General features: G+C 42.7%; 3 protein-coding genes across 4 annotated transcripts in view; all 3 read left to right on the plus strand.

Moving 5' to 3' along the window:
• The first annotated feature begins 1,569 nt into the window (after positions 1–1,569).
• Positions 1,570–25,343, plus strand: SERPINE2 (serpin family E member 2). Of its 2 annotated transcripts, XM_062005598.1 has the most exons (10): positions 1,570–1,646; positions 15,231–15,505; positions 16,698–16,817; positions 17,971–18,198; positions 19,233–19,430; positions 21,883–22,081; positions 22,210–22,310; positions 23,255–23,341; positions 23,829–23,912; positions 24,708–25,343. In XM_062005598.1, the coding sequence occupies exons 2-10, from the start codon at positions 15,250–15,252 to the stop codon at positions 24,743–24,745; spliced, it is 1,311 nt and encodes a 436-aa protein (XP_061861582.1). In that variant the 5' UTR covers positions 1,570–1,646; positions 15,231–15,249; the 3' UTR covers positions 24,746–25,343. The 2 variants fall into 2 exon arrangements, with proteins under 2 accessions (XP_061861582.1, XP_061861583.1); XM_062005599.1 differs by lacking the exon at positions 16,698–16,817.
• Positions 25,344–33,344: 8,001 nt separating this feature from the next.
• On the plus strand, positions 33,345–58,653 carry WDFY1 (WD repeat and FYVE domain containing 1). Its single transcript, XM_062005570.1, has 12 exons — positions 33,345–33,568; positions 39,549–39,616; positions 41,265–41,338; positions 42,542–42,596; positions 43,939–44,089; positions 47,190–47,302; positions 49,881–50,007; positions 51,556–51,661; positions 52,858–52,959; positions 53,722–53,852; positions 54,871–54,979; positions 55,711–58,653. The coding sequence occupies exons 1-12, from the start codon at positions 33,432–33,434 to the stop codon at positions 55,768–55,770; spliced, it is 1,233 nt and encodes a 410-aa protein (XP_061861554.1). The 5' UTR covers positions 33,345–33,431; the 3' UTR covers positions 55,771–58,653.
• Positions 58,654–65,280: 6,627 nt separating this feature from the next.
• AP1S3 (adaptor related protein complex 1 subunit sigma 3) overlaps positions 65,281–70,602 on the plus strand; it is a 16,326-nt gene continuing 11,004 nt past the window's right edge. Inside the window, exon 1 of the mRNA XM_062005909.1 lies at positions 65,281–65,321. Coding sequence (XP_061861893.1) covers positions 65,319–65,321 — 3 coding nt within the window. The 5' untranslated portion in view covers positions 65,281–65,318. The remainder of the gene's footprint in view (positions 65,322–70,602) is intronic.

Below are 70,602 nucleotides of genomic sequence, written 5' to 3' on the forward strand. Positions count from 1 at the left end.
CTTTCCATAAGACAGATTGTACCAAAAGGCAATCTACTCAATAAAATTTTTCCTCTTGGTTTTCATGATGTTAAGCAGTTGTTGGACAGGAGATCTGCACATCTTTCTGTCTTCATTTATGAGAGAAAACATACTCAAATCATGTCCCTGCTAGCATGAAAACTGACAGAAAAGGTGGTTTTTGTTGTTAACTCATCTCTATTCTTAAATCAGAGATGGACTTGCATCTGTGGAAATGAAGTATTTTGAGAAGAGAAAAACAAGACAAGTTTTAATTAAAGTAGCAAAATCAAGCTAGTTAGTAAATCGCCTAAGAAACATCCACCTCAGCTAGCACTGCCCGTGAAGAAACCATTCCTTGACAGCCCAGCCTACTGGTGCCAGCACTTGTCTCAGTCAAATTCTCCTTGCCCTGGTTGAGGCTGAGATCCTGGCGGCCAAGTGCTGCCATGCCATGCCATGCCATGTGACCTCCCTCATCCTGCCTGCCAGCACTTTGGTTTCACCCAGGCACAGCGGTTCTTCACAGAGACCACCTTGGTGGAGACAAGGCTTTCCACCTTAAAGGCCAAGATTGGCCACTGCTGCTGCTGTTCTGGCTTGTGCCAGGACATGTTTTTTCACCCTGAAGAGTCCAAACTCCTGAAGGAAGAAATGTGGTTTATTGCATACTGGTCTCAGTTCTTCAAAGCTAGACTGTGCGACATGAGAATTTTTTTTGGAGAACAGGCACAGAAAGGATGAGTTAACAAGGCAGTGTTGTTCTCTGCCAGGCCAATGCCCTGCTCATTTCTCCGGGGTTTGGTACGAATGGTGGAAATTCCCTCTTCTGCTTTGTCAGCTGAGGAGTCCGAGGCTGCCGGTCAGTGGTAACATTCACATGATTTTCCCCAGGAGTGCACTTCTGTCCCGTTACACTGCCAGGTCTGTGGTGTTACACTGGAGCGACAGCTTGCCTCCCTCAGAACCTCCCTTGCATCGTTTGTGAAGAGCAAAACCATTTGAGGGACTGAGGTTCTAGGCTGCTGGCACATGCATCCTATGCTAAAGGACATGAGTGCAACAGTCCAAGCATAGAGAGGGTACAAGGCGGCCAGGCTGGTGAGAAGAGGTGCCCCTTCAGCCAAGACTCTCAACTCTCCCACAGTGCTGCCACCAGGCAAGGGACTCACGTCAGCCTTTGGCCTTGGTGGTCCTCATCCCCTCCCTCCTCCCTGCTTTGTCAGCGGTCCTGCCAAGCAGGGCCTTACCCCTGTGGACACAAGGGCTGCTGCTGCCTCTCCCTCTCCCGCCATGGCTGGTGCTTCTTGCCACGCACAGGCTGAGGAGCCCGAGCTGGCAGTGGGGCAGAGCCGTGCTGCCGTTGGACACGGCGCGGGCAGGCCGGGCTGCGCCCCTCGGGCGATGCTGGGGCCGCGCCAGCGTTTCCCGCCTCTGCGCTTCCCTGTCCCCGTCTCGCAGCAGCGGGCAGCGCTGCCCCGAGGCGGGCGGCCGCGGGGCTCGGCGGAGGGGCGGGCGGGCGGGCGGGCTGGCGGCGGGGCGGGGCGGCCGCGGGCCCTATAAACGCGGGGCGCCGCCGCGCTCCGGCTGAGCGGCGCGGTGCAGCGGCGGTCGCGGCGGGACCCGACCGGAGTAGGCGAGAGGAGGTGAGCGAGGGCCGGCTGGCCCGGCGGCGTGCGCCGGGGGGAGCACACGGGGCGGGCTGCAGGACCCGAGGCGGCCGCTCGGCGTCCGGCGGAGGGGAGCCGGGGCGGTGTGCGGGCTTCCCGAGGAGGGGAGGAAGCAAAGTTTCCCTGTTGACAACCCGGAGGCCGCTGGCCACAAACGGTCTCTCCGGCCGCGGTATCCCCGGTGCCGGCGGGCTCTTCGGGGTGCCCTGCCTGTTACCTGCTCCCACAAGTTTCCCAGCGCCGGATGCGTGGGCGCTGGGGCGTGCGTGGGCGCTTCTGGTGCCGCGACCGTCTTCCTCTCATTGGCTTTTTTGAAAGCAAGGAGGTTTGAGGGTGGGTTTTCCACGCACCCCAAGAGAAAAAGGCTTCCAGGCTGGTAGCCCTGCGCTGTGCTGTGCCGGCCCCGGTAGGGAGCAGCGGCTCCCCGCTGCCGCCAGCTCCGTCCCGTGTCCCCTGCGCTGCATCCCCGGGCCGGCGGCAGAGCCCGCTGCTCCCTCACGGCTGCGGGAGAGGTGACGCTTCCCGAGCATCGGCTTCGTCGTCAGAGCGTAAAACTGCAAGTTACTCACTTCATTGGTGTTTCCTGTCTGCTGTGAGAATGAGCTTGCTTGTCTTGTATCAAAAATAAAATTCCTAATTCAATTAGTAACTGAGGTTTTCTTTACTTATCGAGTGGTAGAGAAATGGGAAAGAAGTATTTAAAGCCATTGCAGTTTGGGGAGAGAGGGTGTATGTGTTCAGTTCTTGAAACGTGGTTTGAGTAGTGCTGGTGGCATCAAATTGTGTGTTGAAGCAGGGAGCTGGTTAGCTAAAACTGTTATTTTGGCTCCCTTTTGAATAAGATTCTGAGTGTGCTTCATGTACTGAGTTCTGGAGGATGTGAAAATGCAAAGTACACCTCAGGAGAGAGTCTTTGTCTCTTCGTTAAAATGATATTCAGTATCTTGGGTCATTGTGCAACGAAGGGGGATCTTCACAGAGAAATGAAGCCTTTGGAGGTGCCATTGTGCTAACGAATAGGTGTTAAAATGTCACACCTCCCCTGAAACTCGGGAATAACTCTTTGTGGATTAAGAGGCCTCAGTGTGGTTCGTTTCTCTCCTTTCTCATGCCTGCATATGATTCTGAAACGTGATTTAGGCTTTGTGGTTCTAATTGCATTCTTGGGCAATTTCCTGAAAGAGAAACCTGGTAGACTGACTTTTTTTTTTTTAGTTATTTCCACAGCATTGAAAAATTTCTGCTACTCCTCCCTTCACTTTCTCTTGCCTGAGCATTTAGTAATGTCTTACCTCCACAGGAATTCATTAGAAATGTGGTTTTGTAGGGACTAATCACAAAACATACGTAGGTGTAAGCAGCTGTACTGTTGTGTAGCTTTGGAAAAGTAGATGTAAGCAGCTGTACTGTTGTGTAGCTTTGGAAAAGAGGAGAAGCTGCAGAAATCCATGAGGGAAGTGAAAAGCAGCTGCATGCCTGCTGAGTGATCAGATGAGTCTTGAAGCCTGTGAGGTGAAGACCAACACAAATAAAAAGGCAGAATGATGGAGTAAATTGATTCAAATACACAGAAGATGTGCTAGCCTGAAATTTTAGCGTTTTATGGGGTGTGATTAAAGCTGTGAGAATAGCAGCTGTTTGGCACAGGAGTAAACTTTGAGTAACGGATGCTAGTCCACAGCTTTTTTCACAGTTATGGACAAGTTGATTGTCAGGCGATTTGTCAGAAAATTAAGTCAGTAGCTCTTAAGATATGCTGGAGAAGTTGCTTCTCTGGACATTAGCCTTGTATCTGCTACCTAGGTGTTGGGATCAGTCAGAAAAGCTCCTCTTTGGTTTGGATTGTGATATGGCCATTACTGTGGGCAACTAAATATATATATATATATATATATATATATGTGTGTGTGTGTGTATGTCATGTGGGAGGTGATATAAACTCATGTCAGTACAAAAAAGAAAATAACAGAGATCTGCAGTGGATTTTGTCTCAAGGTGTATACCCAAGTGTTGAAGCTTCTGTTTGGTGTTGTCATTGACAACCAGGAGACTAGCATGTCATAGTGGCATACAGAGACTTTCAGTGTGGGTCTCTAAATTGCACAAGTAGAAGTGTTAAGAAGCTTTAGGACTGGTACACAGCATACTGTAAGGCAAAAAAATGTCAAGCAGTGAGGGCAGTAAGTTTCACCAGGCTTTTTTAGACTAGATTGGAGAGTGTGTGTGTGTACAGAGATATATTAAAGAAACCACCTCACCTTGTTGCTGGGAATTAAAATGGAGATGCATGTAAATTGTGTACACCTACAGTAAGGGAAGTGTTTGGAGGCACTGGCTAGAGATTTGTGTTGTCTTGCTGATGGTGAGCTCAGTGTCTACTTTGCTTGTGCAGGTAGCTGTGGCTTTTGATCCTTGCTAGGCAACTGAGATGCTCATGCTTATAAAAGATGAGCCTCAGCAAAAGATTTTTCTTGGAAGCTGGAGTTAGGGTTGTCTGAACTGCTTGGATTGCCTAATCACAAGCGTGCATGAGAGAGCATGCTTTTGTAATATTAATTAGGGGGAATCCAGCATAATCATCAAAACACTTCCAGTTAGTTGGTCTGTTAACTGGATTCTGCAGTCCTTTAGGGTAAAAGATTTTCACATGGAAAGACAGGGAAAAGATGGATTAATCACCACTAATCTATAGAGCATTGCTGGATGCAGTCATCTTTGGGTGCCTCCAGGCATATCCTCCCCATTGCCTGTGACATAACTAGCAAATCATGTTTTACAACAAATTACTAGCCTGTAAGTGCCATATAATTCGGTGCACCTATATGAACCATAAACAGCTTTTGAATGAACAGAGTGATGAGAAGAATTGCCTTTTTTAGCATTGGAGAGCAGGTAGCATGGAGTAGCCAATCTCCTACCTGTGAGTTTGGAAAATAACAGTGTAAATTAGAGGCCTATGAAAACAAACATGTAAATACCTTCTGTGTGTGAAAATGAGAAAGCTAAACATGTGCAACCATGTACATGTTCAGGTGTGTCTCCTCTGTGATAGTTAAAATGATGGGATGGGAGGAGCCCAGAAAGAGATGAAATTACAGGTGGTCATACTCTACAGCTGTAGCCACACAGACATTGAGGCATGCTGTGGAAGGAAGCTGTCCTGCTTTTTCCTCTGTGCTGCTAGAATCTAGCTTGCTACAACTGCATGAGTACTTCTGCAAGCACAGAAGAGGCCACTACTGCAGTCAGTCAGTGTGGACAGGAAGAGGATGGGCCAATTTTCGCAAAAGTGCTAGCATGTGCCACACTTGCTTGTTTGTCATGGCTTTGAAATAGAATTAAGGGCTAGTTGAAATGCTTTATCCAGTAGCATATCTTTTTGAGCAGTGTTTCTGTAAACACAGGAGTTTTGGCAGCTTCTTTATGTTGTCTATGGTCTGGTGTTCACCTTTAGTAGCCAGAAAGATGCTTTTGTTTCTGTCTCCTGGATGAGATCAGGAGGTGACTCATGCTGAGATCTGATAAATATGCCACAAAGTGATTTAAATATGAAAGCATGTTCATCCTGTGGATTGAACTCCTCATAGTAGAAATCTGACTGTACCCAGCAACATGATGGAAAACTGTGTGCTTCAGGCAGCCTCCTGTTTTCCTGGGCTTTAGAAACAGTGGCCTGAAGTTCTTTTTCAGTATTTTGGGACCGTGCCAGCAATTGTGGAAGACATCAAGACTGATTACCTGAGAACTCTGAAGACCACTTCTCAAAGCTATATGTAGTGGCCTTGGCGTGCAGGTAGAAACTGTTTCATGGAACTGTAGAGAAACTGTTTTTGTGAGAAAATCATTGCCAACAGACTGTAAGCCCCAGCTGTAAATCACACTGGGGTCTCCAGCAGTGATACTGAGTTGGTATGTCTTAACTCTTTACTTTAGCTAACCTGCAGATGATAGGAGTTCACGTTCATGAGCTTTGTAGCTTTGTTTTCTTCTTGAATGTTTCTTCTTATTTAACAACTAGAACTTTAACCATTTATTCCTGCAGAAGGGCATGTTGTATTTAGTGATGGTCCTCACTGTTACTGAGGTGACTGTGTCATCTGGTCTGAACTGCAAGCTTCTGTTGGCCAAAGATTGTGAGTGGTGTTTGAGGTTTCTTGTTTTGCTTTAATTGCGGGGGGGGGGGGGGGGGGGCAGTATCTGTCCTTGACTCTGACAGGTTACAGGTGAAAAAAAAAAATAAGGAGCTCTGAAAATACCTCTAACTTTTCCTCTTCCATTCTATTATCCTCTTACTTTACATCCTTGAGCTATCTAAGGAATCCTGTGTAGAAGTTGGTGGACTTATCTGTTAGCTGTATATCTCCATCTTGCTATATACCTTCCTTTTCCAGGAGTAGTTCATGTAACTATCTCTGCAGTGAAGCAAGCTTGAAGCCTTCAGCTGCTCTGGCAGCTCGGCTTAAGAGGCTGCTTCCCCAGCTAATTGCTTATTTCCTCTGCTGAGGTTCTTCATCTGTGTTACAGAAATAACCGTGAACTCTGTGGAGGCTTCTCAGCCAATGCAGCACACAACTTTCAGCCAACAAACTTTCAATCTGAACTGAATCAGATGGTTTAATATGCCAGGCCATGACCTGCTCTTGCAGATTCTTATGCATAGCTCATATTCAGTTATCCCTGTTATCTGGGAAAATTTCTGTCTTGCCTTTCCAGAAACCTGTAGTAAAGCAGTAATCGGAAGTGAGGTCAGCTTAATGAACAGTGTGTTTTCTTAAATGCACATCTTCTAAATAGCTGTTGATTCTCTTATTAACTGGTTCATGCAAGCCTTCTTGCCAAAGACTGAGAAGGTGTGTATCTGAGTGTACAGTTAGAGTACCCAGCACACTGCTTCGTTCCTGCATCCTTACTAGGTGTGATTCTTGCATCTGTGATTTCTGATGCTTTTGTGGTTGTCTGGTTCTGCTAGGGAGGAGAAAAAGATGAATGTAAGCAAATGTCTGTATGCTTTAAAGAAAAATGTAAATATCCCTATTTTTTTTGTTAACCTTTAAGCTAGTTCTGAAATGGTTGAGAAAAGGCCACTAGAAAACTGGTATCTGCTCTTTCTGTTAGTTTAAGTCTGTTTTGGTGATGCTATCCCAGAGACAGAAAAGTCCACTTTTTTTCATCTTAATTGTAATCCTTGCCTACATTACACTTCAAGAGTTTTTCTCATCTGAAATACTAGATAAGTGAAGTTTCTAAATTCACTGTAAATAGGAAGTGGTTGATATATTGTACAGTATGATTAAGAGACTAGTCACATCACACTGCATGTCTCCAACCACAAGTGAAATAAATGGTTAAGAACAGTGTTCCTGTCTCCCCAAGTATTTTGTCATAGTAGCATTCCCTAGATACAAGCTTTAAGTTTCAGGTCTTGGGTATTGATGAGTTAGTGTAAGTAAAAGTTCTTATAGAAGAAGTTTTTATTATGAACAGAGAATACTGGAGTTTGAGTGTATTTTTCATGGTGAAATGAGTGTATCAAATACAACCATGTAACTTTACAGAACAGCCAATGCTGTTACTAGCATAGCCTTACCTCTTGTAGGAGAAAAAATAATGCAAGTAATTAAGTATTTGTTTATTCTAAATGCGACTTCTTAAAGGCCATTTGGAAGACCGAGATCTTGTCTCTTGTTACCAGTTATGTGCCTAACCAAAACATGTATAGGCTGTAGTTAGATATCATGTGGCTGATGTGTCCTGCTGTCTTTCTTAGCTTCTCAGGAGTATAAAAATATTATTGCTCACTTTATTTTCAGTTGTATTGTAAACCCAGACTGAACCATAGGGTGTGGAATGATGGGAACTGGGCTTTGGAGGGCTTAATAGGAAATACAAATACTTCTGTAGAGTAAACCTAAAAGGTTTCAAATCTGGAAGCAAACAATCTATTTTCTACTCTGCAGCAACTCACACGTCTTGTCAAAGGCTACTGAAAAATTTTGCTGTTGGTTTGAAGGCTCCATTCTGCCTTCAGCTTTTCTTTTTTTCCACAGACTTTTTTTTCTTAGCTTGATAGTTCTTCATGTCTGAGTGATCCAGAGAGTAGTGTCTTAACCCTTCTGAAGAAGGATGTGTACTAGGAAGTTCCCGATATTTAGTCTGCTCCAAGCACAGCTCATCTTGCAGTCTCAAGATGGCTGTGCAGCCATCTCCACAAGGCTGCTTCTAAGAACTCAGCCTGATACATGCAGCACGTGGCATGTGTTGCTGGCCAGCATATTAAAATTGACCTGTGGAGAGAAGGAAAATGTTTCAGTTTATCCTGCAGTGGTGTAGAGATGTGGGAGTTGTGGTATCAGAAGACTCCCTGCAACAAGTGGAAATGAACAAAAGTACTGGACTTCTCTTTAATAATTTTAAGAAATAAAAGGAGGTCAAAGACTGTAGCAGAGAAGCAGGGGTTAAGGTGAAGGTGGTGGTGAGCTACCTGATAAGACATCAGCCAGTATTTGGCCAGCACCTTGTTGGAGTTACTTCATAAATCTCCACTTATGCAGCCTGTTGCCAAAGTTAATACCCCTTATTAATGGGAGCTTGCAATGCTGTAGGTCTGCCTTTGGCTCTTAATGAGCCAGTACTTGCATAGTGAGTGTTGTTAATGTACATTAAATGTGGGAACTGTGGTTCTATGAAGGCTTTTCTTTCCCAAAAACTTAATGTGAGCCTGGGTTATGGTCCTACTGCTAAGTTTAGATAAATGCTTTAGTCATTGAACCATCATTTACTTTTCTGAGGTAAATCCACAGCAAGAGGGTACAGTCTCACTGCTATGTTGTGAAACACTACTGTGATGCATCTTTTTGGGAAACTGGTTCTGCAGCATTAGTCATGATGGCCTGACTGTTTCTCCATTATGTTAAAATAACCACATTGCATAAAGAACTTAAGATCAACAAAACCCACTTCTTTAATAAAGAGACACCAGTAAATTAAAAACATAATCCTCTTTAATCTTCCTGATATAGGGAGACTTGATAATAGATCTTAGAGAAGGCTGTGGGAAACCTTGCTTTAAATATGGGAGTAAATAACACAAACTTGAACAGTAGCTATTGAACTTGCCATAATGAGAGAACACAAATAAAACTTGAAAATGGTGGTAGAACTGAAAAGTCCAGAATTGTCTCTAAGTCCTCTGCATTATGATATTAGCAAACTTACTTCAGGAAGCAGAGCTCAAGTTGTCTTTTTAAATTATGTATCAGTGAGGCATGGAAGTAAAAGCAAATGATACATAAATACCTATCTGTGTTGAAACTGAGTAGTGCCTGTGTAGTTGTAGTAGTATGGTTACAACTGAGGGGTGAAATAACAAGCTACAGGAAGTTTCACTGTCCTTCGTGCTAAATGAAAACTCCCAAGAAATGGTGATCAGGACTCTCCATAAAGAAGCAGTAAACTCCAACTTTCAGCTCCCGTGGGAGCTGTGCTTGGACAGTGAGATGGTTTCTGTCTGAGGCCAGCCAACTTTACAAGCTGATGCTCTGCTGAGAAATTCCCCCTTGGCAGGGAAGGCTGGTTGGACACAGCTAAATGGGAGACATTCCAGATGGAGATGGTCCATCTTGCAACAAACACAAATCTGCTAATGAACTGAGAGAACTGGAAATAGAGAAAGGACTAAGGTTGAGAGAGGAAAGCCTCAGAACCAGCACCATGCATTTTGATGTTGTGTGCAACGTTGACTGTAGTGCCAGAAGTCAGACCAATAACTTCACATGCAAAATGTTTTTAAAAAACCTTCCATCTTACCTCCACATAAGTTGGGTTTATTTCCTTGATAGTGACTTCTGCCTCTTCAGAGCAATGTAAGTACCGACCAGTTTAAAAGCTAGCAATTGTCCCTTCTTAGTAATGGTCTGCATATACTAACCATTCCAGGATTTGAGTGGTAAAAATCCATTTTGTTGTGTTAGATACTTTTCGGGTGACCTGCCATTTTGATATAATATTTATTTTTTGTGTGTATGGGAATGTCTGGTCTTTTTCACTTCTTTAGGGCAGGAAGAACAACGAAGAGTCTTTAGATGAAAGGTAAGAGCCAGTATTTAGGATGTACCAGAAAACCTGGAAGAAAAAAACATTTTCCAGTTCTGTTATGAGGAAGAGGCCACTTCTGAACCTGCCTGCGTTTAGACTGTGCAATGCTGCTTTAAACCTGAAAGTATGTTTAGCTGTAATAGAGACCAAGCAGCATGGTAGGAGAGGATACTGAAACTGAAGGCTTTAGGATGTAAGAGGCTTAGGCATAAGGGGAGTTGTGAACACCTGTGAAGGAGGTGAGAAGCCTACCAAGAGGCTTGAAAGTTTCAATATGCTGCCAATCATGCATCTGGAAAACAAGGCCCAGTGTGTCACCTTCCCACTGCAACTGAGTGGTCTTGTTGCTTTGGAGAAACAATTACTGTGTGCTTGGCCAGCTCCTTGAAATGACTGTTAACAAGTTTGATTGAGTATTTATTCAGTCCTGCTGCAGAGAGTTAGTTAAATACCTGAAGTGAAACTGCTTTTTCTGAGCTCATGTCAGTTGAAATAAAACTTTTAAATTGATAGCACAGATGGCACTGACAAGGAAACTGCAACATCTCAGACTTGGAGAAATCCCTGAATGTTTGTCCTAGGTGTCCTAGGCTGAGTTTCTCTGGGCATACAGGCCACCCAGGGCTCAGTGGCTCTGAGGTCTTTGGGGTAAGTACAGTGCTGTGGAACTCTGCTTTGTAGTTTTACTTTGTTTAGCTGTTCTTGCTGCTGTTTTAGTTGCTGCTGTTCACTAAAGTGAGGTCTGGTATCCAAGCTTCTTTATGCTTGATATGTCATTAAAGAAACTGCAAAATCTGTCTCGCAGCTGCAAGAATGAGCATTTTGGGTTATACTTTATTGCTGTTGAAGTCAGCCTTTAAAATCAACAGTTGGAGGTCTTATAGGATACTGATGTACATACAGCACTTGGTACAGATATTTTAATCTGTGCACGGTTGCACTTTCTCAATTTACTTTGAAGTGTTCTTCATGGTCTCTGGGACAGGTCTTTGCTCCAACTTACATTTTAAATCTGGGTATTTTTTTCAGATCATATTTTTGTTGCTGATCTTGAACCAAACAAACTACTTTTCTTCCTCTCAGGAAGAGTGCAGCAGCTCAGTCTGGCTCTCTGAAAATGAAGTCCTTCCTAAGCTAGTTCTTTCCTGTAGGAGGATTTCCATACACAGCAGCTTTTTGTGCCTGGGGCTGAAGATGTAATTTCTCCCTGCTCCACCAAGTGCCTTTCTAGACTCAGATCAAACAGTCCACATTAATGTAACTGCTTTTGTACTATGCATTCTGTAAATGTAGGCCGAAAACATCATGCCCTCTGTATTGACATAAATACTTCCATAATAACTTCAGCCAGAAACTTAAACTACGCATTATGTGGGTGATGTGCATAGCTGAGCCTAGTGAGAGTTGAGTGTGCTGCCTAGTATGGATGAAGGTTAGTGTTTGCAACACCAGCTGGAGGCTGAGGTCATCTGAAGATTGGTAGCCTGAAGACATTTGATCACCTGTCGTGAAACAACACATTACCAGTGTAGATGTGACGTGCTGTGATGTTCCTCTCCTGCTTTCCCCAGAATCCTGTGCCTGACTAGCCTGTCTAAAAATACATGATGGCTTAAACTAGGCACTTATATATAGGTAGTAACTACTAATTTAACGTTGTGTATAGGACTCGGTATAGTGTTTTTTCAATGAGACAGGTGGAGTAATGAAGCTTCTGGTACATGTGCTGTGGACAAGGCATCCCATATACAGCTGAGCACATGACACTTGTCTTTTGTTCAGAGTCTGTAGCATTAGGGTTAAGAACTGGATTAGCATGATAAATTTAAGTTTGTTTTCAGTTTTTATTAATCTCTAAATGCATTCCTTTGGGTCAGTTTCAGTATTGACATTGTTTACAAGTTCAAGCTGTGGGCTGTTGTCCTTTCTGTAAGTTCTCATTCTAAGAAGTAGGCAGCCTACCTTGAAGAGGGATGGGTTTTTTTAGTGCAGCATTTTCCAAAAGCCCACATTTATGTAAATGAATTTGCCTATACACCTTCTCAGTTAATGTTGTAAAAATATAAAGGTCACAGGCAAATAAATGCCTAGCTTGTATTTTTGTTTGGCTTTCTGAAGCATTAGATGCAAATTTAACTATCAATAAGTTTTTAGCTTTGGTATCGTGAAAGCTTGTTGAAAGCTTGTTGTTATTCTGTATAGCAGGTCAACTGTTTCCCATCCTACACATCCTACCTCCTTTTGGATTTTTTTTCCTCTTGCACTGTACTTTAGCTGTTTCTTTCAGGATATGCAAATATACTTGCACTTGTTACTGAGCGGCATAGAAGTTGAATATGCTGAAATCCATGCCAGAATCATTAATAACATGAATGCCACTTCTGCTTGAAGATGAAATTAGCTCCTCAGTTAACTGGTGAAGCTATGCAATGAACACAGCAGGGTCAAGAAGTGACTGCTCTGAGCTAATGCTGAAAAACAGTTTTATTCTTTTCCTGTGCTCAGAGCACTGCACAGCTTTGTTTTGCTTATTGAGTAGTTACCTGCTAGAGAACATTTTGCAAAATGGAAACCAACCTTCCTTAATGGTGTAGCAGGAGGGAGGAGTTAGGCAAGCGTGGAGACCTCTGGGGAAATCAGGTGCAGAGGTAATAGGTTTTCCTGAAATGAAAAAGACAAAACCAAAATCCTGCAGCAGTGGCCTTGGGAGCAGAGTTATGTTGTTTTGACAAGGCTTCACACATGTGTCATGGGGAAAATGCAGGGCTGTTGGTAGCTGTCACCCTGAGCCTGGCAGGGGCTGTCACCAGTGAAGTAGAAAACTTGAGACTTGCAATATATTGTGGTAAAGGCAAAGAGGAGAGAAATCTCTGACTTCAGTTATGTACTGCATTGCACAAGCTGAAATGACAATGAAACATTGTTTTATTTGATGTTGTAGAGGTGTCGCTATATACTTTAAGCAATGTGATGTGTCAAGGGGAGATACACTCAAAATAGCCCAATCTCTTCTGGTTTTCCAGTTGGATCAAGTGGAACTGCCTCAATCAAATGCAGGGTTTTCAAATTGTGTGCTCTGTGTTGCCTGTCACTACATAGGACAGGCTCTATTGCACCCATGTTAACTGCTTACTTTTAAGTGCATCCACTAAAAATCTCTCATAGTTGTGAGGTTTGGGGGTGGCTTGTTTTTGGTTGGTTTTTTTTTGCCAAGATACTAGGTAAAGGTGTAAGTCTGGTTAGTCAGGTCTCTGAGTAGGGAGAAGAGATGGTTACCAAACCATCAAAGAAAACCATTAAACCCAAACCCCATCTTCTCTTGGAGTGGCAAGCCACATGTGCCTCCTGCAGGGTAGCATGCCATTAGTTGTAGAGCTACTGCCTGGGAAAGATGGAAGCTTTCCTCTGAAGAGCAAAACTAAAGATTTCAGGTTGTTGGTTTGTGCTAGTATCAGACAACATTTGAGAATGTTCCTTATTTAAAAGTACAAATTTCCTTTCCCTCTCAGGCTGCTGATCCTTCCGAAGACTGCTTCCTGCTGTAGCCAGTGGTGGGAGGTGCAGGACAACTCTAGAAAGCCATCAGCTTCTGGGGAGTCAGATGGCACTTGGGTTTTCCTCTTGCAGATCTGGGCTGCAGCCAGACAAATCCACTCTAATTTTCAGAGTAAGCTTGAGCAGTGCCAGTATGTGCTAGTATGGAGCTCCTTTTGGAAGGAATTGTACTTTAGAGACTCCAAATGGCTTGGGGGATTAGCAGATTAATGGGAAAGGCTGTTAATTAGTGGGTGAGCTGTTAACCTGCTTTATAGGACAGCCTTTTCACTTTCACTTGCATAACTTAAAACAGTCCAACAGGTTCTTCTGGTCACTGCTATACTAGTAGTTGAGTTGAGGGCAGAAAGATGTCTCAACTCCTGTGTTATTTCATGTTCAGCATTTGGTTTATTACGTCTTGCAACAGCAAACTTTGACAAAGCCCATTTTATCCCCTGAAATGGTGTAGAAGACGGTGGAAATGCTGTATTTGTTACTTTCAAGTGTTTAGCACAGCTAAAGCACATGCTATTAAAAGATGATTAAACGAATCTCTGCAAACACCAGCTGGTTTTGTGGTAATGAAGTGCTCAGAGTGGTTTGAACTTGCAGCGTAGGTAGGCTGTGCGGCAGCAGGTTCCTTGGTGCAGCATGCCCTATGGCCCGTGGGGGGGGTGGCCACCAGCACCCTGCAGCCCAACGATTCCCTGGCCCCCAGCTCAGGTGTGCAGAGGGCTCAAGGGCAGGAGAGGCCTTTTTGGGGGTTTTGCATGTGGTGTGCAAATGAATTTTAATCAGTTGAATACCTTCTGCGGCCTGATTAGCCTTTGGTGAGCTAGGGAACTAGCTGACTCCTCAGTGTGTTTGAGATGATCACCTCAGTGTTTCTAGAGCACCCAAGTCAGCTCAGTGGGGGAACAGGCTTGCGTGTTGGTCCAAAAATGGAAGTCAGGACTCTTGAAGTGTGCAACTGAAATGTCTGAATATAAATGTCATGAATGAACCTCTCAAAGGTGAGCGGGGAACCTAATATCATGAAGTAGAGGGATAGCCATGCGATAATTTCCTAAGTACCTGTTTGCCCTGACAAAAAAAAGGATTGAATACAGTTCAAGGAGGAGGAAATGCGGCCCAGTAGTTACAGTAGCTAGTGTTTACAATTTTGGCTTGGTTCTTTAATCAGTTGCCGATAGGTCCTGAACAAACTTGCTACTGCTTGTGCCTCAGTTTCTTTGAGGTCATGAGTGTAACAGTACTGAATTCTGTTAGATGTTAGATCTGCAGATGAAGATTGGCCCATTTTGAATGTGAACTTCCTTTGTTCTCTGAATCTTAAGTAGGGAAGTACAGGCTAAAATCCAAACTTAATCTTACACTTTAAAATCTAAAGTCTTCCTCTATTCTCATTGTGAAAGATGCCAGTTATGCAGCTAACTTATTATTCTAGGCAGGTGTAAATTCCCACAACAGAAGGTCTGTTTGCACACATATATGTATATGCTTCTGTTCATTGCAGAAAATAATCTGTAAAATACACTGTGCATCACATCTTGGTGGGCGAGATGCCTGCAAGGCTTCTTAGCACTAATCCTAAAGGGCAGTTTAAATAGAATGCTGAGACTCCACCTACCTGAAATAGAAGCCTAACTGAAGTTGTGTGTGGTAGGAGACAGTTCCCTAGCTTGATGGCTTTTGTCTTGTTACATAATCACTGATATCTAGCTAGTTTGTGATTGTCTGCTTCTGGAAATCCCTGGAACCTTAGACACTGATACTAGTAAAATGCAGGTATGAGTCCTGTTGCCAGAGCTCTGTGAATGGTGTGTGGAGAACGTGCAGGTCTTCAGGTAAACAGGAATTTAAGTTGAAAATAAGAATGCTGTACTTGTGAAAGCTGACTTAATTTTTTCCCCTCTGGTTTTCTTGCAGGTATCTCTAAGCCTAAATCATGAACTGGCACCTCCCGCTTGTCATCGCTCTTGGGATTTTAACATCTGTATGTTCCCAGTTCAGTTTTTATCCTCTGGAGGAACTTAGCTCTGATGTTGGAATCCAGGTCTTCAATCAGATTGTGAAAGCTAAGCCTCAAGACAATGTTGTCGTTTCTCCTCATGGGATTGCATCGGTCCTGGGGGTGTTGCAGCTGGGTGCTGATGGCAAGACAAAGAAGCAGCTGACTACTATGATGAGATACAGTGTAAATGGTCAGTGATTCCTAAGGTGGTCTTGGGTTTGTTTTGTCAGATCTTGTGCTGTTTTGAAATGGCTTTCCAAGTGTGGTACACTGCATCATACATTGATTAACTCTGTTTACCAAAGCACAAAATGGACACAATTGAAGTTAATTGGCAATGCCCATTTGAGTTATGGGCATGTGCATATCCTTCAACTGGCTTATACACAGCTCTGTTAATGGCTTCAGGGTCCTGGATAGAACTGCCTTCATCCTTGCAAATTGATTTTTCCAGAACAGAGTGGATGACAGTTCAGGAACTGTGCAGGAAAGCTGCAGTGTCCCATTTTGGACTGTGCTGAACAGCCCTTAATGTGGCATCCCTCAGATTGCAGAGAAAGATTGTTTCTTGTCATATCGAAAGCAATGCAAACTCTAACCATACAATCAATACTTTCCCTCTGATGCTCTTCAGCTTTGTTCATTTGTGTTTCTGCTGTCAGGATCCCTGAATCTGTAGTTCTTGTAGTGCCCTCTTCTTGAAACAACTGTTTCTGCTTTTCTCTGTGCCTGACACTGCATGCATCTGTGTTTATAGTCCTCTGCCAATGTCTGCCCCTTGAGAGGGTGTAGGCTGAAGATTGTTGCTGCTTTACTTTGCATGTTGAGTATTTTTGTGAGTGTTTGCCAGAAAGATTTAACATCTTAGTGCCAGCATTCTACCTTCCTTCCAGGAATAGGGAACCCTCAGAGGTAAGTGCATGTTTGAATCTTGAAGAGTATTGTTATATAACTTGTTGTCATGTCTTCATTTGCTTTGCTGTTTTGGTCCTGGGTTTAAAGAACAGCAAAATGATTTATCATCTTAACATTTAGGTATTGTAGATGTAAATCTCTTCATGGGATTATCAACTTCAGGAACATTTGAATGCTCCAAGTATAGATAACTGCAAAATTTTTGAAACATTCTGTCGACTGGTTTTATTTGGCCTGCAGACTCTCTAATCTCAACTATGAGACACAGAGGTTCTCAAACTCGTTAAGTAGTCAGTACCTTGTTAGAGACTTGCTATGGAATGCTACCTATATCCTTGCGCAGATCTCCTCTGCTCTAGTTTATGATTGCCTTACAGTCCTTTGGCAACTGCAGTAAATGCTTCTTTGGAAAGGTAATAGTTGGAAAGTATTTAATCTATCTTTAGCTGTCTTTTAATGCAATTTAGCAGCTGGAAGCAAAGAGGAGAGCCAGCATCATGAGACCAGCCAGCTCTCCCTGGACCACCAGAAAGTGCTCCGTGGGCCAGCAGTGGTCCGCAGAATACAGTTTGAGAACCTCTGTTATGGTATGTTCTCCAAAAGAATTTGCCCATAGTATTGGAGAGTTAACATGTAAAAATACAAATGGTACTGCTGAAGCACTTATGATACATGAAACAGCAAAGCCATCTGAGGCTGCTTCTTATATGTAACAGAGTATAACTCCAAACTAATTTATTCCCTTCATATCTCTTATCTCAAGTTTGTCTACATAAGGAAGCAGTCTGGAAATGTTTCTGCCTAAATTGTGTTGGGAAACAGAGGGAGCTCACCAATAACAGCTGTAAAAACAGCCAACCAAGGATCCTGTTCAATATAAGGCTTGAAGTTTCTTGTCTGGCAATAGCTTCCCTGTGTAGACAAGCATTCATTCATAAGCCATAACAACTGGGAGAACTGGGTATGGTGAACATACCAGTTCTTCTGTGCTGCCATATGCCTTCTCTCATACAGTAAAGGAGCTAGCGAGCACTCAATGCAAGCTGCTTTCAGGTCCTAAAGATGTTAACTGTAAGCACTGGAACCTACTGCTTTCCCTTTTTCCTTTAAAAAAAAAAAAAAGGCAAGCTCTTCTGTTCAGAGTTTGACACCTGCTTTTAATGCAAGAGTCCTAGTATTTAAGGAAACTAAGACTTGATTTGAGCCTTATTATAGAAATCTTGACAGCTTCCTTTATTTTCCAGTAAATGGAAAGGAAGAATGGTGAGAAAAGAACTTTTGCTTTTCTCTGAGGTTCAAGACCACCTGTATAATCCTGCAGACCTGTTAGCACCAAGTAAGCTGAGACCTTGGCTTCCTTTGCCACTGTCACAATACTGACAGGTGACCTGGGTGCTTCTAAAATGAAATACACTTTGGGACAGTCTCCTCTGTGGAAGAGCGTGGCTCGTAGCTCAACACCAAGACTTGAACCTCAGTATTATCCCCAGCACTGTCTGTAGCATTCTGAGCTGACTGGGGGGTGGGGACAGGCATCACAGTGAAGGTCCTGTTTTTGTAGGGAAACAGTGTTCTTCAGATGAGAGATAAGAGGTATTTTAGGCCTCTCAGAGTGCCTGCTTTGGTCTCCTTTTCTACTCCAACACTCGATGTCTGACTATTCATGTCGTTAATAGTTGCATATAAAGTAATTGTTTGTTCATCTTATTCTAAATTAAACTTGCTGTTCTTTCCAACTAGGAGTTGGTAAAGCGTTAAAGAAGATAAACAGGCTCATAGTCTCAAAAAAGAATAAAGACATTGTTACAATTGCTAATGCAGTGTTTGCAAAGAGTGGCTTTAAAATGGAAGTGCCTTTTGTTACAAGGAACAAAGAGGTGTTTCAGTGCAGTGTCAAGAGTGTGGACTTTGAGGACCCAAATGCAGCATGTGATTCCATCAACCAGTGGGTGAAAAATGAAACAAGGGGTGAGTATAGGCAAGTGCTTTTTGTGCATGGCAGGGGGGTGTCTGGGACCTCTCAGATTTTAATGGAAATGCTGGGCAAAGATGGGAAGGTAGGAAAAGCTCTGCCTTGCTGTTGAAAAATATTGTGTTTTTTTAAGCTGGTGTTAGTACAATGTTTTGGGGCTGATGGACCAGGAATCTTGCTGCTCCAGCAGATGTGCCTGTCTGGTAGCCTTGAGGGATGTGTGTAATATGTCTGTCCATCTGCTCATGGGATCAGTGGAGCTTCTCCTGTACTTTGCCACCACACATCTGGAGATCTCTTGGAGCTACACTATCTGAAACATAAAAGATACTTCAAGCAACTCAGATGTTTGACTCAGATTTGTGGAAAACTGTAGAGCAGTTCGGCTTTTGTTCTTACTGCTCTAAACTCTTGCAAGATATGGCCATGTTATTAAAAGTCATGTTTAGTGGAGGATTTTTATTTTAGCCTGTAATTAACCGTGCCTTGACAGAACTCTTCACAGTTCAAGCCTCTTGACATCTAGCTACTAAAGCCAGGGATCATGTTTTGCTACATGTAGTCTAGGTGAACTATGTGTTTGGTATCTTCGAGTTAACACCACTGCCTGCTGGATGTGAGGAGTGTTCCTGATGTTGGATGTGGTATTTGTGAAGTGAGGCTGTCAAATTCTTTCTCTGCCATGTCACCAGTTTTGCATAGCAATGTTGCAGGCAGCGTGTGAGCAGGGAAGTGCTTCAGCTCAAACTACTGTCACTGTAAGGTAGTCTTAGATCTGATCATGTCTTAAAACAGGATCTTATCCCTTCTAAGTCTATTGATTAGCAAGATAGGTTTGCTTTCTAATTATCTCAAAGGTGTACTTTTTGACAAAGAATACTTTTGGCTTTATGAACCTCAAAAGTATTGCCCAATGAGTTGTCACACTTTCAGATCAATGGGCCTAAGTAATGTGTACTTTCGGTTCTTAATGGAACAGTTGGCCAGCATTGTGATGGAAAATACTCATGACTGACTTTATTTCTTCTAGGTATGATTGATCAGGTTTTAGCTCCAGCTGATATTGATGGCAGTTTGACCAGACTGGTTCTAGTAAATGCTGTGTATTTCAAGGGCTTGTGGAAATCACGATTTCGACCGGAAAATACAAAGAAACGACCTTTTTATGGAGCTGAGGGCAAGACCTACCAAGTTCCTATGCTGTCCCAACTATCCATCTTCCGCTGTGGTAAGCTCAGTAACTCCCAATACCACCAATTGTTGTAAAGTTTTCCTTCAAACTGAAACAAGAGTTTGCTGTATGTGTGGTGGGCAATGGTGTAGGAGGCTTTGTATTACATGAGTATCCTGTACTGCTAAGGTATGAATGAGCTTGCTGTGCAAGGTATTTGACAATTGCTTAAGGTCAAATACTCTGTACTTACTTTATGCCTTTCAAAAAGGAAAATTCAAAGTACTTCAACTGAGAACTTTTCACCTTACTTAGACTTTGCAGTAAGGAAAAACCCTGATTATTTTTTAAGGGGTGAGAATAAAGGAGAGCTGCTAACAGAAATGGAACCCTGGGGTTTATCTGGTCATGAGTTATATATGAAAAAGATGAAAGTAGAGTCAATGTATTTTACTCTATAATAAAGAAATGGGCTGTGGAGACTCCCCAGTCCTCTGGGAGAAAGAGGAGCACAGGGTTAGTGTGTTAGCCCTATCTCTCAAGGTGTGAAGCTGCTTTTCAAATTCAAGTTGAGTCACAAGTGAAAAGATGTTCAGCAGGTTCAGCCAGGTCTCTCATCAGAGACTCAGAGCTGACACAGGTAACTTGGTGCAACTTAGAGCATACTTCAGAGCTTGAGCGTTGCAGTCTTATGGAGCTATTACTGGCTTAAGTGAGACGGAAGCTATGATAAAGAACATCTCCTGTTGCATCCTAACAAGAGAGTAGTGCTTCCTGGAACTAGCTTCCATGTATGCTAAATACAGTCTGAGAAGCAAGCCTGAGAATACAGCTTGTTATAAATCCAGAAAAACAAGACACACTATGCTTTTACATGCCTAGTTTTATTGTCAGTGGTGCTCAACTAATATTAGTAGATTTCTGTTAAACAGCTGTAGCTTTCTGTCCCAAGCTTATGTATTAGAACAGATGTCATGTCATTCTTAGAGTGGAGGTGTGAGTTGGGGGTGATGGGGAGGCCTACTGCAGCATAGACTGTTTATCTGTGGAGTTTGGAAGAAGTTCATAACTTAAGACAAGCTTTAGCAAGACTATATCTTGAAGGTTTTTGACTATTGATTCCATTGCTGGTTAAAAACTCTATTATGTTGGCCTGTATTTTAAGCTGGAAGAGCTTTTGAGGCTAGAAAGGAACAAGAGAAATACTGCCAAGTTAAGGCTTGGTTTAGGTCAGGTATCTCTGGATATCCCAACACAGGGCTTCTATCCTACTTATGCTTGCAAAGGGATAATTTTAAAAGTTTAAGTTTAAACTACTTAAATTCCATCAGTTAACTGTGAAGATGAGCTCCCCCAATGTTTGGTGTGCCCTAGCATTAATGATAGTAGCCCATAGCAGATCAGGAAAGTAGTACTTCACTGTAGGACAGTTCACATTTTGTTGCTGTCCTGTAGCTGACTTGTGCAACCAGTATTTTGATCTGTAGGCCTTAAGCTGAGAAAAAACATCCTAATAAAAGGAAATAACCAAACTGCTAAGCTTGACACAATTCGTGCCAAACAGATGCAATACTGCCAATTTTCTAGCAATATGAGCTCAGTCAAGGCAGGTTGTATGGCCCTGACAACAAGATTAAATTTCTGATGAAGATGTCAGTTTTCATCTTCGGCTGACAAGTGCAGACTTACATGAAGAAGGAGGAAGATAGTAAGATCTTACTGCTATCCAAAAACTTCCCAAGAAGCCTTGTCTGTAGTTTAAACTGACAAGTTGTCACTTGAAACTCGTATAAAAAGTGTTTGCTTCCAAATCACATGCCAGAAATCCTACAGTAACCAAAGAGAACTTTGAGAGGATTGCTCAAAGATGGTTTTCCCAGCACTTACTGTAACTTGGGGGCATTGCTATCTCCTTCTCATTACTTGGCTTCTTGGCACTGCCTCAAAGTGGCTACTCTCCACTACCTTGGAAGACTTAAGACCTCATTAGGAAGCAATCTTTAGTAAGTAAGAAAATTAAATAACGCAACAGACTGCTTCCACCAGGAACTCTTCCAATGTCTCTTGGAAGAAAAAGGGTTTGTCTGCAAGATCTCTTCAGTTTGGAAAGGTAGTCTGGGGTGTTTTGATGCTCTTTGTTTCTTGGTGCTCAGTTGGTTCTGGTACAGCTGAGATCTGAAATAGAAATCCAGCTGCACAGACCTGGTGATTTCTAATGCAGCTATCTTGCTGCTCTGGGCTGAAACAGTATGTGTATCAAACTCAAATGAGTATTTGCTTCATGGTGTCATCCTGTCTGTGCTTTTTGTCAACCTAGTGTCTGTACAGGACCCAGGCCACTTGAGAAGGGCTGCCTAGCAGGAAGGCAGGCAGCCTAGCACATTAGTCAATTTTTGCCTGGGTCTTAAGCTTTCCTAGCAGACTCTTATAGCAGTGGGTGTCTAAAGATAAAATAGAGGTTTAAGGTTGTAGAATTGTTGCTCATTAGCTTTGCTTATTTTTTTTTTAGGCACTACAAGTACTCCGAATGAGCTGTGGTATAATATCATTGAACTGCCATACCATGGTGAAATGATAAGCATGTTGATTGCTCTGCCTACTGAAAGCACGACACCACTCTCTGCTATCATTCCCCACATCAGTACAAAAACAATAGGAAGCTGGATGACAACCATGGTAGCAAAAAGAGTGCAAGTTATTTTACCTAAGTAAGTACTAATATAATCCATTTTTCCTTCAGGGAGTGTTTTGGGGGTCATATGTATTTATCATCTGACACGGGTTGCTTGAGGCAACTTTCCTACATTAATTCTGATGCATTCTTTGTTCCAAATAGATTTACAGCGGTAGCAGAAACAGACTTAAAGGACCCTCTGAAAGCACTTGGTATTACAGATATGTTTGACCAGTCAAAGGCAAACTTTGCAAAAATAACAAGTAAGTTATTTTTTTTGAACCCATGGTAGACCTTATTCATCACTTCTGGCACTGACTAAAGCTCTAATTTACCAATGCAGCCAGCCAAGCATAGCTGCTCGCTTCCATTGAATTGATGCCGTGACTTTTTTTGCCCCTTGGCTTGGATTACAGCAGTAAATGTTGGTCAACTTCCTAAGAATTTATATCAGAACATGAAGGTCTCAAGCACTGTCTAAAACCTATGGCAAGACTTCTAAAAGTAGCATATCTCAGACTGCAACAAATACTGCAACTGTAGCACTTAACTTTTCCCTGAACTATGTGTTTAATGACTTCTTGAGCCCTAGCAAAGCTTAAGGATTAAATTGCCAGTTTAAAGGGACTGGACCAAACCAGAGAGATAAATATTGGTATCTGAAAATGAGGTAGTAGATGTTTTTGAACTTGTGACTCTAAAATGTTGTTTTATTTCTGTACTCTGCTTCCATTAAATTCCCAATTGGTTTCTACAGAGACTTAACAATAAGCCTGCCTTGTGCTGGCTTCATTTGAAAACAAATGCCTGTCATTCACTGAAAGAAAGATGTCTTGTCAAGTGCGAGGTTTTTTTTCTCCCCTAACATTGAGATAAATGAAAGTGTAACTTTAAATTCAGATAGCATATTTTTTCAGTCATGTGTTTAACTTGGAAGTGTTCACTTGCATTTTTACTTAAATGAGCAAATAAGAAAACCTAGTAAAGGTGGAGGAGGGAGGAGTAAGATAAGTTATTCCCTTTTTTGTAATGACTAAATTAGTGACTGTATTCAAAAGTACTACCAGTAATATTCTTTACTGCAACTTCAGGATTGTAGCAGCTTTTCTTGCTCTTAGCTGTGCTTTCATAGCTGCTTGCTACAAGATACTTCCAGACTCTTGCAGTAGTTATTTTTACTGACAGTGCTGTTCTTTGGGGTTTTCAGGGACAGAAGGTCTTCATGTATCTCGTGTTCTGCAGAAGACAAAAATTGAAGTCAGTGAAGATGGAACCAAAGCTTCTGCAGCAACAAGTAAGCAACTGTACTAATGACTGTCAGGCTTGGGAAAGCTATATTAGAAGACTATACTTGTGGGCAAAGGTAGTCCACTGTGAGACCATTGTAGGAATGGGCCCTGACTTCAGATCAGCTGATGGATTTTATGTAATTTCTCAGCTTGCCAATATTGATCAGACCACTGGTCCCCTCTGAGAAACATAAACAAGGATACCTCTGGAGAGGTAACAATTTGGCCACCAATGTAATGTTCCTGCCTATCCAGGTGGCAAAGAGGACTGAGTTACAACATCCTTGGGTAACAACCTAAGACTTGCAGTTTTCTGTGGATCTTGTGGTGTTATGATTCCTAGAAGAATAACGTGTGACCTGTCCAAGGTGGTAGGGTTTAAGCATTTATCTCTATCTGTGCCAGCTTCCAGTATACACTAGGAAGCTTAACTCTGAGTATATAGTCTGTTGTGGTACTTTGTCTAACTTTAAACCTTATCTTTCTTGCAAGCTGCAATTTTGATAGCCAGGTCATCCCCTCCTTGGTTCATAGTAGACAGGCCGTTTATCTTTTTCATCCGGCACAATCCTACAGGTAAGCAGCATTTGGATGTCCTTTTTTGCTTAAGTTGAATATCTGCTATACAGTAGACACAAAAGAAGTCTGGAGCTACTGAATAACTATTGCTTTTATAAACAAATCATGAAAGTTTATATTTATGCCTTTAATATTACGTTATTTTATTTGGAATACAACTCATAACAGGAAGAAAATGAAACTATTGGCTGCCAAGTTAACAAACAACCATGACAGGTTCATGGGTACAAAAGAACAGTGTCTAATGATTCCCCTGACTGGGAAGGAAAGCTGTCACTGACAGTTAATTGGTAAATAGGACCCAGCTTTCTTATGAACAGTAAAATAGCACTAGGGTGAAGGCTAGACTAGGATATAGGCTGTTGCATCAGCCTGCTGTGAACAGAAGTGAGTGTTCAAACATAGTGATCGTGGCTTCTTTGCAGTATGGGATGACTCTCAGAGAACAGAGCTGCCTCAGTTACTTTGAATAACTCATCTACTTCTTGAAGTGATGTGTGGATGATAGCTATGCTAGTTAGTAGGGAACAAGGTAGAGCTGCCAGCATGGGGGGATGAGTAGGCTCCTGGCAGCAGTCCCCATCCCAGGGCTCCATAGAACATCAACAGACTGTGTCTCTAGAAATATGAGCTGGTCACCTTATCCAAACAAACGCTTCCCTAGGCTCACCAACTTGAGGCTGGCTAGACAAGACTCACGACAAGGTGGCTCAGCTGTGCTCTCTGGATTTCTTATTTTCATGGAAAATATTAACTGTATTTGGTAATCCATGTTTTCATTTCATCCCTCAGGTACAATCTTGTTTATGGGACAAATAAACAAACCTTGAACGTGGAAAATACTTTCTTCAAGAAATAAACACTCATGACACCCCTGTTCTGTTAAATATTTTGTACACTACTCTTTGACTTCACTCAAGAGCTAGTTTTAACCACTGACTAGGTTTTGAAATGGGAGTCGACTTAGTTCTGGCTTTGTGGGGGAAAAGTACAGATTGAAAACTACAGTATCTCTTCAAAATGTCTAAAAGATTCTCTAAACTACTGAATGGTTACCTATGCTAACAAACTTTTGAGCTTTTTCTGTATCTACTAAGAATTTTATGTATGGCTTTTTGTGAGAGGATTTTAACAAAGAATGATAAACATGTCTGTTAATGTTGGTTTCTTCTTGTGTGGAAATGGTCTAATTTTGTAGATACCACCTATCAAGATCACTTTTGGTTCTCGATACCTGGATATTCTTGGTAGAAATAGATTAAAAGTTCTAGCAATTTTTATTTTATGTAGTGCATGTATCACTGAGAGTTTTAAAACTAATGTGGTGTTAGATACACATCACATTGTCCTGTCTTACTGTAATGTAAACTTGTTGTTGCTAGTATACACTTTCTATTCAATTTAAATTTTATATTTGTTTTTGTACAAAGGAAGAAATAAAAACTGCATTATGAACAGTCATGGATGTGCTGGTGGATATTTGGGTCCAGAGCCCTGTAATGTACTTGTTTAGAGGCCTGCTACCAAGGAAGGTGAAAGAAGGGTGGTATTGTGGGTGTGTCCTGGCTTTTGTTCAGGTTGTTTGGGTTTTTTACTGCCTGTTGTTGATTACAGAAGTGGGTTAATTATCTATAGGCTCAGTATCTGAAGAGCAAACTGTTTGCTATGCCCAAGTTACTGCTAAAACTGCCATGTGAGGACATCTCAGTGCACCTTTGGGGCCTTTCTTCTGGCTCCCTATGGTCTAGGTCATGTGCACATTTGCATCTCTTCAGCCCCTTGCAAGACTCTCCTGAGTACAAAAAAAATCTCAAAAGATACGCAGTAAATTCCTTCTGCCTGTCACAGATGGTTCTTTGCTTGCAAGTATGTTGTATTGCTCATGTGGCAACTGAGGGATTTGGATGGGGAAGGTAACTCTTTGAGATTGGCTGCTTCTTTTAAGGGCATCCTTGTAGTGAGAGGAAGCTGGCTGATGGTGGTCTGCAAGGAGAAATTCCTGCAGTGTCTGATAGACCCAGCACTAGTGTAGGTCAATAACTGTTGCATGTATGCACAAGCTAGATGATGAGTGAATGTTGATCCTCCCTTGTCAGGTAAAAATACAAGCTGAAGTGAAAAAGCTTCCAGCAGAAACCAGCTGTATTAGGAGAATGCCTGGCTCTAACTGCTGGGCTCTCTTTTCCTGCTTTATGACAAACATCACTAAGAACAGATCTGATTTGCTGACTTCTGTGGGATGGGTTAGCTGCCTACTGTCAAATCCTCATAAGCTGAGAGAGAAGTGCTAGGGCTGCATGCTTTCTTGATAGGGGCTGCAGGGGGGCAGAGTGGAAACAACCCAAACAAAAGCTCCCAAGTATGTGACTGATGTAACTAAAGATTCTAGTGCAGAGCAGGAAAACTCTCCTGCCTAGCTTAGCCAGGCCTGCCTTCAACTCCTTGGGTCTCATAGTGATATAAGGAGCAAAAGTAATAACAATTGCTACTGAGTCTTGTCCAGTTATGATGACAGTTGCACCAGTTTGTCCTGCATCTAGTTTGGTTATGGTTTCTTCAGCAAAAACAGAGAAATATTGCCTCACAGAAACTATATAGGTAAGACCTGAGCTGGACATCAGAAGGCATGTGATTTATGAGAAGTCACTACTGGGGTGCAAGATGCAGCCTTAGGGCTCTGGAACTGTGGGATTGTATTTCAGAATAACAGTATTGCTAATTTCATATTAAAATACAATGGCAATATGAGAATTAATTTTCCAATTGCTTCTATTTGATGTTTGTGGTAAGAATTCAAACACGAAAGGGTTGGCCCTCAAACTGAACTCCCATAGGGTTTGCACACACTGCTGCTGTGTGCGCTCTGTAGCAAGGAGGCTTGGGAATAGATTTGGACAGGAAAAAAAATGCAGTGATGTAAGTCTTCAGGTTTGTCTTAGAGTAGTTTCTCTGTGAACTACTGTTGTTAATCCTGAAGTAATTTGCAAAATAAGATGATTACTTAGAGCATGCTAAAAAGAGTAACTGTGGGTGTCTGTCTTTTTCTCTCCTGACCAGGCTGAAGCTGGACAACAAAGAGCATGGCCTGGCAAATGTGAATGGGCTCATTCAGCCCAATGAGGCTGGGACTACCTGTCCAAGCTGAGCTCTGAGCAAACTGATGGGGAATGTTGCACGGAGCAGCTGCTTGGGAGCTTCAAGGTTCTGTAGTACATGGATGAAATACATCACTGCTAAGAAAAAGGGTTTTTCAGCTCCTGCCACTTCTGATGGGAGACCTAAGCAGTATGGGGTTGTTTTGTTTCAGTGCTGGGAAAGAAAAGTTTTAACAAAATCAGGTTTGAACTAAGCTGCTGATGGTATTTGCCTTTCAATTGGGAAAAGGTGATCAGGATGAAGAGAAGTGAAAGGTTAGGGTTAGGTTAGCTCTTAAAAACTTCCCTTTCAGCAATGCTATAAAAACAGTCTGTGCTCTTCAGTCCTGGGAGTTGATTTATAACTAATTTCCAGTCCTGCTTGACAGAGTAAACTAAGGTTCAGTGTGATAGTATAATGTTAGGCCCAGTAGTCTTATTAACCCTTTCTGTAGCAGTCTGTTAGCAGCTCTTGAAAGGCTTTGAGTAATCTGCCTGCAATCTGCAGATAGAGAGATTCTATTGTAGATTTTTTTGTTTTGTTTTTAATCTTAGGCTTGATGTTTCTGGAGACAAAGGTGAATGGTCATTCTGCTTGGGTCTTCTTTGTTCTGTTCCTTCTTTACTCCCAAATGTTTCACAATTGAACTTTTACTCTGTTGAAAAGCTGAGGTGGCTTTGGGCCCCTGAGCCCTGTACCCTGCTTGAGGGCAAGAGGAGGGCTAGGGGGGAGTCATCCTTGAGGAGAACAGACAGTGAGACAGTGTGTAAAGCTCCTTTCTTAGTGATGGATCAGTAACTTTAAATAGGAGTATAACTCGGCAGAATTGCAACTCAGATGATCTCCTCCTCTATCTGGTTGCTTTCCTTAGGGTATGCCTCAGTTTCTCCATCTTTAAAAGTGTAGATAACACATCCTCTGTAACCTCTTCTGAGGTGGAAAGCCCAGGCAGACTGTTTAGCTCTTCAGTAATATGAGACTGAAGTCCTGGGCAAGGAATGAGTGTGGAAAATGCTTGTGGTTGCAATTGCTTTAGCTTAGAGACTGAGTAGGGAGAAAGAGTTTGCTAAAACTTGTGATGTGTTTCCTGAGCCAGATTTGTAATGAAGACAGTGGTTATCCATGAAGTAATTAAGAGGAAAAATAACAGGCTAAACTGTCTCATCTTTTATTATAACTTCAGAGAACTCTAAAAAGGCTCCTTTTCTTCTGTATCTGAATTTCTTAATACTTTGTAGCTTTCAAATGTTGTTTGCTTGACAGTGAGAAGGGTAGGGAGGGACCAGATGCCCAGCCCACATAGAGGGATAATTGCTGTTCATCCCTTGGTATCACACTGAATTCCCTGCTGGCAGCCCTCTTCTGACAGTAGCCTCTCCTTTAAAAACATGACTGGATTGCCTCCCAGCAGCAGAGCAGGTTAATGAAGATGAAAAAGAGAAGTAAATTGAAGTACCTCTTTAAGCAATGTTCTAAAAACTCACTCGTACTTCAAAGAGAGCTCTTCAGCTTAGCCTTATCTATTTAAACTCCGTATATTTATTAGTGGTACTACTACCACCTGTACTGGTCAAAACCTGTCTAACACTAGTAACTTCCACTGTTACTGTGGTGCCAGGAGGCTTTGATAATCTCATGCTGGATGTGACACTCGGGAGGAGACAAGCCTCTACTGAAGACAGAGGGGGGTAACTTAAATGTTGAAACTGCAGGGGGTGATGCAGTCCACCATTGTCCCCAGGAGGCTGATGCTGAAGCTGGTGATTTACATCTCCGTGCTCTGTTTGTTAGGCTTGATGCTGCAGCCAAGTGAACACTGTTTACTTAGCAGATGACAATTTTCTGTGAGCTCTTGACTCTCTGTTCTTCAGATCACAATGAAGTTCCCAGGAATGCTGTTTTGGCTTTCAAGGCCCTGGTGGGGATAACTGTTAGTCTGAAAGATTGAATCCTGTCTTGGATGTAACATGTATGTGTATTAATATGCTGACACTTCTATTTGAACATACGTCCAGTGCTTGATTAGCCCTGAGCCAAGGATTGCCTTCTCTGAGTCTTTCCTGGCTACTGAGCCTGTGGCGTCTCCCTTGAATATTGGATGTGGGACTCTGTGCACCAAGTTCCCTGTAATCAAGTGTACCAGCTCCTGCAAGATGTTTGTGCAACAAGGGGAATGAATCACATGCACTTTTCCTTTGGGGCACAGAACACCTGGAGCCTGTGACCATCAGTTAATTATACTGGCTGTGAGCCACCATGCCTTAGACCAAAGGGTTTGGTATGTCTCCTTGGTTCACAGGCAGCAGTTGTTTCACTTTCAGACTAATTTGTGTTGGTTTCTGGGGGATCTGGTGGAGAGTGGGGAAGGCAGCGCTGTATCACTTGCTATATCTGACCATCCTGGGCTCTTCCATTGTCCCCAGAGGGTTGAGGTGAGGATGCTGCTGCCCTGGGCCTGTTGAGGCCTCCCTGGTGGCCACGAGCCCACGGGAGGCACAGAGCCGCCTCACCGCTAGTGCTCCTTGTGCAGAAGACCTAAGCTAGCGGCTGTGCTCGGCAGGCTGGCAGGGGGCTGTGTGTGTCCCTCGGGCAGTACCACCCTCTGTGTGCCTCTTGGCCATTCATGTTTTTCTGAGGGAAAATGACAGGATTTGAATAGGTTTTTGTTCTATTGGTTTGGTTTGGTTTTGGTGTTTTTGGTTGGGTTTATTTTGGCCGGGAGCTTTTCAGGATGCCCTCCAAGAAGCAGGGGCCAGCAGCGGGGCTCCTTTCCCCTCAGCCCCCGGCGCCATCTCCGTGGCGGGTGTCCCGGGCCCCCGCGGGCCGGCGGGAGGCGCTGTCCCCGCAGCGCGGGCGGCGCAGGCCGCGGCCGCACTGCCCCCTGGCGGCAACGCGCGCCGCGAGGCCGGAGCAGCCCGGGGCGGGGGCGCGGGACAGGGACCCCCCGGGACAGACTTTGCTGACTTTACGCTGGTAAAGAATTGCGCGGGTAAGGTGTGCTCCTGCTAAAGGGAGACGAAAGATGCTGTGCCACAATGCCTCCAAAGAGGCAGGAGGAGAAGGAAGGGCCCGGCACAGGCAGGGAGCAATACAAGTGTGGTCTGCTTAGGGAATGGGTTTTACTGACAAAGAAACAGCTTTTGCTGGATTTCTGCCGTGAGAGAAGAGCTGATGTGATCCAGCTTAAGAAACAGGTCTGCACAAACTCTTTCCAAGTGGTCTAAGCAGAAATGGGAATTGTGCTGCTCCCGTGCAAGGTGCTAAGGCATTATTTAGCTGGAAAAATATACCTTAAAACTGGACTGGCCATTGTGGTATGCTGTGGCATGAGGCATGTGTGGGAGCACAGGAAGGAGGGAAGAAGTGCTGTATTTTATGACTTTATGGAAGGCAAGCTGGAGAAAGGGAGGAGGAGCAAGTCAGACTCAGTAGGTTGTGATTCTGGAGGTAGAAAATACAAGGTATTTTCATATTCCTTGCTCTTGCAAAGGTGCTCAGGAGATGGAAGAGCTGGTAGGAAGATGTGCCTCTGAGCCAAAATGCATTTCCACCACAATCCTAAGTCAAGGTCAGCAGGATGATGAGTACCAGATGATGAGGCCAGAGGGAACATTTTACATGACAAGAAAAGAAAGTTTAAAAGCTCATAACCCCTATTAATCAAAGTCTTTGGATACTTGTTCTTGAAAACATTTTGCTGTGGATATGCCATCTGCAGCCATCCATACAGAGTCCTTGCTCGGAAGTTTCTGTATGAGGAGAACATTTTCTTTGGATAGAGACAGAATCTCACTTCCAACAATTGACACAAGCTAAGCAGGTCAGATTTAGAAAACAAAGGAATAGGTACGTATGAGACTGAGGGGTGGGGGGAAAGCATTTGGGCAACAAGCTGCCTTTTGGTGGCTGCTTGGATTATAAGAGAATTAATAGTTCTGATTATAGATGTGTCCCCTGGGCTAAGCACTATATTGCTGTTTGCAAGAACAGGGAAAACTTGCACAGCAAATATGGCAAGGCCTGAAATGCTGTGTTTGTAGGATTTTTAGATGCAGCTGTGCCACATATCTCATCTGTTGTCTGAACTAGGCTAACTTGTTAGACCAGAGCTGGAGTAATATTTTTGTCCTTGCTGACCAAGTCAGGCAGCCATGCACCAAGTGCCCCTACTTACAAATGGGATTCAGGACAGTTTCTTACGGCATTATAGACCAGTACATTACACAACAAACTGTTAATCTTACTTGTGGAGCTTCTGGTAAAGGTTGTCCTGGTATGAGGAACTAGAAAATAATTGCAGGTGTTCCCCCACAAGTGTGCTGGTATACAGCCAGTGTCCCCCAGGGCAGTGGGCTGAGCAAGCAGCTCTGCTGAGCCTCAGCTCTGGAGCAGTTACCAAGCAGTAATGCCTTGGGAGAACCCTAAAGCTACCTGGAGGGCACAGCAAGTGTAAGATCTGTAGATGTGGAGACTGAGAGCTTCAACAAAAGATGTTTAACTCTGCTTGATTCAAAGGGGATTCAGGCTCCTGCATCCCTCTGAGGGAGGCTCTGCACCATCACCTGTTTTGGAAAGACATTTCTTCCATGTATCCTCCTGTGAGCTCTCCCTGTAAAACCTGAATACAGTCTTGCAGAACCCCGGAAGAAGTGTATCTAGTCAGTTCTTTGTTACAGAGACTATTTTCTCACCACTTCATCTTATAGCTGAGCCCCTTTAGAACCGTAGGAAATGTGATGTCTCCTCAGGAGAGGTAGTGCAGGGATTGACTCGCTGCATGGTTTGATTGTGGTGGTGGTACAAAGAGAAAAAATAGGTTGAGGGAGAATAAGAAATGGGGAGAAAAGCAAGTTATAAGTTGAGGAAATGGACCAAAAAAGGAAGGCAGAGAAAGAAACGCACCGTGACACAGGCCTAAGCTGAATGAGAGTGGAGTGGGCAGGATTTGGGAGGTAAGAAAGGTGGACTCTGGAGATGCAGAGGACAGATTAGGAAACGGGGGAAAAGCTGAAGACCAAGCAACATGTATTTAACCACAAATATTTTAAAAACTTCAAGCACAACCCATTCTTCCTGATACTATTTCCTTTGCTGTCTAGCAAATAGCTGGGAAACCTAGTAAGGCAGATAAAATTTCTCTCTTGGGGCCCATCAGAGGAAAAACAATTGCTTTCTGCTGCCCTCCTGCAGGAGCAAGGGGAAGCCTCATTCAGCCCCTCTGGCTGCAGGTGAGTGATGTGGTCTGTTGTGATGGCTTAGCAAATGGTATGCTTCCCACCACTGTGCTCAAGGATGTGGGTTCTCACCTCATCTTTAGCCCCTCTCTTTGGGCACAGCTCAGTTTGGGATGTCCTGAGAAATGCCTGGAAATGGCTTTGCCCAACTCAAGAGTCTGGGTTTTCATGTAAGCTCAGTGTGTGTGTTGGTTATATCCAGACACGCTGTTCAAATATTTACATTTTTTGCTAGACCTGGGATTGGAAACTACATCTCTGCTGCCAGGAAAGTGTCCTGACCAGCTCCCATAACCTCTAGACCAGCCCCTGGTGTATCCTAGTTCAAGACTGGACTCAGAAGCGTGAGCACCCTCAGTGTGCCACAGGCACAGTGGCCAGCCAAAAAAAAAAAAAGAAAAAAGAGAGAGGGGAATTCTGCTCTTGATTAACTAACTATGTGAACCCATTCCCATGCACTGGACTCAAAGACAATAACCAGCACAGTCCAGCTGCTCAAGAACTTAAAGGATAAAGGCTTACAGCTGCTTCTAGTTTAAAAGACATAAACTAATATCTTTCCTGTGACTACACATCCTTCCTCGGCTCATATCCCTTCATTAATTACTCCAGAGGGAATATCCTTTTCTTTGCTGCCTTCTCACGGCTCCTGGCCAGCCGGGCATGGGCCGTGACCGGGGGGCTCTCTGGGGCCCCAGGGTAGAGGCAATGGCTGTATTTAACGGTATTGCTTTTCCTGAGCAGAGCTCGGTGTTTTGCGTAGCGAGAGAAGAGCCAACCCCCGCCCCAGCCCAAGCCACGGCTCTCCGTGTTGGATCCCGCGGCCACCTTTTCCCTGGGAAGCCACATCCCCCCGAGGTGACGCTTCCCCCCGCCCGCTGGGCTGCCAGAGACCCCACCGCTAGCTCCGGCCCCAACACCCATCTGCGTTTCCCGCTCTTTCAGGAAATACGGCCGCGTGGCTCTTCTATTCTAGAGAACACGGCCGCCGGCCCGCCCTGCGCCAGCGCTGACGTCACACGCGGCTGCGCCGCTACACGGGGCAGCTCGGCCCGGCGGGGCGGCGCCGCTACACGCAGCGTTACGGCGGCCGCCGGGCGCGCTCCGCGCCGTCAGCCGATGGGCGCCGCGCCGGTCCCGCGGCAACATGGCGGCCGAGATCCACTCGCGGCCGCAGAGCAGCCGGCCCGTTCTCCTCAGCAAGGTCGAGGGGCACCAGGACGTGGTGAGCGCCGCGCTTCTCATCCCCAAGGAGGACGGGGTTATCACGGCCAGCGAGGACAGGTAAGCGGAGGCTGCCGGCCGCGGCCCGGGCGCCTCACGGGGCGGTGAGGCCCCTCAGGCCCCGCTCCCCGGCGAGGGGCGGCGACGGGCGGGCTGCGCAGCGTCGCGGGCGGCCCCTTGGCCGAGGGTTGGCTGCGCTTCGCTCCTCTCCCTCGGCGGTCTCTACGCATTGGGGCAGAGTGCGGGAGCGAAACCAGTTTTTACGTTGTAACTTTGCTGGAAGGCACGCAGGCGTGACTCTGCTTCGAGTCACAAGGAAACACCTGAAGTTGCGGTTCGAGGGCAGAAAATAACATTCCTCGGCTTGCTGTTGTCAGAGGGGAGGCAGAGGCTCGTCCCGCATGCCTGCAGCTGGGAGCGGGCTCGGGAGCGCGGAGGTGATGGCCTTCCGCAGCTGATGGGAGAAAGCTGGCGTACTTGTGTACAGCCTCTGCGAAGTTGTTGAAGTACAACTTACTTGTTTGTGTAGAAGGGTGCAGCAATGGTTATTCGCCGAACCAAAACTCCTCGGCCTGCGGCTGTGCAAGCTGACTCGCTTTTAGTTAAGTTACTTCTTCCGCTGTCTGTTAGCAGAGTTGGAGCTCCCCGAGCTGCTGTAGTCAAAACATAGTCTGAAGGTCTCAAACCTGCTTCGTTGTGACTGAAGCATTTCAGGAAATGAGTTGGGAGAGGTTGTGATTAGCTGCTGGGGCAAGGGTTTACTGGTGCAAAGGGAAAGTGTCTTCGGAGTCTAATACTGCTCCTTGTAGCATGTGAAATATCTGATGCAAAAACTGGTAATCTCATTAAGCAGTTATTCAGTTGAAACAAAAGTGGAGATGAGGAAGCAAGTAGCACAGATGATTGTTGGATAGGAGAGAGATGAGGGGTCTGCAGTGTAGAGAGCTGGAATTTCTCCCATGCTATGTGTGCAGTGTGAAGAGAAGAAGATACTTCTTAAGAGCTCCTGTCCAGAAGCTGTAGAAGTGTTTGAAAAGAGTGTGTTAAAGCATGAAAGTGCATTATCTGAGATGTAGCTTGGTGGAGTAATAATATTACTATTATAATATTAAATTTATGCAAAACTTAATGCAAGTTCAGTGTCAGTGTGGGCTGAATGTTAACATATTTGTGTTCACTTTGTTTTGAATATGTATTCTGAAGAAGAGGAAGGAGCAATTAATTAAGAGTTCGTATTGGAGTTAAACTTGTAGAGAACTTCATGGTACAAGGTTTGCGTGGAGCAGACAGTGCTAGCTGTTAAAGGTCCAATGCTGAAGGTTAGCAGTCTGCATGCTTAGACTGTGTTGATAAGAGCCAAGGATGCAGCTGCATCTTTATCTGGGCGAGTTTTAATACGGACCTGCGCAAGGAGAGCAGAGGCTGTTACCCACCTTTGCGTGTTAATTTCTAAGAGAAGCTTTGTACTCAAGGCTGAATTTGTGTGTTACTGTTGAAGTACACTTAGATCTTTAAACTTTCAGGAACTATTGCACTGTGTTACCTGTAATCTGTGATACCTCCTACAGTACATCAAAGCCTACTCACTGATGTATCCTACACCTACATGTTGTCATACTTATTGCTCTCCTGTTTGTTCACTAAGAGTGGGGTGTAGGTGTTAATACCGCATAACTGATCATGCTGTTAACAGCAAGCAAAGTACAGAGTTCAAGGAGTGAAAGACCTGCTGTGTACACCAAGAATAGGGCAAAAGTATTTTTTATTACATCTTAATACAGCTAAGGCTGTCAAGTATTTCATAATAACCAGTCAAGAGGAATGTGTTTACAAGTTTAGTGAAGAAAACATTGGAGCACAAACATTCTCTGGGAATATTGTGGATTATCCCCTCCTTAGAGAAGTTGTAGTTCTTTCTATTTTAAATTATATTTCCTAGAATGAAAAGTAAAAGGTGTTTTTGAGGGTACAAAAGGTGCTGTAGTAGATCTGTGAGTACCAATAACAATTTAGAGGCTTTAAAGTTTGGAAGCCAAAAAAGGAAGCAAGAATAGTTGCAGGAGTTAAATAGTTTATTTGCCCAATGTTATTTTTCAAGAGGATACTTGCCATCTGTGAAGCTTTCTCAGAACTTACCTAGAAAGAATGATTAACTAGGTGTCTCTACTACAGGCATCTTGCCTGAGCCTGTCTCTAAGACAATGCTTGGAGTTGTTGCAGTGTGCCCCTCAGCCTAGGAAGCCTCCTCCAGTGCCAACTATGAGTTGGATCCCTTTGCTCAAGGCTGGCCTATATTTTCTAAGCTGAGATAAGCCAGTGTGGGCTGCACAAATCTGGGATACTGTCAAATCTCTGGACTTTGCCTAGTCTCTCTGTTCTCAGCAGATAAATAACTAAGGTGGGGTGCACACACTCAACTGTAGTTGAGTATGCTGAGGGATGATAAGCTAAGAGACCCATTTAGGATACAAGGTGAGGATGTTATGTTTACCACAGGCTAACAGGATCTCCAGAGTCACATCTGAATGCTGGTATTCATTGGCCATTAGCAGCTGTTACAGCAGCAGTTCCAGTGCACAAGTTGTGGTATTAGGCAGCTTGGTGTTTTTTTGTTATGGTCACAATTGTTTTAGTGAGCAGAAATTCAACAAAAAGCATCAACTGCAAGCTGTGTCCTTGAGCTTGCATTGCACTGTGTTTAAACCACATTCCTAATGCTGTTTTGGGAACAAAGTCGATAGCAGTCTGATCACTTCTTGTCTATCTTGACTACCAGACAAATGCAGTGTTCTGTTCTTGCTAGGAAAACAATTATTAGTGATTGATTTCAGACAGAAAAGCTACTGTTAGTGAATTTGGAGGTGTTAGAAAGGTGCAGTTCTTGGAACTGGGTTAGTGTAGCTGCACAGTACTTGCAGCAGTGCTTGTATTGTAATAAATTTGAATTTGCCTGCCAATCTTTCATCATTTCTTTCTCCCTGACATATGTGCAGTTGACTTTTAGAGGACAACTTATGGGGCATGAGCACAAATACTGTTGGAACACCGAAGGATTTTCTCCATTCTGAAACCCCAGGTTGTTTGTTTTTTACTCGCTTTGTAAAAGAAACAGCAATTGAGAACAATGAAAATATGTAGAATTTGCTAAGGCCACTCTCAGTATTGCTTAAAGATGGCTTTTCTGTGTTTATGTAACGTTAAAAAAAAAAAAAACAAAACACAAAAAGCCAACCAAAAAACTCATTTGAATTACTCTTCTATAAATGTGCTTGCTTTCTAGCTGAAAGCAACTCCTGGGTCACTACCCAACATTTGTAGTTGAGGGAAGTTTGAAGGTCTCTTTAAATCTTGTTTTACTTCCTCATGCAACTCTCAGATATCTGACTCTATGGTAATTCTAAAAGTATGGATCAGTCTCTGGGTGCTCCTTGATGAGTTTCAGCATTTTTACATCCTTACTGAAACTACTCTCAAACTTGTCTTTCTAGGCCTTTAATAGGGAATGCTTAAGGAAAGGTGAATGGTATTTAGCTCTTCGCAGGTACTGAACACAGGCCTCTTCAGTGAAGAGAGACCAGGTTTTGAGAAGAGTGCTAAAGACTTTAGAGCTGATCTGGTGATTCTCATAATAAAAAGGTTTCATATTAGAGGGAGGCTGTGGAAGTGGCATTACCAGAGGACTTATCTTTGAGATAGAACTGGTATTTCAGAAATTAATTTATCCTAACTAAAGGAGATGCACCACAACAACAGATCTGGAGGAGAGCAAGTTGAGAAGTGAGATTTTGGCACAGCTTATTTGCTGACTGCTGTGAAACAGTCTCATCACTTTGCTCAGTCAGAGCTGTGTATAATTAGATATCAATCTGTGTGACAGCTTATCTGTGCAAGCATGAGGCCAGTGAAGTCTAAATCTTTATTAAACCAAAATAAGAAGCTTTTGGGAGTTAATTTTCCGAACTCCTGCGGTTGTTTTCTCAGACTCTCAACTTTGGTGAGGGGCTGTATTATTTATGATTGGTGTGCAAGTCATACTTCCAGTAAATAATTTGCTTTAGAAAAGGCAAATCCTTGCTTTCTTTATATTAATTACTGGTTTAGTGTAATTGACTGGAATACTGAGAGGAAACAAAGTCTGCCTTAGGAAAATCAGCAATGCATGTTCTCAGTCACTGCAATAGCTCTTAGTCTTTTTACATAAAAAATAATTACACGATTTTCACTAGAAGTGAAAGGGCTGAGTTTAGTAAGGGTGGAAGCTACCCTCTGAGATGTTCACAACAGCTTGAGTATGATGGAGCTGCTTTAAAAAGCCAACTAAAAACCCCTTAACAATGCATAGGCACTAATCTTTGCTGCTACTGTAATTTGCCTAAGAGTGACTTGGATGCATTGTTTCTTTTTCCTTTTCTCTTGTTACTGGAAAACAGCAACTACTCTGCAGTGTTAACTTTCGGACTTTGAGGCAGGGTTTATTGTAAAGAGGAAGTGATAGCTTTTAAGAGACAATCTTAATGCAAAATATTTAATGGACTTCAGTAATGTACATTTTCCACTTGATTCAAAAACTGAAAATCATTGTTTTGAGGCAGTGTGTATGGAGCTGTATTGATTTCAAGTTTTAGAAAATTAAAGCGGGGCATTGTCTGCTTTTGTTTTTGAGTGGTGTTTTAAGGAAAAGCCCTTAAATTATATTACAAAATAGGAATGCTACTTTTATATCTTCAGCCTGATGCAAGATGTCAGGCCTTTCCTGTGCTTGTTTTGTTAAACTCTTGCTGGCGATCTTATATGATGTTTGGCTAATCTGTCTCCTAGGGGTTTTTTTCCAAAAATTCTAACTTTTTTTTTTCTTAGTTAAAAGTAAATAGAACATAGTAAATAGAACTCATTTCAGTATAGTGTCTTGACAGTGTTTCTAGGTACACATGTTTACAGATCCTTTAGGTTTACATTTAGGAATGAGGAAGTTGTATCAAGAAGGCAAACAATAGTTTGGAGAGGAAATATCAAGTAGACTTAAAATAACACTGTCTACATGAGTGCTCTAAGCTTCTTGATGTGGATTCCCTTCAATTGTGCCTATTGTAATAATTTAAATGAAACTAACTTTCCACTTCCTTGATGATTTTCATGTATCACTCCTCCCAGGATTTGACAGTCATGAGAGTGGTGTAAAGTTCCCTAGGGCATTTCTCCTTTTGTTGCAACGTCTGGTTCTGAAAGGTTTCAAACTAAAAACAATTATATGAAGAGCCTCAGCATGCTGCCCAACTTGTCAACTTCTTTCAGTTCCCATTCGAGTGGATAATTGATCCTGTTTGTGTTTAGGCCAGAGGAGCAGTGCAAAGTAACAGTACTAATGTTCCTTGTTTTTTATGTTGGTGTGTGAAGTAGTAGAGACATGACTTAGAGGAAGTAATACTGAACTAGATATGATGTCCACTTCATAAATCAATATTTGGACATGGAGATGTCGGTAATGTGCTGCTCTAGAGGGTGAGGTACTTCAGTAAGCCAGACACTGAATGTTAGTAACAGAAGGATGAGTTGCACAGAAAAGTTGTAAAAATTTTAAAGTTCAGACTTCCATAATGAAATTATTTGCAATTATTGTTTCTTTAAACATATCAAACACTTAATCTGCTATAAAACAAGCTGTGATTTACTCTGCCAAAGCTGGAAAGTTCCTGCAGTTTGAATTTTATTTAAATCAGCCAGAGCCAAGGAAAATTAAAGGGATGCAATATGTAGCAATTTCTGAGGTGAACTGAAATAGCATTTCAATTTTGTACTTACTGAAACTCAATGTGTAAATAGTTCTGAAGAAAACTTCATAATCCAAGAGTGACTGTTCTTAGCACTGTTACTCTTATGTTAGAGTACTGTTGGAGTAGTATTATTTCTCCTATGTTCTTCCTCTTAACTGGTATGTTTGAGTAGCACAAAATCTAATAGGATTGAAGCTGATATTGAAGTAATGTGCTGGTTCAGATACAAGGCATGATGCACTTACCAATGTCTTCTTGCCAACACACAGGACAATACGAGTATGGCTCAAGAGAGACAGTGGACAATACTGGCCCAGCATCTATCACACCATGTCATGTAAGTACAGTGCTGGAGATGGTCAGTGATGACCAAAGCATGGGTTTTGTACGTGCGCTGTGTGTGGGAATACCTTCTTCCTGCTTTCTCAAGTGCTGGATTCACTCAAATGATCTTGAATTTGGGAACTTCGCAGCAGCTCTAGCTCAGACTGTAATTTGAAACCATCTGCATAGTGGATAACATCTAAGGCAGCGTTCTGTGGGAACCAGATCCTTCACCAGGTAAATCACTGTGTGGGTTTGCGGCTGTTGATGTCTCCAATGCTGGCAGATAACTTGTCTGCTGAATAAGTGAACTTTTCAAACCATCAGATAAAAATTCAGGCATAAGAATACTCACTGCATTCCAAGGTGTGCATTGTCTTTTTTTTCCTTCTCTCAACATTGAGATTATTAAGAAAGCAGTACTAAGCAGCAGCTTCAGTATTGAGTAGATCTTGAGTGTCAGTGTGCTTTTTGATTTTGAAATATCACTGAGCCTGGGTGCTTTGCTGTAACCTCTTCAATGTAGGCTTGCTACCTAGACAAATACCTAATATAAAATGACGGAGTACAGTGACAAAACATTATAAACAAAGGATGATCTTTTGAATGACAATTTATGCAGTAATTTGTATACAAATGTTAAATGAAGACCAAAGAATTGAGTTCCTTAGTGTTCTGTGTATTTTCAGATGCAGCCAGAGTAACCTAGGATCTAGATTAGAAATGCTAACTGTAATCTAGTCTGTGGTCTAAATCACTGTAGTTGTTCCATTTATCAGTCTTCTAAATAATCTATTAAGATTGTGCTTTAAAATAGGTTATATAAAATGATGTGTACTGGTAGGTAGTTTGAAGGGATGGACTTTTTCTTATGCAGTATGAGGACTCTTGATATTCGAGACTGTCCTATCTGGCTTCAGGTTACGAAAAAAACCTTCAAGGTCACATATCTGAGGGTCTTAGAGAAAAAGCTTTTGATTTAAAACACTATACCCTTCTCGGCATTGTAATTTGCCAGTTTCATGAGTACATTCTTCATTGAAATTTTGTTGGGAAATTTTCATTAGGACACTGTATTGTAACTTTGTCATTGCTTGTCACATTTTAGCTCTTAATTTCGAAAAGATAGGTAGATCTTTAGAGGTTTTCTGCTGAGAAAACATGAGCCTCCTTAAGGTTGCAGTTTGAGACGATTTTATATGAAGTTCACATGCAATTATGTATTTAGCACTTTGCTCTCTCTAATAACGCAGTCCTCTAATGTGAAGAATGGAATATTGTTCTCACATACAACATGGGACTTCATTTGAGATAATTTATGTGAGGAGCTCAAGTTCTTAAGTGTAAGCAGCTGCATATGCGGTTGCTTTCAGCCTGTACAAAACTCTGCTGGTGAAGTCATACCTTGTGGCAAAATCGTGTTTGCATGTGGTTCCTAGTTGTATATCTGAGTCTCTGTGGTCGTGTTTCATTCCTCTGCTTCACATAGAAAAATGTAAAGGTCTTACCAAGGGACAACTGTCTTACCCATGCAGACTAATTTCTATCAAGCTAGGTAATCCTAAACATCTTTCGTCCTGAGTGAAAAGGTTGGTTTAAATGTCTTGTGTATCCTAATGTCTCTGCTTCACTAACTGGAATGTGCTTGCTTTTTTTGACAGCGCCATGTTCAGCCATGGCTTATCATCATGACAGCAGACGAATATTTGTCGGCCAGGATAATGGAGCTATCATGGTAAGTTGCTGTGACTTTTCTTCAGAATGTATATTAGAATTGCTCAGACTGTGAACATGAGATGTTGCTGGCAGATGGTAATTTTTCTTTCTTTTTGGGACACCACTGCTACTAAATGTCTGAACTTCTTGACAGTCCAGTTGAGATGTACATGGGAGGACTGCAAATAAGAGTCCTTCTGGCTAGGTGTGAGCTAGCTAGCCTCCAGAATTCATTGAGCCATTAGTGTAGCAGTGGACTCATACAGTTACACTTTGTCAAGGAATTATTTTGAGGAGTACATTAAGCTGGGCAGAGTGCTGCAGTGGTACGCTAACAGGTTGTGAACTGCAACAGTCTTCCATCTAGCCAGAAGTGTGGATCTGACTGTGTCTCTCCATGCACATGTCTCTGGATTTTCTTTCTTCAGATCTTTTTATGATGTGGAAATTTCAGCTATACTTCTTGAATTACAAGAAGCAGAGTTGGTTTCTTTTCTTTCTGGAAAGTCTTTCTTCTGTCTTTGTATGGCTGTAATTGCTCTCCCTCTTCTGCAGAGCAGATGCACATAGCAGAAGAGAAAGTGAGCTTGTATTTGTCCCCTCTTTTGGCAAAGAAGGGGAATCTTGTGACTATCAGATGCTTTAATGGCTTCCTTTTGCTTTGAAAATGAGGTTAAAATAATAACAATCCTATAAGGAGCCCAGATACTGGATGAGAGTCAGTTATTCTACTGATAACTACTGTGAATAGCCTACATAGGACTGCATAGAATGGTGATTCTGGTGATAACTACTTGAAACTGTAAGCTGAGACTTTTAAAATTTCAGTGAGCCTAATAGATCAAATAGAGAATATTCTTACTTAAATTTGTCCGTTATGAAGTCTCAGATGCTTAGTTCTAAAACCTGCAAGACACAATTTTGTTTGCTATTGCTGGGGACAAATGAGATCTTAACTCTTCCTGTAATCTCCCTTCAGCAAACTGTTCTGAAAGCATACTCCCTGTTGAAAGAGTAGTTCAGCTTAATGTACAGGTGATGTCAGTGTGCTATCCTCCAACTTGAGAAACTGCTAGTTTTTAATGAGATATATTACTGCTATGCAATGTATTACTGCCGTGGCAGCTGCCACTATATTGCTGCTGTGTTACTGCTCTTTTTTGGGTATTGATATTGCTCATGTCCCTGTGGTATCTTTTCTAATGGTTCACTTTGTTTTTAGGAGTTTCATATTTCAGAGGACTTTAATAAGATGAACTTTGTGAAGACCTATCCAGGTAAACTGTTAACCAGTGTCTGTGCTAATATTTGTGTGAAGGGGAGGCATCTAAAATGTTTAGGAAAATGGACACTGTCACAGATTCATCAAGTCCAAATATGCTTTAAATCTGCCCTTCTAGTTTTCACTTAATTGGGTATAACTGCCATAAGGTAAGTGTTCTGTATTGAGTAATCCTCAGTCAGCTGAGTCTGTTTTAGTCATTATCATTAAGTTCAGTGCATCCTTAGCCTGTGAGTGTAATGAGCCAGAACTAACAAGTTTAGATTTTGGTCTTCCGAGTAGTTACGCTGCATAAATGTTGGAGTGAGAGCTTTCTAAAGGTGCATTTTGGTGTTTGCAGTTTCCATTCCTGCTCTCTGTAATCACTGGGCTTGGTTACTTCTAGCTGAAGAGTTCTTGCCTTCTCTGTCATTTTAGGAGAGCAATAGGGATGAAAAAAATCTTGTTTTTCTGGTACATGGGAAATAGCATTTCCATAAACATTTGAAAAATCCCTAAGTTCAGTGCTTGTCTGCACATCCTTAAAAAAAAATAGCTAGAAAACTCAATTGCTAGTTAAAATTGGAATATTAATGGAAAAGGCCTGAAGGAGACTCTCAAAGACTGCAGATTATGTATTGAAACAAAGTGCAGCTTGTCTTAAGGCTCCCTGATGCTACTAGAAGCAATGTTCTTGCTTAGGAGAAAAAGACCTTGTTCTTAAAGCAACAAACCCCTCCTTTGTCCTAAGGAAGATGACAACTCAGTCAAGGGAGATACTTCCATCTTGGGGAACAGGGAGTCTTCTTTCAAATGGTCATGTAACTTCTTGCTTATTGTCAACATTCTAAACAAAGATGGGTGAGATTTGGTTGCTCTTCCAGGTAGCAGTTGCAGTGCTGTGGTCTAGATAATGCTTTCAGGTACTTAAAAGCATGAACCTGAGCAGAGCTCCCCTGGAGTCGGGAAAAGAGGCACTTAAAGAAAGCAGTTCAGGTTTTTAGATGTTACATTACTCCCCAGAAGTCCTGGCCTAACTAGAGGAATCTGAGACTTTGCCTGCTCCTTAACCAGGGCATCTTGGTTGTCTGGGATGAACTCTCTGTGAAAGAGAAGGGCTTAAATATACTAAATGTCATGTTTGGTTCACTTAAGCTATTCAGAAGGTGAATACCAAACAGAACAATGCCAACCTTTTAAATTCAGCCTCAAGGCAAGTAGAATGTGATGGTAAAAACATCTTTCTGGGTCATTGCTTAGATATCATCTAACCAATGTCTGTCTGAATTGGAACATAAGAACACATCATTTTGATTTTTTTTTAGGAAAAAATAGCCATAATGTTTTTCTTCCCACAGCTCATCAGAATCGAGTGTCTGCTATTACTTTCTGCCTGACATCAGAGTGGGTAATCAGCACTGGTCATGACAAGTGTATCAGCTGGATGTGCACCAGGAGTGGGAGTATGCTGGGGAGACATTATTTCACCTCTTGGGCTTCCTGTCTACAGTATCCTTTGAAAAATATTTGCCACCCTGAAACTGGAAGACTGCTTTGTTCCTTTAGCTCAATTTATTCCTTCCTTTTCATGTAAAAAGCTAGAGTGAAATCTCTTGCAAGTGTGCAAACCCTTTTTTTGAGTCAATGTTTAATACCTTTTTTTCAGTTAGCTGCTGTTAGATGGTAGAAGAGGATGTTGTGACCTTGAGTTACAGAAATCACAATACGAGATTTTGAGACATTTGTCTGTAGCATCTTGTAGAAGTGACTGGTAACTATTATCTATAGCTTGGCCTGTTCCCTAGGCAAGTCACTTTGAACAGATGCCAGTGTACGTTTGAATCCTTGTAGACCATAGCATAAAACATCCTGAAAACCCTTTGGACTGCTTTATTTTTTCTGTCTTTGGTCCTGTTAATCTTTCCTGTCTTTAAGCTATGAGGTATGTTGAAACTTTATTCATTACTACTGGAATTTGTCTGTATGCAGTTTGTTTTCTTTCAAATTGCTTTAAACTGCAGCATTTGTAGCTTAAGAGCTCCAGTTGTCTATTCAGCTGCAAGTGCTTCAGTGCATTCTGTATCCTGTATAAAAGACTTATAAACCCAGTAACTTAAAATATAGTTCGTGTCAAAACTTTTGAGCATGACTTAAGTACTTCAAATGCCAGAACTATTTTTTTATCAATTGATAATGGTGGCAGTTTAGATGTGACTGGACAGTAATACAAGGTTTTGTTTGTTATATTAGGATTAATACCAGTACTGTTGTAAAAGTGGGATGATTCAAAAGCTGAAAGAGGTCAACTACATCACTTTAAAAAAGAGAGACCTCTGTAGAATTGCTGTGTAGTACTAAGAAGCTAGGAGGAAAGCTAACTGCTTGGTTACCAGCAGCATGTCCATCTTCTGAGGTAACCCCACACTGCCAAGCCTACCACTAAACCATGTCCTTCAGCACCTCAGCTACATGGCTTTTAAATATCTCCAGGGATGGGGACTCTACCACTTCCTGGGCAGCCTGGGAGAGTGTCTGACAACCCTCTCAGTTAAACAGTTCTTTCTCATCTCCAGTCTAAACCTTCCCTGGTGCAACTTGGCCGTTTCCTTTTGTCCTTTCATTCATTCCTGGGGAGAAGAAACTGACCTCCTCCACAGTCTCCTTTCAGGTATTTGTAGAGAGTGATCGTGTCTCCTATCAGCCTCCTCTTCTCCAAGCTAAACACCCCCAGCTCTCTCAGTTGCTCACTGTCAGACTTATGCTCCAGACCCTTCCCCAGCTCCATTGCCTGTCTCTGGACACGATCCAGCACCTCAATGTCTTCCTTATAGTGAGGGACCCAACGCTGAACACAGTACTTCAGGTGCTGCCTCACCAATGCTGAGTACAGTGCTGCTCCCATCTGTACAGACTCTGCTTTACAAACCTGTCAGCTCTTCAGTTAGTATTGTACTGTTGCTCTTTTTTTGTTGTCCTTGTTTTAGAGTTTGGGGGCTTTGTTTCCCACACAACATTTCCTGTGCAGCTCACCGCAGCAGAGTGCAGCTGGGTTAATGCTGGGGAGTGTGTTAGGAGACTAGCTCAAAGAACAGCCAGCTGCCTCTGAGTCTCAGTATTCAAATTCAGTGGCATCTACAGCTAATGCCATTGCAAATAATGGTACAGTTTGTTCTGAAAATGGAGAAAAGAATATGACCTTTTCCGTCAAGATAAAAATAACTTTACACTGAAGATCATGGCATTTGGAAATGCATTGTAATTGATCCTGCCTTTAGACTTATATTTGGAAGGACTAGCTTTCTGGTTTGTGTATTAGAAGCTTGGCTTCCTATCAGGAGGTACCTTGGTCGTTATTTGTTAATGATCCTATGTGTAAAGCTTCTGAGAAACACAGCAGAGTGCCTATTCTTTACTGGATTACTGCGGATAATGCTAGCCTGAACTTCCAAGATGAAGGATCACGTGCTCAGGGACTTAGTGGATTTGTTGAAAGTGAATTGTTTATCTCAAGATTCTGAAGGCTTAAGAGATTTCAGAATGTCATCAGATGGCAAAATCTTTTTCAGTTGTGGTTGGTGGGCTTTTTAGTACACGGATCTTTTAAAGTTAGTCTTTTCTGTTGTGTAGAATAGCCTAGTTTGCTAGCTGTTCCTGATGGGTTTTTTATGTGGCTCCAGGAAGACAGCTGAACTCTTGGGGTAAGTTGTATCCACTGTACAGGATTTTTTTGTAGCACTTGCTTGTGTTCCAAAGAGCAAAAATATTTTAAAGTTGACAAATGATCTAGTTCCATCCAGCTTGCTATGCTTTAGTTTCTGTAGACAATGACAAAACTGAACATCAGAAAACTGTTGCGGTTGATAATGCTTTTGGAAGCATGCCACCTTGTTAATAGATCCCATGTTAGGATGTGATGCAGCTTTTATGTCAGTGTTAAATGACAGAACCCTTTCTGAAATACACTCAAGGACCTGCGTCAGTAAATCTGGAAGTGCAGAGAACAGAGCAATAAATCATGTAGTCTTGACTTCTTGGTAGCTAGAGCATTGGGAGTATACTTCCACTGTAAGGTCAACTAACTGTGAAAGGTCAACATCCTTGTATCTTGCTTTTCCTTTCCTGGGGACATCAACTAGTATAACATTTTAGAAAGCAAAGAGTTTATAGGAGCAGATGCTAGGTAAGACTGAACGTCCCCAGCATTCAGTGAGGTGCTCATAGTGGTAGCTCTGCACTGCAACAAGTAGCCTGAGGAGATGTGGCATCTCTTTTAGAAGATCATGATTCTGTTCTGTAAGTGCCCGAAATGGTGTAAATCTGCTTGGCTTACTGTAAGCTAGGGGATGGATTATCTCATGGCTTTTTCAGTGTCTTCCTGAAACTTTTCTCACTTATTTTCCATAGTGGTAGGAAGGATGAGAAGAGAGGAATGAAAAAGGCTTAAAAATTACAGTCTCCAGCTCCTTTAGAAGTAGTTACGTAAATATTTATCTATTAAAATATTCTTTGCCAATTTATTTAGACTCTGTACCTGACAGCTGTGCTATTTGTTTTGGTCCCATAAAATACTCTTTAGAGAAAATGAGGCTGCTCCTTAACTGGTGTTCAGATATGATCATGAGACTCAGCATGCATTTGTGGGTGATTATTCTGGACAGATCACTCTCCTGAAGCTTGAACAGAATACATGCTCAGTTATCACAACACTCAAAGGGCATGAAGGTAAAGTAACTCTTCCTCTTAATTCTACTTGACCCAGATCATAGTATCTCTTTGTAAATTGAGATGAAATGTTCAGTTGGGTATCTGCCTCTTAAGGATAGATACTGGATAACTATTGCAGGGTAGTAGTTATCAAAAGCTATTCCAAGCTGTGCATGTGACTCTTTAAGAACAGAGGCATTCTTGCTGAAGGGGAATCTTAGCGTTATAAATACCTAGAGGTGTTTTTATTATAGATGAAAAATAAAGTTAAACACATGCACTCAGTGAGCACAGGTTGTCCAGCAGGTGGCCACCTTGGAAAGCTCCAGTCTCCTTCACAGCACAAAGAACAGACAAGAATCTATTACTGCAGGGTTTTTTTCTGGAGACCTTATAGTACTCTTGCTACCCAAAGCAACTTTAGCAACCCCCAGCCTAGATTCCTAAAAGCCATGTAATTCTTCTCATTGCAGACTTTGCTGTTCTGATCAGTATTTATGAGAATAATTCAGCTTGCTATGTTTAGCTGAAATTATGTATAAGAAGTCTAGAAAGACTTTTAGAAGCAAAATGATCTAGTCAAAGATGAATGTCTCATCCTTTGTAGTATAGCTCAAGTCCTTGTATTGAATGAAGAATGGAATAGTTTTGTAACATGATATGGAGCTCCTGTGGTAATGAATAGGGCAAGAAAGCAAGTCACAGGAAAAATGTTTAGTTTAATTTAATACCATGTTGAGAGAAATAAGGAAGAGTTAATACTTTTTCCCATGGCTTACTGGCAGCTTGCAAATCAGCTGACTAGCTTGCATTTGGGTAGGAGTGAATTACTGGGTCATGAGTCTCTGACCCATTGGAAAAGCTGCCTTGTTTAATATCTGTAAGTATAGAGCAGACTTTGTTAAAGCTGGGTGGACTCCTCATTTACAGATGGCTGAAAATGATAAAGCTGGATTTAAATGCAGGAGGCAAGTTGGAGACTTTTGAATGATAAATGCCTCTTCTGCTTTCAAGCAGAATTTCAGGTTATTTCAGTTAAGAGCAAAATAATTCTCCTGTCTCTAGTGACTCCTTTACCTCTGTATGTTCTTGTAGTAGTCCGTTTCAATGCAACTCCCTGATATTCTTAGTCTGAAAGCAGTATATCTCAATGTGGCACTGCATATTGTGCTTCCTATCACCAACTTCAGCAATGCTGTCCATAGAGCACACAACTTTGGCTAATATTTAAGTTCCCTAAGAGGATTGTGATCCTCAAGACAAGAGATTAATAAATCTGAGGGGCAGAAACAGGTTTTTCTTCAGTTGATGTAATAGTAGCTGCTTCATCTTTTTTCCTTTTGCTTATTTTTTTTTAAAGCAGAACAGATTACATGTAACTTTTTTCCTCATTACATGTAACATTTTTTCCTCTGCACAGTATTTCTGTAATCTCAAGGCCTAATAGCTCTTCAGTTTAAATGGCATCTTGCTCTTCTCTGAGTGCAGCTGTGTTTGCCAGACTTCAAAAGTTTGACTTCATCTTGTTCCCTTACTAGCTCTTGCCTTACTGTGATGTTGTAAGCAAGCAGGATTTAAATAGTTTTAGAGCTTGTTCATCAATAATCAGCTTGAAGAATTCTCCATATTTAACAACCTGTTCTGTGTAATGCTGAGGTAGCAGTCAAACTCCCTTTTATGGTGCAGATGTTCACTGTTCTCAGAGACAACTATTCCCAAATGGATCATCCTGAAAACAGTGTAGCCCTAAAGAGGGCAAGAAAAATCTCTTGTTCCAGACAGCTGGAAAGGACTGATTTGGGCTGTAATTCTCATTCATCTTGCTTTCAGACTAACAAAGGTTTTGGTAACAACTGAGGAATGGAAGGATGCTTTAAAAGGAGAAATGTCTGTAAGGGAATAAAATGTTCCTGCAACTTCAAAACTATTGCTAACATGAGGGACAAAATTACTTTTTTAGTCTTCTGGCTATATTACTATGTGTATGGGTTTAGTATAATACTGCTACTGTCAGATGACTCATTTCTTTCTGCCTGACTAATGAGGTGCACAGCCAGGTTGGGCTTCTGAAGTCTGGTTTTATAATTTAGGACATAGCATCCAAATTTGCTAACAGCAGTAAAACTGTCACTAATTTCTTATTCTAACTATTTTAAGGTTGTAAATGGTTACATAAGGGAGTTGGTTTACCTGTGAATACTGCATGGTGTCCTGTAAACACTGACCGAGCCATATTGTAGATACTAGCCTCTGCTTGGTGAATTTTAATACATTTCGTACCCCAAAGATGGCATAGCAGCCTACTGACTCAGACCTAGCTACCTAAGTACAAGGGACAGAAAGCTAACTCGAACTTTCCACTTGTGTTTTCCATCTAACTTTCTTCTTGGGCATATTTTGTTCTGTTTTCAAATGGTTTTTGCCTCTCTAGCAGGTTTGTGTCCAGGATTGTTGCATGCTGTCCTTTGCCATAAGGCTTTCAGTATCTGTTACTGTATTAAGGGAGTACCTCAGGTTTTACTTTAAGGACCCAGAAGAGCATTGTTATGTTGGGGAGTGGCTCCCTTAGATCTAACTGCAGAATGTTCTTTCCTAGGAAGTATTACTTCCCTGTGGTGGGATCCTGTTCAACGATTGCTCTTCTCAGGTGCCTCTGATCACAGCATTATCATGTGGGATATCGGTGGAAGGAAGGGGCGAACACTGCTTCTCCAGGGACATCAGTATGTAATGGTGTCTTACTTTTCCTACATGTTCTATAAGGAATACAGAATAGTGTGGCAGGATATTTGAATCTTTGTGAATAATGGAGAAAATAAGTTTGCAGAATTCTGAGGACTTTGAAAGGGAAAAAAGTTCATCAATACTAGGAAAGCATTACTGATAATTTTTTTTTTTTTTACTAATGTTTGATACTTCTAAACCATGGGTAATGAGAACATAACATAAAAGTAGGCTATATATGTCAACTTGCCTGAACTTTTAAGTTGCATGCTTCCCTGTTGTAAATACTTCTGAGTTGGCTGCAAGGGTGAGGCTAGAAACCTAATGTATAAGCATGTTTGTGTACTTGTGTAGAACAAGCTTCAATAGGTTCCTGTTCTCTGTTTCTATCAGTGAGGTGGTAAAGTGGCTGAAATACAGGGATGGGTCTCGACTTCAGAAAAGTATGTCATATCTCTGCTGTCCAGCAGATTAGATATTTAGGTGTCTATATTTAATCAGCTCTTTATTTTTAGACACACAACACTAGCTGCCATTTTTAAATCTAAGGCCTTAATTGATTCTGACTGGTAGTTCACCTCTGAAGATATGTTCTACTCAAAAATGCTGTAGCAGTAGAGATCTTGTTTTTGTTTGCAGATGTATTTGTATAGTGCATTCTCCTCTTGTCTGATTCCATGGATCCCTCCATCCACCTTTGATCAAGACTGATAGCCTTAGCCCTAGAACTCTTATTAAATCTTGAGAATTTAGTTTTATGGCTAAAGAGCTAGTAATAGAGTACTGGTTACAAAAAGTAACTGAAGTCTGTGGCTGGAAGACTTTAACTGTTGTTACTACTGCATCATGTGTCCTGGTGAACACTGTTAGTTTCTCATCAAAGATCACATTTAGTGTCAGACTTCATACTGAATGGTAAAGTAAGTTCTTCTGAGAAGCAGAATGGGGATTTTATTTCAACTTAGATGTTGCCAAGCAGTCTAGTACTGTTGAGATCCTTTGTTTAGTTAATTAGATTAGGCTTATTTTGCCTCTTTATTTAGGATTAAACTGTCTTATTAGTGAATGCTTGCTTTGCTTTGCAGCTACAGAATGACTTACTGTGATTTGTTAGCAAAAGTGGAAGCTCCATCTGCTTCCTAGCTGTATCTTGAAACAAATATTTCTCTTTATTTTTCTAGTTGTCTCTGTTTTGGTAACTGTGTCTCCTTGCCAACACAGATGAGTATTTGCACCCACGCTCTGAGCCAGTTGACACTCATTCTCAATGCTTACTGCCAGGAAATGTTAACATGGAACTGTACCTCATATTCTGGTCAAGCCTGTAAGAACAGATCTCTAGGCAACATCTTGATGCTAGGGTAGTGGTTAGGTGACAGCATCTGTCTGCTTGTCTTCACAGCTATAGTCAGTAGGCTTGGCAAAGTGTTTGGAAGTCAGTTTTGGCTTTCTAGGTATCTTTACATGGATAAATCAGGGTTTCTTTTTCTTTGAAACTAAGCTTTATTTAAATACCTGTGTGTAAATAGTGTCTACTTCGTTTGCAGTGACAAGGTGCAGGCTATCTGTTACATCCAGCTGACACGGCAGCTGGTATCTTGTTCAGCTGATGGAGGAATTGCTGTTTGGAATATGGATATCAGCAGAGAAGAGGTAAGACCATGTTCTAGGTCAAGGATTTTTTTTTTTAAAAAACTTTTTTTCCCTTTTTCAGGGGCTGATATCAGTTCTTTGCTTAGTGAGTTCTGCAGACTGTTTTCTTCACATTGCTTAGAATTTTAAGACTGAACGGTATTGGTAAAACCTGCTCTGTTCTAGTGGCTCCGCATACTGCATTGCAGTAGATGAATTCCCAGGACAGGCTTGAGAATGCTTAGTCTTATCTCAGTGAAATGACATGTTCACTGGAATGGCTACAGCCCTTTCTGCTGGAACACTAAAGCAGGCAAACTTTTGCAGTAACAAAACCAATGGACTGTGCTTCGATGGTCTTGAAATGAGTTCTCAACTCATGTCAAGGCAGATAACTGAGATGCAGCTCTGGAGATGCAGTTCAGAATGTAGAGATTCCTCCCCAAAGACCTCAATACACAGCAATTGAGCCTGCCATGCACAGTCTTTCTGCATCAGTTCATAAATACCAGAGGAGCTTAAAAGATGTCTATTACTACAATCTTTGGTTAAACCGTTACTATAGGAGGTAGTTTTGGTAGCCCCTATAAAGCAGTACTTAAAGTTTGTTAAAGTGTTTGAAAGTGTTGAAATGTGTGAAAGCCCTATTTTCATTTGGCCTAATCCATTTATGGCAGGAAAAATATGTAGGTGGGAGAAGGGAGGCTTAGTGAAGATGTAGGCAGGAGGGAAAGTGCAGATGAGTTCTACGTTATTTCAAACCGCAATCCTAGGGAAGCAGCAAAAATACTTCTAGAATTTACTCCTGAACCCCCCACTATTAGAGGGGGTTACTGTCTTATAGTTTCTAGAACTTGGATTACACTAGCCCTTAAAAAAATCATCTAGGCAACCAGAGCAGCAGTCTTTGCCTGCAGCAAGTTTAATAACTTTGGTGTTTGAATTAGTTTTCTTATTAAGGCAGTAACATAACATTCTGCCGTGGGCTTAAAAAGTATAGGAGGCATGCAAGTAACAAATAACTGTAGTCTTAGGTTTGAGGTTTCTGTATTAAACTTCCTTTGTACTATACCCTAGGCAATCTGTTGTAATGTCCAGAGCCCAGCCAGGGCATCTTTCCAAGTAAAACTTTACTTTGGATTCTTAAAACAAACTTCCTTGTCTGTCCTATGATAAAAAAATAATTCTGATTGCTTGCATCTCTTGCTCTTTTATAGGCTCCTCAATGGCTAGAAAGTGATTCCTGCCAGAAGTGTGAACAACCTTTCTTCTGGAATATAAAACAGATGTGGGACACAAAGACAATAGGGCTGAGACAGGTGAGATGGCTGGTTTGAGTGTTTAGCTGTACTTCAGCACTTAAGCAAAATGTAAACAGAAAGTCACTAAAGCTGTTAAATCTTTTAATCTGTTGGTATATTTGGTGCTTTGAAGTGAGGTTTTATTGAGAGCTCACAGCTTCTAGGCAGTGCTAAGAAATGCCCAAATTGTATGGAAAGTTCCATCAAACTTCTATCATTGGGCAAAGCAGGCTGTGTTGGGAGTGCTCTGTTGGGTTTCACTGAATATTTCAATGTATTGGACTGTGGGCAGCTAATCTTCAAATGTGTGAAGTGGTACACAGTGCCCCATAACTGAGGAAATTGCAGCCTAACGTGTTGTAGAGTACTTGCAACATGAAGTGAAGCAGAGGTGGCCCTGCTCTCACTAGGCTAGAGTGAAAAAGCTTTCCTGATAGCTTTAGTTTTGGAGAGACTGGACAGGCACTGAGACACTCATCTGTTTCTGACTGAGAGACTGTTATTTCTTTGGTTGCCTGTTCAACCCTTATTTTCCCCTGCTCCCAGAAGAAGCTTGCAAAAGGAGAAGAGGATAGACAGGGAGAATATGCAGGTAAACCTATTAAGGGCCAAAAAGCCTATTCAGAACTCCAGAGTCTTTAGTCTTTAGTTGAAGGAACAGAAGGTTTTCCAAGAGGTTACAAAACAAGCTTTGTTGTTATTCTGTCTACACTTGGTAAGATGAGTCAAGTGGCATAATATAGTGATTTTGTTTGTTTGTTTCCTCCTTCCTCCATGAAGCATCATTGCAGAAAATGCGGGCAAGCAGTGTGTGGCAAGTGCAGCACCAAACGGTCAAGTTACCCAATCATGGGATTTGAGTTCCAGGTCCGTGTCTGTGATTCCTGCTTTGAGTCCATCAAGGATGAAGAGTGAGTATTAAGGCGTAATAAAGAAAAGTAATACTGCTGAAATGCAGAAATAGTCGTATTCGCTTCACATAAACAAATGTACCAAGGTGACTGCTAATAGGCCACCTTTGCCTCGAGCACTCAAAGCACTGCAATGGCAGAGATCCCTCAGATGGGGATCAGAGATACTATTCCAACTTTCATATCCACTTTATTTCTTCTTTTCCATGAGCCAGATCTAGACTTGAAAAGTATTTCTCTCAAGGTTTTTGTGTAGTTAAAGACTATTGATTTGACTTAAAATTGCCCAATGTGTGCCTGACAATGCATCCCAGCTGCCAGGATGTATGTAAATTATTTCAAGTACACTTAATGAAAACTGTTTCTACAGGAATATTCTTCACAGCTCAACATTATTTTCCCCATGTAAGCAAATTGGGTGAAATGTCATTTGCTATCTCAATAAACTCTTCCTGGCAATGAAGGAACCCTCTTTTTATCTTGATCTAAACAGCACTTCAGTGTTCAGTGTCATGTCCCCTCCTGGGACACCTGGAGTGCTAAAGGAGCAAATAATTGGATGCCAGTTTGGGGGCTATTTGTGGTTGGGGTTTTAGATGTTTTGTTGTTTGTCAGGTTTTTTGTTGGTGAGGGTTTTTGTTTGTTTGTTTGTTTAAAAAAAAAAGGAGGTGCTGTACCCAAGTTGACTTATTAGAGTCAGCAGGAAAAAATATAGCTGAGCTTTGCTTTATAACCAAGAGCAGAATTACTAACGCAGTGTCCCACTTCTGCTGTGGTATTATTAACAGTCGGGATGCCAAAGGCCAGGAAGTGTCACACCTGTATAATTACACAAGCAGTCCCTTAGCCTGATTTGCTAATTTAATTGTGTCGCCTTTAATATGGCACTGTAGTTCTCAGGACTGATTTATTTGTACTTGGACAAGTCAATTTTGTTGTAAGTTTATTTTGCACTGCTATAATGATGCCATCGAGCCTCATCTGCTGACTGGCTTTCATTTGCATTTGTCTTGTGCAGCCGTACTTCCCTGGCAACCTTTCATGAAGGAAAACACAACATTTCACACATGTCCATGGACATCTCCAGAGGGCTCATGGTGACTTGTGGGAGTGACCGGATTGTGAAGGTATTCACATACCTCTCTTCTGCATTTATTAGAGATATTTACTACAGAACTAATAGTTGTATATACATTTTTCTTTCTGACAACTGTTGCTACAAAGCCAACTGTTGTGGGCAGCAAGATCTGTGTTTGCTGCAGGCTGCTATTCCTGCAGCTGAATGAGGAAATGACTGTAATTCCACTGTATAGAGTCTAGCTCTCAGAACTGGTTACTGTGGAGTCCTGTGGACAAAGCAAGCAGGCATTAGCAGTAGGAGAATCCACCAGCAGCCTTAAAAGACACTGATATGAGGAATTGTTCAGGCTTCCTTTATTCTGAGCTCCCTGGCTTCTTGGAGTATTGCCTCTGAAAGACGTAGTTATGAGACAGCAACATGGAAACTGGACTATGTAGAAGCTTGCTGTTCACACACAAGCTGTACATGTGCCATGCATGTCCGAACTGAGACTATCCCAGCCTGTCCTTGTTTTTCTGTAAGCATCTTTGTAAAAACCTATGTAGCACTTTTTTTTAAAACGGACCAACAGAGAGCTTGCTAGAAGACTCTTGAGCCCTGAGTTTGACTTTTGGTTTGTAAGGCTGACACAAATCTTTGACATTTTCCTCCAATGTAGTTTAATCAGGATTTGGTACCTTGTGTCCAGGAAAATCTTTGTTTACTTCTATGCCTCTTATAGGAGTATCTTTTAAGTCTCATAATAATGCTATGTAATTCTCCAATATTTTCTTCCAGATCTGGGACATGACACCAGTAGTTGGTTGCAGCATTGCAACTGGCTTCTCTTCACGCTGATCTCATACCTGACAGGTTCTTGCACCTTATGTACAGCAATACGCACCAAACGAACGGAATCCGTCTTATGAATATTACCACAGACACTGGTTGCTTGATTCTTCTCCTGCTGCTGTTCCAGGATGGACAGTCACCTTGGCAGAGCACAGCTTTTCTGCTGGGCTAACCGGGCACCTCCTCGGTGCAGACATGTGGTTTCGCAGCCTCTGGGACTAACGTAAAGTGGCTTCCCTGCAATAGGACACCTTGGCAAAAGGACCCCTCGTTTCTGGGTTTACATATGTAGTGTTAACTATGTGCTATCTCTGCTGATGTATCTTGTCCAGATACTTTGTTGCTAAAATGTTCTCTCAGAGTAAAACCAGTGTAGTAAATTCAATTTGTGCAAATAGTAAAATAACTTATTTTCTCTTCCAAAAAGCAGTTCTGTAGAAATACTTTTGAGCAGTCACTGTCTAAACTGCCTCCAAAAGCTATGTTGGTTATTCCTATGGAAGGAGGAGACATTTCAAAGTAGCAGGTCGCTTCTTTCAGATGAGATAGTAAGAGAACCTTTGATCACACAAGATTTCCTTTATTGGCTTTCTTGTAGTGTTTGTCTTCAAGTTCAGTTATTAGTGAAGTCACTTCTGTGGGACAGCTGTTCTGTTTAGGTAGCTGGTGAGTCTTTGAAAAATTCTAGGCTCTTTAAATAGTGTTTTAACATAGCTAATAAACTTCTATAGCTCTTAAGAAAATGTGCAGCCCAGCTACTCTACTTTAGAGACAGGCTGTAGGTATTCATAAAACACTGGCTGTACACCGGCAACTCTCTAATGCTGTTAGAACAGGAAACTAAGCAAATCTGCCTTCTTAAATGTAATGACTAAGAAAAAATGACCACCTGAGTTTTAGGGACTTCTTCCCGTGGAAAGGCTGGTATTTCTTTAATGGTAGGGAACCTGTCTCTGCTGAAGTGCAGCACAAATTCAAATACTGCCTTGGAGTTGCTTAAACCAGATAAATACTGAGCAATAATTACTGAGGTACAAAACAGCTGCTTTTTTCTCCTGCACCTAGGTTTGTTAATCCTGAGATAGCTCCTCAGGATAGTTCCTGTCCTGTTTTAAAGCTGAGAAGTACGAAGAAGAGCTGGGAGGTTTTTATGACTGCAAGTGGCACATACGGGGAAATAACTAGTGAGATACTGTCAATAGATCAGTCTGACGGTTGTGTGAATTTCCTACATTTGAACACTGTAAGGAGAACTTATTTTGAAACTTTGAAAGCTAAGGTAATATGTCAGAGATTAAGCTTGGAGCTGTTTGGATTTTTCTGGAAACAGATGCATATGTGTGAGGACAAAAAAAAAGTGGATAGGTCAGCTGGCCCAGAATAGGTGATGTTGCACAACTGTTAAAGGTAATAGGCTCTTCCTGACAGAAGACTTAAGGGTTAGACTGTCTTTATTTACAGCAACAATCAAATGGTGCTATGAGTGTTAGTGAATTCAAGTCCTAGGTATGTAACTTGACACTAATAATCCACACTGGACCATGCTGTAGGCTGAAACAGATGAAGAATATGGTATTGTTAATATGTCATGATTCACTTGCATTTTAAGCCAAAAAGCTGATAGTGTCCAAAGGGCATTAGAATCCAGACTATGTCAGTTACTGTTATTTTGGATCTGGTTTTGTCTACCTTTCCATGGGCCTTCTCTGGAAGTTTTGTGAAGAACCTTTAATTTGCTGGGCTTACTGGGCCACTGGAAAATAAACCAATCCCCCTTTTGTGAGAATCCCAAACCCATCTTTCCTTCAGTTCAGGATTTAGCACCTGTCACACTGATTTGATCCATGCCTTGCTACACACTGTAGAGCTTAGGGGGTTTATGAAGGCTTATTTCTAAGCTATTGAGAGAAAATCAGCTTGTGCTAGAAAAAAAAGCTGTAGCTTTCTACTCTGAAGGCCTTCACCTTTGCAAATTAGGAAGGAAACTGAATGACTGTAGAGGTGAATAAGCCCTCATGGTGCTCTGCATTCACTTTCAGATTTCTTCCTATCTGGCTGTGGAAGAGACTGGAAGCCTGTTTCCTTGCAGCATGTAAGGCAGCACATGAGTTACATTGGTAGAACTGTTTAATATCCAACCCTGCTGGGTAAGGAGGATGTAGGGTCATGAGTTAAGCTGGGAGATGGATGGAGGTGTGGGATGAATAGCACATTTTTCAACCAAACATTGAGACTTACACCAATGACACTGAGGTGTGACTCCTTTGCAGCTAGCACTCCTGAGCTTCAGCATTTTTAGTTGTGATTAGCCAACGTGGCCCCTGCGCAGTGTGCAGCTCCCTCCCCTTCCCTGTGAATACTTCCTTTGCTTCTTCACGTTAGGTTTTGCCACTAGATAATATATTCTCTACTACATAATGTTAAACCTAAGGAATCTATTTTCTGTAATTGATATACTTAAAGATAGTGCCAGTTCAGAGATAACAGGACATTGTTATTCAGATATAACAAGACATGGCTGCTAAATCATTAGTCATTTAAGTATACTCTTGGTGTTGAATGAGTAATGCTTACAAACCACTAAAGAAATAGTAATTTTGTTTATAAACAACTATTTTGAAGGCACATACTCTCTTGAAACTGAACATACTTCATCTGTGTCAGCTCAAGTGTGCAATTACTAAGAAGGCATTACTAATCTCGCTTGTATAACCACCTTCACTGGGGCAGGGAAGGGGAGCAAAGGCTACTAATATGTGCTCATTCTTTACTAGTTGTATTTCTGTACTCTGCATAGTTAAGAGATGCTAGATAAATCTGTCCCTCGCTCCTTCTTGTCTGTTTTTTAAAGTTTGACTACATGTACAATAAAATATTTCTTGATATTCACTTAGTCTATTTGGATGATCCATCTTTTCCATTCTGTGAACGCACAACCTTCATTGTATGCTCTGGCTCCTCCTTTACCTGACCCATGTCCAAATTCTAGGTTGGAGGGAGAACTTGTTAGATGTATTGTGTTGGAGCTGAAGAAGGTTAAATATTGCAGCACTGAGGTTAAAAGCCCACTGTGAACCAGTGAGCTGAGAGACAACTGCTTTGTGGCCCAAGCTAGGGATATATAACCCTATCCTGTGTCCAGCTCATGTAGGCCTCTTCTCTGATTCATCTAGTTCTCCTTCAGAGGTCTGCAAAGTTTCTGACAACACAGTGTCAGAGGATCAATCTCTTCACTGAGATCCCTTTGACCTGTCTGAGGTATTACAGAAATACTAATTTATACTGGATGGAATGAGCAGAGCCCACAATATGATACATACAGAGGACATGAGCTTCAGCCAGAGGATGTGGTCAACACTTGTCTTACGATACTTTCTCACAGAGAAAGGGTGGGGACAAGCTGAAAAGCATCCATATCCCTCAGAGCAATTTGCAACCTTCACAGGCTCAAACACAGCACTGGCTGCCTTTGTAACACTTGCACTGCCTGAACACTGGCCTGCAGACCCATGGCATAGCTCACTGCTCCCCAGGTGATTTGGGAGCAACAGAGGGAATCTGAAAGGGCTTCACCAGCTCTACACCTCTGAAGGGTGGCTGAGTAGGCTGTATGGTATATAATACTGCACTTTTAATTTTTTTTTTTTTTTTTTTTAACAAGACACATCTCATTTTGAGCAGTTTCATCTTCTCACTTTTCCCAAGGCAAAATGTCTTGTGTTCTAGTTCCAACAAAATGAAGCTATTTTGGCTTTAGTTGGAAACAGGCTGTAGCTGGAAAAGCCTGTTTAGGCATCTGTGTAGACCATCTCAAGGAATGTTTTAAATGAGGCATAGGAACTCTAAATTAGTTAAGTCAGAAGATGTTTGAGAACTACAAATGGTGTCTTTGTAGTGAAAGCACTGAAATTGGTTTCCTAAATGAGAATGCATAGTTGATCATTTCTCACATTCCTTATGTTGAAAACTTCATTTAAAGTTCAGATAAACTGTATGACAGGTCCTAGCAATGACTTTTTTGGTGTGGTGTTGACTTAACTCATTTGAGAAAAGGAGAATACACCAGATGCAGGAAAGAGACACATTTTTATGTTGATCAGATTTACAGCCATGTACATTGGAAGGAAAGTTCTCAAACGCTTTTTGTCTTTGTAGGTGAAGTCCTCAGTGCTGAATGACCTGGCTAAAGTGAAATACCATGATCAAACTCTACAGAAAATGATTCATTTCTGCCAGCTTAATATTATTTAAAATTTGTTGTCAACTAACCAACTTTCAGTGAGTTACAACATGGCCTTTGAGGGCTTTCTCTGCTTCTCTCATGAGTGTAAGGCAAGCCTTCTTGATGGTCTCTTCAGTGAGTGCAACCAAATGATCCCCCAAAGTTTTTGCCCCTTTGGAGGAAGTAAGGGCATGGTCTCTGGGTAACTGTGTATGGTCTACTAAACTCATTAATAATGTAAAAGCTAATAGTTAGTAGATTCAAGGACAGTGTTATTGGTTGTATCACTTTGGCAATGGAAGACAGAATAATACCAGTAATAAAATCTATACAATTTCTTTTTTATAAAATTAAGTATAAAATATTTTATCAAATAATAGATATGCTGAATCATTAGAAACTTTGCTTTCTATTTGTATAGCATGAGCCTTTTTCCCCTCAGCATGCTGTCAGCTCAGAGTTGCCATAACTGATTGCCCTCTAACTCACTTGTGCGCTCAGAGTCTCCTACCAGTTTTACTGTGTAATCTGTGCTCACACAGACAAGTTGAACCATATTCTTTGATTTACTCCCAACGTGTTCTGCTAATTCGGGTGGAATTGACTGGCTTGTCTGCAGAACATTTGGTACATTCATTCCTAAATTGCTTTTTGTCACAAAGGTATCACGGGTTGCCTTACATCTAGCTGTTCTAACCAAATTACTAAGGAAGTTCTGTCAGCTTTAGTTACAAAGGCCCTTGTGTGCTATGAATCGTGTTTTGTGAGACACCCAGAGGCTTCTGTATCTCAGCAATTATCCAGCCCAAAATCCAAGATAAATGTATGTAGTAGTACAGGTTGGTTGTGGGATTTCTCATCTGTATTTTTATATGTGATCCTTCTGTTTGTCATCTGAAATGCTTCATATTGACCTGTTCTTTGGGAAACTGTATTGCAATAACAAATGCCATGGAGGTGCACACTTTTCTCCCCTATAACCTGTTTACAGGGAAAGACCCAGAATAGGGTTTAACTTGCTCTTAGCTTTGCTACTATAGCTGTCTTACAAAGAAGATACCATGATTCTATCTATATTGATTTTTCATTGCTTTCCTTAAGGTTTCTGCTGCTTTCAAAATCTGTATTCATGTATTTGTCAAAACTCTAAAGTTTTCATGAACTGAAGTGCACCCTAGTGTTGCTCATCAAGAGTGGGCACTATTTGCTAATATCCCTTGATGTTGCTACTGCTAGGCCATAGCTATTTTTCTGTTCTAGTACTGTCCTTTATCTTTTCTCCGCTGTCATTCATTTTTCCTCCTGTCTTAGTTTATAGCTCCTTCTCCAGGTTCCCTCTGCTGCAGCATCTCCATGTTGGAGTTTGGCTTCTTGAGGCAGCTCTTGAAACACAACTGAACTGTTTGCCTGAGCCTCCTGATCTGTAAGAGTGGTCTGGTCTTCGCAGCTGCTGAATTAAGGATGACTGAGGCGGCAGTCAGGGAAGGTATCTTTTAGGAAGCAACCCATTACCTCAGTATCAGTTACAAGACTCCATAGCTATGCAACCATAGCTTACTCTTCTGCTTGCTACAGCCTTAGCAGGTTGGAAAAGAATACTGTAAAAGCCACCACCTCTTCCAACCCTGACTGTGCAGTGTGCTGGCTAAGTTGTGGGCACCAGCGTTTGTAATCTTGGTGACTGGTAGGGAAGGGCTGGGATCAACAGGACTGTCAATGGTTACTTACAGGTTTTTGAGATTGTTGGGGTGATTTCTGTAAGGGTAGAGAAAAGCTGCACTTGTCTAAATGGTGTCTGTGGGAAACTCAGTTTAAAACTTTCTTATATATGTTATCTACAACATAGAAACAAGGGTGTAAACTGTGTTCCTTACAGTCTTTTTATGGAGAAGAAATGCTGGGAATATAAGCATGCTTAATGAGGGATGTTTTAGTTCCCCTACTCCACAACAGCAGCTCCCTTGTTTTAAAGCGTGAGTACACCAGCTGAGCACTCTGCTTTTTCAGAAGCACGGTCTGAATATGCTTAGATTTTACAACCAGGATGGAGAGAGGAGAATCATGAAAGAGACTGAGGGAAGGTGGAAGGGGCAAAGAACTGAATGGCAGTGTGATTAAAGTGTGCAGAGCCCTGATTTGAGGGGTTTTAAGGAAGGATGCTGTGGCTCTAATAGCTGTTAATCCAACTGAACACAAGAGGGCTACAATGACACATTTGATAGAAGGAGAATTCTGGTTGGAGCTGCATTCTTGTCTGTCTACCTTTTGGGTCTGCTTTTAACTGGGAAGTGAAATAAAATGCTACTTGACACACTTTAAGTACTTGTATACACCTACCACTTGAGTACAGACTGTAAGGATTTGAGATTGCTATTTTGAACACTTTTCTAGTACTTTAAACTGCTTCAATGTTGGGACTACTTAATTAGCATGCTATTGCTGCTGATAAGGTACCAAGATCTGTGGCAGAGATACAGCATTCGATATAGTTGCCAGTGCTTTTCTCTGCACTTAAATTGTGCGAATCCAGATTGTGTGAGCAAATAAGGAAAAGGGAGCATATGAAAAGCAGGGGAAAATTGTCTGGAAAAGTACAAACCCCTGCCTAGTAACCATGAGCAAGTGCTAGATTGTTTCTCTATTGATCCAAAGTGCAATTAAAAGCTACCTCCTGCAGCTGAATTTAGATTGGGCTTTTAAAGTTTTCTCGTTCCCTTACAGACCTTGTATCAAGTGGAAAGAAACCTGCACAGCAGGACTCCTGTAAAATCACCAAGTGCAGTGTGAATCAGCCCGGGCTCCTTGGTTTGCCCAGGGCTGCCTCCCTGAATGAAGCCCTCTGTGCCTGGCAGCAGCTCCTGGCCAGTGCTCCCACACCAAGGTGTGTGCTGGCTCCTATCAGTGTCAGTGGCTGGTGTTCTGCTTCATGCCTTGTGGTACCTGGTGTCAGCAAAATGACTTCTTTCTGCTATAAAATTGTGGAGGTGTTTTTCAGAGGGATTTTTTTGCAGTTTTTTAGAAGGAAGCAAGAATGTTATTTTTTGTTCTCTCCCTGCTTTTCTTTAGACAGTTGTTTCAGTCTCTTAATTGGAGCTGTCAGGATTGGTTTGTGTCCCTGGAAATGTATGTGAATATAACTTCCCAATCAATTGTGATATACATTATACTGTGCATACATTAGTGAATGTATAGCTTTACTTGTATGGTCCAGGATTAGCTTCTGCTGTCTATAAAGCCTGCAGAGATTAGGAGGGCCTAAGACAAAACTTGTTGCAGGTTTAGGACCCCATCAGCCCATTCTTACCTAGGCAGGGGCCAAATCACACCTCTTATTTGGCTATCATGTCTTAAAAGTTCATCTGAGCACTTAAAAAATAATGGCAAAACTGTCAAACGTGGGATTTCCCTGGAAATATTTCAAAGCCATGTAGCTGAGTTGCTGAGGGACGTGGTTTAGTGGTCATCTTGGCAGTGTGAGATTAATAGTTGGACTCAATGATCTTAAAGGTCTTTTCCAAGCTAAATGATTCTATAGCATCGGTCATTTTAGCAAATAAATCAATAATGTCCAGGCACCCTGGCAAGACCAATGAGGCCAGTGCTGTTTGGCAGCATGGCACGGTGTCTGCTGCACTACAGCTGTGGGGTAAAGGGTGAGCATGTTTGTGCAATCTGGAGCTAGTGCTGCTTTATGGGTCTGGGATGTGTCCTCAGGAAGTGAGAGAGGCCATGGGCAAGCGAGCAGGTGAAGTATTAGTGGTATCTGTAGGCAGCTACACTCCAGAGTGCCCTGCACTCCAGAAGTGAAACCAGAGCACTGGGCAGCTGGCAGCATTACAGCAGAGCATGCATGGTGCTGCTGGGTGGGATGGCCTTGGAATATACAGAAACCAGAACTGAGCAAGCAGCAGCAAAGGGCTCTAGAAACAGCGTGTCTGTATAGACCAAGCTGAAGCTTACTGGGGACAGAGAGGGGTAGTCATGCATGCTTAAGGTCATGTACTGTTAAATGAGCATAAGGAGCACACTCCTGCCAATGCTCTCTGCTCTTACAAACAAGCATTTCCAACTAGAAGTGCATCTCAGCCCAGTTGCCCTCTGTGCTGTCCTTGCACAATTGCTTTCGAGGGCGGGACCTTCTCCCTTTTGCTGGCATACGGATGTCAGCCACTGACACGACGGTGTCCCCTGGCGTCCCTGAACTCCTTCGGATTTCCCATTCCCACCGATGACTCAGATGCATCTGGCACTGCACACAGGAGCAGAGCACAGCTCTGCCCAGATCAGATGGGAACTGTATCCCTAATCCAGACACACTGCTCTGGGCTAGATGTGTGCCTCCCCAAGGAATGTCTCTCCTTTGGACTGCAAACATGGTCCTTAAACATCCTAAGTCATCATCAGTGGTAGTTTGCATCTGGATCAGGCTCCTGGTAAAAGTCTAAGAAGCCTTAGGCCTGGATTAGAGCTTTTGATTCAAGTGCTGAGTCTGTGGATGTTGCACATTCTTTTGGCACCAGCTTCTTATCAGTAAATCCCTGCTAGAGGTTACAGGGATTTGCTGACCTACTGGCAAAGCTGCTCCTGTCTTGGTCTCAAAGAGCATCCAGCTCCTCAAAAAGCACAGGTTTGCAAAGCCCAGACATTTAAGGTATTTAAACTATTCGAGTTTCATTTGGATGGAGATAGGCTGCAGAGCCATCCTGCCTGTAGCTCCACCACCGTGGCCTTGGGGTATGAATGCTGGGAAGAGGGGTAGGTAGGGCTCATGGAGGGCAGGAACTGCGGTTTTTGTCAAACTCAGGGTTTGCTGCGGAGGACAAAGTGCCCTGTCAGCGGTACAGGGTGAGGGCTGCGTTCGTCCCGGTTGTGGAAGAGCTCTCCTCCAGAAACGAGTGTCTGGGGAGGGGGCCCACAAGGCCGTCCAGTCTGGCAAAATCCTGCCCTCCTGCCCCGCTCCGCTCTCTTCCTCTCGGGAGGGCGGGCGGCGACCCCGGGGCCGACAGTCGCCCTCGGCCGCCTCGCCCCAGGCCGCGCCGGGGCCGCCGCCTGCCCCCGTGCCGGCGGGACGCGCCCGGGCAGCCCGCCCCGCACAGCCCCGCGCCGCAGCTCCGCGGCACCCCCCACTCCCGGCCCGTCCGGCCACGCCGTGCCCTCGGGGTCCCCGGTCCGGCGCGGGAAGGAGGCGGCCAGGAGCTCCCTGTCGGGCATTGTGGGAAGGCGCGGTGCAGCCAGGGCCTCACCTGGCGCGGGGCGGGGAGCGAGGGAGGGAGGCGGCCGGCACCTCGCCGGGCCGGGGCGGCCCCCAGCTTGCTGCCGCCGCAGTCACGCCATGGTAAGTGGGCCGGAGCCGCCGGACCTCGCGGGGACCGGGCGGCAGGAGCCTCCCCTTGTCCCACCACAACTATCCCCTGCGCCCCAGTGCCGCGACCGGGCCGGGCCGGAGACCCCCGACGGGCGCGTTCGCGGGGCTTCGCCGCCGGGGCCAGCTGGAGCCGAGCGGAGCGGACCTTCCCCTTAGACCCACGGGGACCGGAGCTCCGACCCGGGGCCTGGCCGGGCGAGACGTTGCTTTCCCAAGAGCCTAATGCAAACAGAAATATTTGCGCGCTGCCCGAAAAAGCAAAGTCCCCGAGGAGGTGGGTTGGAACGGGGATCCGCTCTGCCACACGAATACCGCTGTCCCGGCGCGCCTGGGGAGAAGGCAGGTCCGGAGCGGTGCGGCAGCGGCTCGTCTGTCTTGGGGGAAGAGAAGCTGGGCTTTTTTTAAAAGAAACAACATTCTGCCGGAGTGATTCGAGTTGGCTTTAAATAGAGGTGAAATGTGTTCGTTCTTAGGGCAGTACTGGATGCTCCGAGAAGCAGAAATGCTGTTTCCAAGCGGGATTGAACAAGGTTTGCACCTGTTTTGAGGAAATGAAAGTTAGATTCCTTTATGTCTTCTGACCCTTGGGGTGAGCTGGGGTCATGCTGACAGTCTTTTGTAGCCAACCAGGAAAACCAGACTGCTACAGAGAGAGGCTTTATAAAGTCTTCCTGTAACCTGAGGAGCTGAGGTTCAGGTCGGCTCCAGTGCCTGCAGAAGGATCAAATGTAGTTTCATACAGATCTGTGTCTTTTGGCAGGCCCTGGTGTCAAAGTGGGGCAGTGCCGAGTTTTCTTGTGACGGGAGCATTAGGAAGAGCTCTTCCCCACGTGTATTCCCTGGTGCTGGGTAAGTGGAGAGCTCAGGCGGCAGCCTTGCCTCCAGCATGAGTGCCTCTGCTCAACTGCCTGGTCTCATTGGGGTAGGAGGAACTTGCCTCTGCTTTTCCATCAAGTAGTGCATCTGCGAGAGAGCGTATGGGTCTATCTGTGTTCCTTGTATGCTGTCTATTGGTACCCAGCTTACGTGTGTGACCCTTCTCCACGGTTTGTTTCAGCTTGGAAGGAGGAAGCAGCTCTTTCAGGTTAAAGGGCTGTCATGCAGGATCCTGGAGGGAGAGGCTGTCTAATGCTGTGCTTCGTGGGGGTTTGCTAAGATCAGGAAAGGTTGCCGTGGTTATTCTCTTGTTAAGCATGATGACCAATATCCGCAGTGTAACGGTTGGATTTTCGCCACGGAGGACTGTGGGCTCTCAAGCAGTAAGATGGTCAGTGATGCCTCTTAATAGAGAAACCATCTCACTGCTTGGTAATTCAGACTTGGGGCAGGCTCTGTGAGCATGCCCAAGCTGCTGTCTTGCACAGTTTGCCTATTGTGTGCATCAGTAATATCAGTTACTGGCAGTGCAACTGAACAGAAGTCTCTCATGTCCTTCATCAGAGACCAGGTTTTGTTGTTTGTCTCTAGTCTCAAAGGCAAAGCTATGCAATTTCTTTTCAGTGGTTTGGCCAGAATGCTGCCTATGTATTAATCTAGTGCCTTTAGAAAGATGTACCTGTCATTACATTTGCAAATAGAATATGCACAGTAATGAATTTACAGATGACAATGCAGTCTCCACCTTAAGTCCCAATACAGATATAACCTTTCTAGTTACACCCTATATACACACTTCCCTTGGGTAATGCTTCTGTAAACAACTGGAGTTCCTATTTTGCCCTTGAAGGCCGGTAAATATGGGAGCTGATTTCAGGGAAGCTGGTCTCTAAACTCTCCCTGATGCATTCACTTCACAAATGGCAGTTTTCAAAGCAGTTTCAATGGTCCCAGGGGAGTGCTGTTTACAATAGGGCTGCATATTGACAATTTGGAGACTGTCTGCTTTATTGATTGTTACAATTCTGTAAGGTGAGTGTGCATTCTTACAATTAATTTTTTCCCCCCTTTTCTGAGGTCATAGTACAAATCCTTGCTGATGTTACTACATTAACTAGTGCTGTTGGCCTTACCCTGTTCTGTTGTAGAGCCAGTGCTGATGAAAGGGTGCTTTTGTCAGGGAACTCGTAAAATTACTCTTAAATTCCTCTGTCTGGAATAAGCCTGATTCAGGCTGATGACAGGTCATTTAAGCTCTCTGGTCGATTGGCTCCTCAGGTTTGGAATGACATAGTTTTGCTTGCCACCTTTTTTTTCCTGTGTTTTAAGATCCGAATGGAAAGTATTTGTGCAAATGGTACTGTTTCTTAGCAAGAGAACTGTTTCAATTGTTTGCTCTGTTGCAGATTTCCAGGGAAGTTTCAGGAAAGAGTTTGTTTAGTAAAGCTAACTTTATATCCTGCTGAGAAAGACAGCTTTTCTACCTGGCTTCTAATCTGTGTTTAGAAAAGACTTTTTTTTGGAAAGTAGATGAAATTCTGCTCTCTGACATAAGTGAGTGAAGCAGAGAAACACGTCCTGATGAATTGCTATCTCAACAAAGTTGAAGACTGGGGAGAGAGCAAAGTGGAGAAAAGGAGTAGTTTCCCCAAGGATGTGTGTTGCTGTAGTCTTTCATGCCTGTAAGTTGCAACACCTGGATGTCATTGCCACCTCCTTATTACCAGTATTACTTTCGTGACAGTACATGGCTCTGCTTGTTTAAGATTTGAGTGCAGAATTGGTGCATGCAAAGTGAAAGATCTACTTCTCTCCTACCTCTGCTGCTCATCAGTACAAGAAGAAAAATTAGTACTTGCGTGACCTGAAATGCAGGAGAAAGATAAAAAGAATACCATTGAGCATAGGGGCTCTAAAAATGTATTTGGCAAGCACCATTTCCACTTATCAAGGCATTTGATGTCAGTCGCTGATCTAGAAGCTTGGATGGGAATGCAAGTTGAAGTGACTGCAGCTATAGACACCTGCCTGTTGTTTGGAAATAAACTCTCAGCTATTCTGGATCTTGACCTCACCAACAGTCTCAAAGCTCTTAATTGTTAAAATAGACACAATTTTGCAAAATACATTGCACAGAACATACTATCTACAGTTTGAAGAATAACTGTTTTTTTCCACTCTGTGGTACAGCTGTGTATTGGCCTCGCAAAGACTATGAACTTTGCCTCTAGGCATTTACCTCTGAAAGACAAGAAGGGCAGCAGATTAGAACAGATGAAGGAAGGGGAGAAAATTAATGATTCTTCTTGTTGGAGGCATGGGAAGAAAAAAAAAAGTCCATGTGCTATTTCTTTGTTTGTTTCTCTTGTAGTGAACTGCCAGTGTGGGGTAGCTAACGGTAATGGAATGGCATGATGCTGAGTGGATAGGCTTTTCAGCTTGGAAAGAGAAGACAACAGGGGAAGTGACAGAAATGCATGAAATCATGAATGCTATGAAGAATGATTGCTACAAGAGTCAGGGTAGATCCTTTACAGTTTTTAGGCACTAAATGTAAAGAAAATGAGGGGGAATACTTTTTCACACGGTGTAGATGAATGTTTTGAGTCCACTGCCAAGGGTGCTGTGGGTGTCCTAATAGGCAGTTCATAGAGGATCGGTGCACAGGTGGGTTGTCTAGGTCCAGTTTCTGGCCCTGAATTCTCAAACCTGTGATTCCTGGAGACAGGCCTATCAGAATGATTTTACACACTTTATGCTCTCCCCTTCTAGAAGTTGCTCAGATCAGAGTACTAGTCACGAGGTGCTCCATAATCTGGTATTCAGTTACTCCCTGTCACTCAGTTGGACTTTTAAATACCATTTTGTGGGACTTGCTGGGAAAAAAAGTAGGTTTTTAGGATTCTTGAGAAGTCTGTAATCTCTGACTGTTGATATGATCCTCTTCTAGTTTTGGATGTTGTCTCAAGTAGTCACTATCATATTGTCCCTGCTATACTAGAAGCAACTCCGGAGTGGCTGCCTGTGCAGTAATTGCGGTGCACACTTTACTGTCTCAGAGTAATAAGCTCATTTCCAGAAAGCAAAATAGATGTTATAGATCACCATTATCATCTTTGCTTAAGTTGCTGATTCTGTGCCTAAGTAATTTTTAAAAATATATTTTTACTCACAAATAAGGACATTTTAGGTGTGTCTCAGAGCCAGAAGTTTCTAGGTTGTAGAGTGCCTGGAGGGCTTCAGAGAAAGCCATGGCACCCGGGGTAGGCAAATGCAGGAAGAAGACTGGAGGAGTAATAGGCAGCTGGGGCTAGGAGGAGCCTAGAAAATGATCCCAAGCATGTGGACTGTGTGAAATGTTTGCTGCTTTTTTCTGTATCTTTACTCTTATTACTTCAAAACCATATGCTTTTTGAACCATCCCATAGTCCTCCTGCATTCTGAAGGCATCAGTTATGAGCAAGAGCAGCAAAGGGACAAAATGATGAAAGTACTGAGGAAACTGATGGGTCAGGGAGGGCAGGTATAGCTGCTCCTCCTTGAAGACTGGTAAGATTTATGCTTTGGCACATACATCAGGTATTTGTGTGAGCCATTTGTAGTCTTTCCAGTGATGCCTAAATTAAAACTCTTCTGCTGCTGTACAAAGAATTTGTTCTGCATTCTGTATGTGCAGCTACTAATTACCATCCCTGTCCATTCATTTCCCTGTTCCTGTTCCCGCAGGCTGTCATCTGCATTCACTTGGCTGCTGTAGGTGTGTGCTTTCCTGAGTGATCACCTCTGGACCGTTGCATTTTTGCAGATGTTGCAGTTTAAAGAGGTTCAAGATCCAGCCATGCACAGATGGTATTTCATTTGTGAGTAGGAATGTAGCACAGAGACTCACTAGAGTAGGTTGGGAAAATAAAATGGACATTTACATTTGTGTGTTTGAAGGCAAGCTTGACGTGCCTTTCTGGCCAGACATGTCTTTCAGGTCCATTCTTTTGTATGCAATGGTTGCTCCTTTCATGCTTAAGTTATTCAATCTATGATGATTTTCTACCTTAGTGAAAAAGTGCCCTTTCAAAAGCAAAAACTGATACATTCTCTATTGAAAATGCCTAAATGAAATGCTGCAGTGTTTCAAAAAAATTACTCCCATGCTCTTTCAGAGTCAGTTCACAAGTGTGATCCTAACTCGTGTATCTTTGATCTTTCCAAAGCTTGGTTTTCCATGGGTGTCTTTGTTGGGAGCCAGAGGAGTGGGTGTGAGGTGGCTGCAGGCCTGCAGTGTTGCTGCTCCACCAGGCACTGGTATCCCTGAGCTCAAGCACTGTCACATGGCTGAGGAGCCAGGGAAATTCCTCAGGAAATTCTAGTGTACCTGTCC

Source organism: Colius striatus, chromosome 12 (genome assembly GCF_028858725.1).
Source record: "Colius striatus isolate bColStr4 chromosome 12, bColStr4.1.hap1, whole genome shotgun sequence".
NCBI lineage: Eukaryota > Metazoa > Chordata > Aves > Coliiformes > Coliidae > Colius > Colius striatus.

Excerpts from the sequence above, each read along its gene's own strand:
- SERPINE2 (XM_062005598.1), top strand. The coding sequence starts at position 15,250 with ATGAACTGGCACCTCCCGCTTGTCATCGCTCTTGGGATTTTAACATCT. Across the intron at positions 18,199-19,232 it reads GGTGAAAAATGAAACAAGGG|GTATGATTGATCAGGTTTTA; the intron begins GTGAGTATAGGC and ends TATTTCTTCTAG. Across the intron at positions 23,913-24,707 it reads CATCCGGCACAATCCTACAG|GTACAATCTTGTTTATGGGA; the intron begins GTAAGCAGCATT and ends TTCATCCCTCAG.
- WDFY1 (XM_062005570.1), top strand. The coding sequence starts at position 33,432 with ATGGCGGCCGAGATCCACTCGCGGCCGCAGAGCAGCCGGCCCGTTCTC. Across the intron at positions 33,569-39,548 it reads ATCACGGCCAGCGAGGACAG|GACAATACGAGTATGGCTCA; the intron begins GTAAGCGGAGGC and ends GCCAACACACAG. Across the intron at positions 41,339-42,541 it reads AGGATAATGGAGCTATCATG|GAGTTTCATATTTCAGAGGA; the intron begins GTAAGTTGCTGT and ends CTTTGTTTTTAG.